The sequence below is a fragment of the Passer domesticus genome, chromosome 5 (genome assembly GCF_036417665.1).
Source record: "Passer domesticus isolate bPasDom1 chromosome 5, bPasDom1.hap1, whole genome shotgun sequence".
NCBI classification, from domain to species: domain Eukaryota; kingdom Metazoa; phylum Chordata; class Aves; order Passeriformes; family Passeridae; genus Passer; species Passer domesticus.
This window is the reverse complement of record NC_087478.1, coordinates 67465179-67535117: the sequence shown is the minus strand read 5'-3', so window position 1 is coordinate 67535117 and position 69939 is coordinate 67465179. Positions and strand designations below refer to the sequence as shown.

The window sequence follows — 69939 nt, the reverse complement described above, 5'->3', positions numbered from 1 at the left end:
ACTAACAGGTGCCCCAAAAAGATCCTGCTTGATTCAGTTGCCCACCTTTATCTCTGCACCCTGGTCAGGAAATCACATGAGAATTAAGTTATTCCATAAAACTTTTGATATTTCTTGATTCTGTGTGGGAAAGATTAGCTACATTTGTTCCCAAGTTTCTCTGTGTTTAGTCAGAGAGTGACATTTGAGATAGTTTCAGAGAATCGTAAAATGGCCTCAGTTGGAAGAGACCTTAAAGTTCACCAGTTCCAATCCCCTGCCATGGGCAGGAACAGCTTCTACTATCCCAGGTTGCTCAGAGCCCCGTCCAGCCTGGCCTTGGACACTTCCAGAGCTCCAGGAGCAGCCACAGCTTCTCTGGCAATTTGTGCCAGGGCCTCACCACCCTCACAGGGAACAATTTCTTCCTCATAGCCAATCTAAACCAGCCCTTTTGCAGCTTGAAGCCATTCCCCCGGTCCTGTTACTACATGCTCCTCTGTGAAGTCTCTCTCCCACTCTCTCTTTTTTGTTTTTATCAAAAGGCATTTATCCAACAGACTGCCATATGCCTCTATTGCAATATAGCAAGAACAATTCATTATGAGCTCAGTAATTATATAACAGTGAGGATTACAGGGAGACTCCAGAGAAATTTTAAAAATCTAGTTATTTTAAACCCTTGCATATTCATGTGAGATTTCAGTAAGTTTATATCCAGAGCATCACAACAACAAGCAGTGTGAAAATATTCTGCCTCACCTGACACTACAGAGTAAATACACAATGTCTGTTGCTGTCAAAGCAAATGCACAAATGTTACTGAGGAGGGACAGGACCCAAACAGGTGAAACACTCACTGACATTCCCTCACCTGAAGCAAAGATGTGTCCATAGGCTTTGGATCCCTGAACTGTGCAGATGTTTCCTTCCAGAGGTGGTTTGGTCTGCTGTCAGCTCACAGCAACCAAGGGATCGTCATCATTTCAGAGCATGCTGATGATTCATACATGGTTACATGGCAATATTTACTCAGCTCTCAGGAGGCAAATTCATTAGTAGGGATTAGTGAGCTGTCAAGCACCCATTCCCTTGCATAAGAACGATATTCCCTAAATAAAAGTTCTTATCTCCAACTTGAGCTTCTACCCCAGCACCTATTCCCTCTTATTTAATAAGGGGTGAATGAGGACTTGTAATTGTTTTCATGGATTGCAGGAGAAAGGAACGCGGGGGAGGTTGACAGTGAAAAATGGAGAGGTGAATGTAGCAGCTTGTTTCTCAGCACAGCTGAGCATAATCAAAGTACAAACTTTTGATTTATTCAGAGCCAATCATGGTTGCAAGGGATACAGACTTGCTGGATAAAGATTCATCTCTGGCCAAAAGCAGACAATGACATCAAGCACTGCACACCTAGCAGCAGAGCAAGGGGGTTTCTGTTTTTTTCCTGAGTATAGGAACATACTGCAGGCTCTAGCAAACCATTGCCTTTTGGCAGATATCACACAATTTCTGTCTTTATGTAAAATTTGCATCACCAGTTCTTGCTCTATCCAAAGCATGCTCCACTCATGGCTAAAATGGAAGAGATCTGTGCAGAGGAGCATGACAGAAAGCTTGTCAATTACTGCAAACACATCCACAAACAGAAGGAAGAAAATACTTGTTAAAAATCAGCAGAGCACAACCTGATCCCTTGATAAATGGCCACTGAATTTGGGCCAAAACAAAGTAGGCTGTGGTTTTCAAGCCATCCTGCTGCCAAAGATATACCAAGAAAGGAGCACTCCCTGCTGCTGCAGTCTATCTAGCTCCAAAACACCACCTATGCTTTACCAGTTCTATCATTTGAGCTAGTAAATGTTATTTTCTTCTTGTGCACTTTTAAATAAAGCTGTCCTAAGCAGGACAGGCCAAGAATATGGTATGCACTGCTCATCTAAAAGCTGGAAGCCACTCACAGGTGTATGAGAGCCCTTAATTCTGCCTTTATCCTCATTTGAAGAAGCAGCATCAAACACAGCAAATCGAATTCCAGCCCTTGATGCTACGGAGGAAAGAATAGTGAGTCTCAGCCTGCCTTTGTCCCCATGAACAATGCCATTTGCCATATTCACCTTTCCCTTTGGTACCACTACACCACAAAATCCCAGCAGGTCAGGTTACTGCACTGCTCACCTGCCTCTGCCCTATGCCATATGTTGGAGGGTCCCCTGATGAGGCCCTGGTGTAGCATTTCACTTCTGAGTGGGCTTTTATCATAACAGAAACAGAGATGGGAGCAACAGTGAGACTGAAGGCAACTGGGTTAAAAACATCATGAACCAGCTTTGTGCTACCCGTTGTTTGCCCATGGAAATCCTTCATCTGAACAGAGCAGCGATGGTAAGTATCGAGGCTTCTGAAAGCCCAGAGCCCTCCCCAAATGTCCCTGTGACCCAAAGAGACCCGCAGGGCTTTAACCAATGCAATGAGAAGCCTCAGACATTTGGCAGTGTTTTGCTTGCCTGAGAGATGGAGCTGGGTGCTCTGATGAGCACGTGCCCATGCAGCAATGACATTCACTTTATGTTTAAAATTAACTCACTAAAAATCTCCTTCTAGAAAGTGCCTCAGATATATTAGAAACAGATAGGACTGATAGCAAAAATCTCACCATCATTCACTTCCAATGTGGCAGTTCCCTACAAAGCAAATAAACAACCTACATACACCTGTGTTTTATCTGCCAGTAGTCTAGAATGCAAAGTCTTGGAAATGGACAAAAAGTGTTGCCACTATGCTAAAAAACACCCAAAACAATCACTACATGAAAAGCCAACGCACTGTGGTTTCCAAGATTTTTTAATGGATCAGTTGTGGCTGTTTCTGAACTTTTGTTCAGCTAGAGCTTACAGTATGTAAAACTGGAGTAGTAACACCATTTCCTATCACTAATTCTGTTTCTCTGCCATCCTCTTATGGAGAAGGTCTCTTTAGCCAGTGGTGCACATTTGCCAAAGTGATTGGAATTCAACCCTGAAGAAAACACACTGCAAGGGCTGCTGATGGTAGGGGAAGGAGGAGTGTACCTACTCAAACTTGCTGCCTCTGGAGGGCTGTCTGCCCAGGAAACACTGAGGGCTGCTGGAAATTTCACCATCCAACTGTGCAGGACAGCAGTTTATCCTTGGAAGTGCAGAACTGGAAGCACATGCCAAACAGCTAGCAGTGAGTACTGCTGGCCTCCATAGCTTCTGCTCTAATCAGTGAGGGGAGGGAAAAAAGGATTTTTCAGAAAAAGAGATGGGTGCTCCCTAATTGACACAGGGTGGGTTTTTTCCTGCTGTGGAAATGTGACATCGAGGAACCAAAAACAAAATGAAATCCCACAAAATATTGAACAAGCACATGTTGAATATAAAAGCAGGAGGCTTTGTTGTCCCAGAGCAACAGTGCACAGCAAACATGGGCATGAAGGCTGCAAGCCCACCAGCACAGGGATACCAATTCTCTATTGTGCAAGTGGCATCCAGCTGCCCTGCTCCAGTTCCTAACTCTTCTGTGAGCAGGGAGAGAGACAGGCTCCCAGCGAGGCTCCAAATTTCCTCCACAAGACACTGATTGTTACTGGTGATGGTATTTTCTCAGTGTAAGTACCTACATATGATGTGTAACAGACTGGGAATATCTCTGAAGTGAATTACTTTCATAATGAGGACAGTGTTTGGAAATTCAACCCATGCTGCTGTGTTCTGCACTAGCAGTAGGATCAAACTTAGCAATCAGTGAAATTAGTGGGATGGGAAACATTCATATTCACGGAGAAGGAAGTTTTGGATTAAGAGGTAAAATTTTGAGATGATTAACTAAATTCAAACAGGGATCTTCACAAAAATGGGGAGAGGTAAGAAGAATGACTCTTAAACACTCTAATTCTGGACTTTCAATATCAGGTGTGGGAAGGAAGCTCCCATCACTAGTGCAGAAATCATTCTCTCTGCTGGAGCCGTAGCCCTGGAAGCTCGGGAGCGCCTGTCCGTGGTGTGCAGGATGGCTGAGTACCTACACCTGGACAGCTCCCTGCTGACCCTGCTGCAGCACACCGGCCTGGCAGCCAGGGGCTCACACGTCCTGGCTGAGGACACTGGGCACATCAACCCCGCCGCCAACAACTACATGGGGCTCTCCTTGCCCATCACATGTGGAGGCTTTGTCTGCTCCCTGAGTTCATCCAGGTCCTGCAGCAGAACATGAACTCATATCACCTCTCACAGGTGCTAGGGTATGAAATTGCAAGCTGGAGAATACTCAGGAGAGGGGAGTACGAAAGAAAGTCCCTAAGACTACCCTGCAGGCAACTAATGATCACTCCAACACCCGCGTTAAACCAACTAGAATTACCCAGAGACTAGCTACAGGAGAGGCTTCCAGGCCTTTGTTCTTTCCTGTGCCAAGCCAGTTACTCACACCACTTGTGCTATCACTCAGAGCTACTCAGAGTTTATCAACTTTCTGTGCAGAAAGTATAACCATGGCAAGTTACAAGATGCAGAATAATATCCACCTTGCTAGTCAAGAAAGCTTGGTCACCATAGAACAGGACATGCCAACTAACCCCACAGTATCCATTATGTTTGCAGATTCTCATTTCCCAGATCTTACACCTTCACTGATCTCTGAACTGGAAATGCTGCCTGCTGGAGTTTCTGGTACATCCTCGCTATCAGAGCAGCCAGAGCCTCACATCCCTGAGGCAGACTCCTATTTCCTTTTCAGTAAATCAGAGATATCTACATACCATCTCCTACAGGACATCACTTCAGGCACCGAGCAGCTTTCCACATCATGGGTGGTAAACACTCCTCAGGAGTGGCCTCTCAGCTCAGCAGTGACATTTTCTCCCAAGACAGAATTACACCCATTTTTCCTGGAGCAATCAGAAGTGTCAGGTTACAGCAATGAGGTAAAAAGTCGCTTTCCAGAACCTGAAAAGCTTTCTGATGCATCCCTCTGTCCAGAAGCACTCCCTTCAGTATTCCAAGAAGCTTCAGTAAGGGCCACAGCTTTGTCTGGTTTCACACCTCCCATCAAGGACACATTCCTATCTGTTCTAGCAAGCAGCAGTCTGAGCCAAATGTTCACTAATGGCTGTGAACCTCAGTCTAAACCTTCTATGACTATCCCACAGCCCAGTGGCCTTTCATTTGCTGGACGGAAAAGCACAGCTGTGGCCTGGAGAGAAGCACAGACCCTCTATTCCAAATTGATTTTCAGTGCTGAAGCCTCAGCCAACTTTCCTCATACATTAACCAGCACTGTCCCTGGTACAGCTGAAGCACCCCATGAGCCATGTCCCACCCTGGCACCACTCCAGTTCTTACTGTGCCAGAAGATTTTTCTGCTTTTCACATGTCCAGTTATCCAGACCAACACTCCCTCTTTACAGCAGCAGCATGCTCAGAACAGAGCCACAGCACACGAGGACTTTACTCAGTGGCACAGAGGAATTGCTTTCAAAGATCTGGGAACAAATGGGATTTTGCCAAGTGTCACCAAGCCTAACTTGGAGTCACACAACATCTCAGGCATCAAGCCAGACGCAGTAGAAGCACCTCTGGTGACTTTATTTAATGCCACTTCTCACATGCCCAGCAGCATAGCAGGTATGTTTAAGGTTTGACTTTCCTTTTGTCCTCTTTCCTGCCAGAATAATTCTATACAATTTCTTGGCAAAAGCACAACTTCCCTGCATTAGGCATGTGCCAGCAGCAGTCTTCCAATAAGGGAAAGCAATTTTTTTTGCTTAGCTGGGAGCAGGCAACAGCTCAGCTGAATGATCAGGCCCAGCTTTGACCATCCTATCTAAGGAAAGATGTGGACCCTTAAAAAAGCTCAAAAAGAACACAAGGATGATCAGAGGTCTAGAAAACATGTCAAACTAAAATAATTAGTCTAGAAGACTGGGAAAATACATGGGTTGTATAATATTTTGCTTAAAAGATAAAAGATATATTCTCAAAATCCCCTGGGAACTAACACAGCACTAATGACCTTCAAGTCCAGTTAAGATGATTTAAGTTAGACATTAGATAAACTTTCTTACAGTAAGGATAATAAAACATTAGAAAAGATGCTTGAAGAACATGGTGGAGGATTTTTAAGAACTGAACAATAAATATATACCAAAAATGACACAGAAGTAGTTGAGTATCCTTTGGAGTAAAGAATTAAGCCAGACACACTTTTTAGTCTGCCTTCTCTTCCAACTGCCTGAATCTGTGACAGGCTTAAGTGTATACTAGACAATAGAGATGGTTTGTTTGTAGTGTCAGTTGGGTAAATTTGTGGGATTACGCCTTACATTAAACCTGTAAAAATGTACACCTGGTATATTTTAAACTGTTACAAGGTGTAGAATTCAGAGCCATGTTTTACAAATAAGATAGCCTTTCAGAGCTATCTTATTTGTAAAACTTTATTAAACCTACATTAAGTCTGTACCCAAAGCTTGTACACAGACTGCAGTCTGAGGTATTTAGGTGTGCAATCAGGTGTCTCAGCAAGCATCACAGGTTTAGATTGGATATTAGAAAGAAATTCTTCCCTGTGAAGGTGGAGAGGCCCTGGCACAGGTTGCCCAGAGCAGCTGGGGCTGCCTCTGGATCCCTGGCCGTGTTCAGGGCCAGGTTAGACAGGGCTCTGAGCAACTTGGCCTAGTGGAAGGTGTCCCTGCCCATGGCAGGGGGTTGGACCTGGATGATCTTTGAGGTCCCTTTCAACCCAGGCCATTCTGTGGTTCTGTGATGGATAATATAGCCCTAACACATTTCCGTTATTAGCATTCTTCCAAGCACATGTCATGTAGAAATATTAAAAAAACCCCAACAACTTTATTCTCCAGAGATAGAAGCCACTTCCATTCCCTCATTTTTTAAAGAGGAGGTTGAAGTCCAGCCTGCTTCCCATGGTCCTTCCTGTGCTGAGAGAAACTGGCAAAGGTCTTCAACCACATGCCATAAAAGCATTCAAATACTGTTCCCAACCCTGTAACACATTATTGACATGAGATTCCTTTTACATAGATCTAAATGGTCTTTCACCTTAAAATGTAATGATCTCACTTTCACAGAGGTGGGTGAGACACTGCTGCCATCACACCTGGATCTAAGCACCCAGTTGTTTCCTTCGTCTGAAAGACTACAGTTTGTGGAAAGTGAATGGATTCTTCCTCTATTTTCTGCTTCACAAGAGCTGCAGACTGTTACCCAGGGTAAAAACAAGTTTACTTTTCTGTTCTTGCTTCTGAACACAGGTGCCATCAACCCTGCAAGGTGTCTCTGGCTTCCTGTAATAGAACCCATGCAGCCCTCAGACTATCACAGTCGAAATAGTCGTGTCCTGAATTCATCCCTCTCTAATATTTACATGAGGTAATATACAAGGAGAGGATAATAATGGCATGACTTTACTAGTCCTCACCATAAAGTGTAGAAAGCACAAGTACACAAGATCCAGAAATGGCAGGAACAGAGAACCATTTTTGTCACAAGCTGCAAGAACTGCATGTCATGATTCTTCACTCTTTGAGCCTGGTAGCAAACTTCAGCTGACAGTCACAGAGACATTTCCTTTCAAATTTGTCCCCGCACTTTATCATCCTCCAGCTTACCTGGTGCTTGCTCCCAAATTCTCTGGAACTCTTCAAAGCAGGCAGACGTGAAGCACTCACAGCAATCCCATCCCAGGCATCCATACTTTTATAGAATTCCCCCCCACCCCCCCAAAAAAATATCCATGATTAATGTTGGAAATAGAAGATGAAACAATACCACGTTGTGGTATTTCTGTGTAGAAGTTACTAGAATTAGATGTAATTGTTTGGGAAGGGGCTATACAAGACTTGATTAATATTTTGGACTAGACAAAACAGTGTTGAGGATATTTACAGCTCTTTAAATAAACAGATATCTAAATATGCTTAACAAATGAGGTTAAGATGTGATCAAGGACAAGACTTTACTGTTAAAAATTTCCGTTTCAGCACACTCCACAATCCTGAGGCTGACAAGATTTCTTTGCCATCAGTCAGCAAGAGATAGCAATTTTTCCTCCTAATTCTTTCCCTCCCTTTTCTCCCTCCTCTCTAAACAAACACTAAGCAAACACTTCCCCAAAGGTTGTTCATTCCATTAAATTCCTAACAGCAACCATTGGCTGCCTGTTCATTATCTCTATACCTGCCAACACATTTTATGACAAGGAAGATGGCAACTCCACTCAGTTACCTCTACAAATCCTCCCAGCTGATGGCCCTCCGTGGGGATCCAAGAGCTGGCTGCAGTTTAACACCTCCCAGCAGGCCATGCATGACTATCCCCTAGAGGTGGACTTCCAGCATTCCTCGCAGGAGTTTGTGCTGTCTGCCACAGATTCCGGTGGGCTGACAGCCTGGCAATCCTTCACCATCAAGCTCCTGAAGCCCTCCCAGCCACCCTGCCACCTTTTCACCATGCAGACCAAGAACAGCTACTCCTCTTTCCTGAGAGAGGAAAAGGGTGGATTTGTTCCTGGAGAAGCTCTCCTTCTTCCTAAACTCCAGCAGCCCCAAAGACATGGTGCTGACAGCTCTCTAGCCTGGCTCCAGACTCATCTCCTGGTACAACAGCTTGCTGTGTGCAAGCACCAACACATCTTCCAGTTGACGCAGGAAAGACGAAACCCACCAGGCACTAGAGAAACTGAGAGTGACAGCTGGCTCTATGAGCCCACAGTTTGTCCAAGCAATGCTGCCAGAGTACAGAATCGATGTGACCTTCAGCATTTTCTACAGTGAGGACTGCCCAGAGCCAGGACCAAGCTGTTCCCCAGGCCTTGCAGAAGCACTGGGCCGACGCTCCAAGCCAAGAACAACTCCATGGTGAGGAGGAGCCCTCACGCCCTACTGAGCAGTGTTCGTGCTACTGCTGGCATGGTGCTGGCAGTAGTGGTCTGCTGGCTTTACAGGTGTCCCAGGTGGATTCCTGGAGCACAGCCTGTGATGGTTCAGACAAACTCCCAGCTAAGTTACACTGATGTGGAACTGGATACCCTGAGACCTCGCAAAACCTCTGTACATGAGTGCAGGGCTCCACTTTCACCTCCATTATGGATCCCACCTTCACGACCACTTCCCTCCCACGGGCAGCATCCCAGGCCAATGCCTCATATCACACCACCCTTCCAGCCCCCAAAATACCAACTCCCTCCCCACTATTCCAAGGCTCTGACCACCCGCCATGGCAACCACCCAGAGGCTTAAGTTTTAAAAATTTTTAAATGGTATTAAGAGCAAATCTACAAAAAGACAAATTGCATTACAAAGTGCTATCCTTAACACCCATAAAAAACCAACATAAACAGGAGGTTAGTGATTTTCACCATGTTTCAATTTAGAATAGAATATATTTGACCCACACCTGACAAAGAGGCAGTGGCAAAAGCAGAACCCAAGTGAAGCAGGCAAAGGGATCTCCTGATGAAGATGATGTAAAATTACAACTCTGCAAAAGTCGGAATAAAATACGCATCAAGCTGATGCTGGTGGGAATGAAGGGTCACAGTCGGTGCTGGGCAAAACTCACTCCATCATGTCTCCCAGACTCATATACACTTTACATAGAAGAGGCAGAACTGTCACAGAAGGATCACCACAAAACATTATGGTTCCATTGAAATTCAGAGGTGCTACAACCCTAGAGTATAGGCCATCTTGGAATTAGTTTTAAAAAAATTCTTGACATTGTCTCTTTCCTTTCAATCTTTCAAAACTTTTTAAAGTGTTTCTATAAATACTTCATATGTAGCATTTCTAAAGGCAATAGGAGCTACTGAACTCCTCCTGTTAGGCAATTTGCTGCAATGTACCTTTAAAGGTATTTTTTAAAGTTCCAGGCTTGCCTTCTTTACAGTAAAACTGTCTCGTCTGCTTCCACCTGGGACCTGTTCTAGCAGAGAACTCCTGAAATTCTGCAAAAGAATTTATGAGGACTTTTGAAACATTTTTAAATCTTTCCAGCTTAATAGATTATCATGTACAAAATGCAATCCATAATTTAATTATGAACTGAATTTTGCAATCACATAATTACAGATTAAGCTACTTAATCTGTAATTTCCAATTTTGATCTGTAAACTCTTTTTAGAACTGACAAAACCTACCCTAAAATTGAAGGCAGTGTGTGAAATAGGAGCAAAACAGCACCAGTGCCACTGTGCAGGGCAGGAGAGGAATATGGAATGCCCTTTCCAGAAGTGCAAAGATCAGCCCTTGCAGTCTCTTGCATCCCTGTGACACTCTTGAAGTACATGAAATACAGACCCAGTCACCAGGTTCTGCTCATTTAATCACCAATCAATCTGACCTGGCAGATGCTCCAAATGTGGAGAATGAAGTTAGTAAACAAGCTAAACAAATACACATTCTAATAGAGAAATTTGATAGCACCTGCTTTCTCTAATGAAATATTTAATTCCTGTGCATATTTTCAAGGAGTGCAGCTGAATATTAATGGCACATGAGGAGATGCAGCACACAATTTCCAAGGCACAGGATGAGCTTTTCAGCTCTAACTCTGCAGCCTAGTAAATTGCAGAGCTGACATTTACAGGCTCCCCAGCTTCAAGAGTTCAACATTCCTCTAGGAAACAAGAGAAACACCCAGAGTGATATGCAGTAAAATTTCATTAAAATAACCCAGAAAGTTATGAGAACCAGTAATTTTGGGGCAGTTTTCTCCATCAGAACACTTCAGCTAGGCTGTCAAGAGATGTAGTGAGGTAGGACATTGTTTTCTATAAAATGGTAAAAATAAAAGCAGAAAGTCTTCACACTAGGATCTCCAAGAGTTACATGTTGCTTCTGTAAAAGCTACAAATATTTTACAATATGATAGAAAATATTATCATGCAACTACTATTTAATCACTCTGTAAAAATGGTTCTAAAATCATTTAACAGAAAACACACCTGCATCAGACTGGCTGAATAATCACCTTGAAATTATTCAAAGTACTTCAGCAAAGCTGAAAAAAGGATTCAGTCAAAAACGTTCAGTGAAGAATATTTGTGTTCAGATCTATACATCACAAACTATGGTATTTAAAGTTGCAGGTGAATATAAAATTATTTAGAAAATCTCAAAGATGTGTGTCAAACCAACTGTAACATATCCAATCTGTGAGCCCTTCAGTTGCTTACAGAAGCCAGATGCAGAGCACAGGAAGGCTGACACACTTGGAGAGCTCAGGAATTCATCTTTCCTTAGCCCATGAGGAAGACAACCCAAAACCTGACAAGGGACCAGATCACAGACATTGGCTGAGTTTTCCAGTTGAGAATTCTACTCCCCAGTGAAAGAGGCTCTACTCAAAGAAACTGAAGACAGATCACCTACCTTTTCATTCACAGCCATTCAAACTCAAGTCTGTCAGACATACAACCACAAGTATCTTACAGAACACACTTCATTAATAATGTCATTAATAGCAAAAAATTTTATTGTACTTTTGCTTACAAAGCCTTAACGCCAACACAACAACTTGAAAGGCTTTCTTTCTAAAGACCATTTCCATTCCATTTCTTAAAAGTCTTTAAACCAACAATTTTTATCTGTAAAATCCTCCCACCCCTCAGATGAAAACCAAGACTGGCACTCTCTCAGCTCAGTGTCTGGGTACTCAGTGTGCAGTCTTTTCCATAATTCTGAACTCCTGAGGAATCCTCATATAAATAAAAGGTGTTCGTGAACCAAAATTAACGATGTTATCAGCTTATTGTAAATTACTTGAATTTTTTTTTAAGATAGTCATCACTGATTTTGAAATAGTAACCAGTACCTCTAGGCAAGGACTTAAAGGTGACTAATATTTTTGATTACTTGATTTTACTCCATGGCAGCAGAGGTTTTCTTCATCCTAAAGCATGACTGGAAAACACTTCAGGACAGCTCCTATTTGCACACAGCTGGTTTAACGTGATATGCAGATTTCATACTTCATAACAAAAATAGGACTAGAAAAATGTAAAAACCAATCAAACCACAGCTATACAATTGTATCAAAACAGTATCAAGAGCAATTCCAGCATTAAATATTTTTTCATTTGGCTAAGTTTTATCCCAAGAAACAGAATTAATCCTCACTGCCGGCCTGCTTTTCCATTTTCTGTTGTTTCCATTCTGAAAGGCAAGACAACAATTGGTAAGGCTTGTTTATGGAAGAACAATCAACAGTTTAAAAAAATCAGATTTAAATGACTTCATATTTTTTACTTCACTAACTGTCCTGTCTCTCCCTACCCCAGCATATGCAATCTTATATCCTCTTAATACTTCTTTAAGCAGCACTCAGTACATAAAGGAATGGTTTCTGCAGAGATACATTTCAGCTGTGAAAAACTGTCCACTATCAATCTCACCAAAATAGAAAATATTTGTGTGACTGGAGAATATTCATGTGACTGGAGAATCCATTTTGAAAACTTGCTTTGGCCATTTTTTCCAAGGACTTCATTTTCACCCCTCTTACACTGATCGCTGTCTACCGTTATCTGATTTCCTTCAGAGGAGGCTGGTTTGGTTTTTCAGTATTTTTTGTAGAACATGGACTACTGCCAACTTCATTAGTGCACAGCCTAAGAGTCAACCACTTTATTACCAACAATATTTCTGTATCAGCCATTCCTTTGGAAGCTGAAGCAAGCAGTAAGTCTCAGCTACTGTTTAAACCCCTAAAGTTCAATAAGAGTTTTGCTGCAGGGGTAATCCCTGTGACCCAGGAAGCCCAGCTCTCAGCAGTTAGTCTCACTCAGCACAGATGAAAACAGAAAATCAAACACTGCTGTGTTCTCCATCAATGCTGAGAAGCAAAGGAATGTATTTAGATATTTTAATCATCAAAGGAGTATTTAATACTGTAAACTCCACACTGACTGCTACCAAGATATGGGTAGTGATGCATTTCCTGATACAAACCCATTTTCTTCTTTCAGATGTTGATACAGCTCAGCTTTGTTGTTGACAGAGTTCAACCGACCAATAAATTCCTGGTGTTTCCTAGAGTTGGCAGTATTAATTCTGTTGCTCCATAAAGACAGCAAGGACATTGGCCCTAAAATTGTAAGTAAAAAGAGTCTTAAGTGATGAAAATTTTGAATTAACATTACATCATTATAACACCTTAAAGGAAGTTACAGATTATGCTAATATAACACATTAAAGCAACTAATATTAGACAAACTTACAATAGGGGCTAAATAAATAGAAAACATGCAAAGTGATAAATGGCTGAGGAGTCGCTGCACGTGAGGACTCTGCTTTAAATGCAGAATCTCAGCATCAGCTCAGCCACTGTGACAGAAAATAATTCACACCAAGGAAGAGTGAGAACTGGCAATCCTGACAACTACACAGCTTAGGCAAGTTTATTATTTATTAGCAGGAGACAGCGATTTCTGATACCTGCCCTCAAACAGCATTTCTCACATACCGTACGTCAAACAGCACCAGCAGGAACTTGGCCAACCCCCCTATCAACCCAAGAGTCGATCAGCAGACGCACACAGTGTCTTGGTATCTCCCTTTTTTCACAGAGCTAGTGAGGTTAACATGTTTTCCAAGAATTTCTCAACATTTAGCATTCAATTAAACATGATCTTCACTGACTTAGCTTTAACTCCAAAATTATTCACCTCATTACTTTAGAAAACACAGACTGATGCAACATCATCTACCTTTAAATGAAATAATCTATTGCAATTGTCCTGGTTTACCTTTTGCCTTTTCAGCTGTGGGCATTTCATCCATTGTAATGAGTGGCTTTTTGTTGGGGGGCTCAGGAGAATCAGGGGAGTCTTTGATAACTTCAGCTTCTCCCAGTTCTTCTTTCTCCCGATCCAAAAGACCTTTTAACCTTTTTCGGAAGAAGGAAAAGGGTGAGGAACAATATGCTTTAGCAGGACATAATTCTTGATAGCTTTCTGTACTCCTAAAAATTATACAGGACCCGTACCATAAGAAAATTTCTTCTGATCCCTTGGAGTGGGTGACAAACAATAGGGAATTCTAGCCAAATAATCCTCTGTATAAAGCATTACATATAGGAAAGGTTCTTAAATACACAGTTTCACTTTAGTTGTTGAGACAGTTGATGTCTGAATTTTGAAGAAAAGACTAAATTAAATACACAGAGAAATACTATACAGTTTGCTATTATCTTTTCTAGGTGAATTCAGACCCATTCACACCAAACCCCTTTTATCTCAGTCCCCATTTCGGTTCCACATGTGAAAGCTAAGTTGTATGAATGATCATTCACAGGAAGGTATGGAATGTCATCAGCATGGTGCCACCAGGACAGACGAAAAGGCCCTCCCATCCTAAATGATCCTAGCATACACAGAACACATGCAAATTAAGCTTATTAAAAAGTTTTTTTGATCTCTGTAGAAAGTAGTTTCAAAGAAGGACTACAGAACAGACTTACAGATGCTTGTCACTTAGACAAGCTACAATAACATGAATTACAGACAGGAGGTAAATGGACAATAACCCTGATGCTCAGCTGACAAAAAGAGCCAAATCAAGCTGGGTTGTTTAATCAACCTGAACAATGAACTATCTACAGCTTGATAAAACAAAAGAACTGCTTGTCCCACATTTTCAGCCATGCTTCAGGTTTCCATAAAGCAGTTTAATTATCTAATAGGTGGAGTGGTTATAATAGAATACAACAGCAGGAACTCCTCAAGGTAAAACACCTAGCTAAGAGGCCAACTAAGAGCAATAGATATGCTATAGTTTGATTTCACTTTAGAAAATGTACCTCTCTGATTCCTGCCATGGCTTATCTGATTCATAGTCTTTGCCCAACTTCTCCAACTTGTCCTCTTTGTCTTCTCTCTTTCTGCCTCGTTTCTTGCGCTCCTCCTCCTCTGGGGGTTTGCTCCTGCACGCCATGAGACACTCGAGAACTCGCTGGTGTTTGTCAGAGTTGTTTATGTGCGCTCGGACCAGGGTCTCCAGCTCGTTCCACATAATGCGGTACTGCTCATCCCTAAAAGGGTCAGGAAAAACAGATCACATCAAGGATCACCAACACCATTCAACTACTGACTGAATGAATGCAGACCTTAAGAAACAAAACAGAACCCCCAAACCAAAAATAATTCCAAAGAGATTGTATGTCCTCCTGTACTGCTCATTTCTCCACTGGGATTACTCCATACTTGAAACCACATTAACATTTCCCAGTTAACACTCAGAGTAAAGTTTCAATTGAAATGGATTATGTCCATTGAAATATTGTTCCACAAGATCTCACTGCCAAAAGGCACTTGTGAAATCTCTCAGGTGCTTGCTAACAATGCAATATCAGAGGGCCACTCATGTACTGACATGCAAATTAATGATTACATTATTTGGGTTAAAAAAAAAAGGAAAGAATTGCACCACACTACTGTCAATAACTTGCAGTCACGCAGGCAAATCAGGAGCTTTTGAATTTCTTTTCAATCAATTATTGGAAATACAAGGAACACCTCCTGTGATTGAGGGATCAGAATATTTTATGCTTATTTTAAAGAAGTATCCCCTATTTTAAATAACTGTTCCAGAAGGACTCTAATACATCCCAATTTTAATTCATCGTTCATTTAAAATACATTTCAGTTTTCCTTTTTATTAATTTGAAGTTATTCCACTTTATCTGTCCAATTTGTATCAATTTCTTACCTTTGCTGATAACTATCTTTGATTTTACATTTTTTAACACATTTAAGTTCTTAGGTAATAAAATTGTAGAGGTTTGTTTCCCTAACATACAGCAGTAACAGTACTGTTATAGCCCCTAAATGATACAGGTGAAGCACTCACAGCATTTGGGATGTGCAATACAGTGTTTAGTTCCCTATGTATTACTTTTAGCCTGTATTTAAAAAATTTGGTACGAAAACATTGTCAACAGTATTTCTGAAAATAGTCCAGAATCAACAAAGAGAGATATGCATGTAACCTTTTTGGCCCCTTTCCTCTGGTACCAACTGTTGAAATTGGCAGTGGATCGTTCTTCCTCTCCATGTCTACCAAATTGTATATAGTTTTTTGACAATTCAGCACATCCTCATCAGTCATTGTTTCCTTTACAATCACACTAGCTAATGGCACTACCTGTAAGAAAAACCAAAAATGAACACCAAGAAAATGTGTGTGTGTCACAAGAGAACAACAGGGAGAAAAAAATTAAAGGCAATGAAACAACACACCCTCTTATCCTCAGTTTAGTACTAGCTGCAAGTGTAAGCAGATGCTTCCTTTATCCAGCAGAACTGGAGCTGTCAGGTTCAAATAATTTTTACTTAATTTAGCATTCCAATAATCTACTGCATTAAATACAGTGTTACTTCAGGAAAATAAGGCTGAAAATAAACTGATTTTACAGCAAGGGATTTATCACCCCATAGAGTTGGTATTTCACCAAATGACAAGGGGAAACTTAATCTAGGAGCAGAACAAAAATGTACACAGCCCAGGTTACTTACAGCTTGCATGTTGAAGATCGTGGTCTGAGAAATAATCATAGGCCAGTAACGAGTATGTTTCTCTAACTGATCTTTTGCACGTTCCAATGGAATTTCAAGACTTCCATCGATCTTATATCTGGGCTCTAGAAAAGGAGTTAATCGGTTTTCCCTCATAAATTCACCAAAATCCTAATAACCAAACAAGATACAATTAGGCATTTCTCTAACAAAGTAACTTTCAGTGAAGGGGCTAAACAGCTCAGCCTTGCTTATCACTTTGTACCATCCCACTGCCACATCCGACCCTACCAACCACAGCCCTGTCTCTAGCACTCATGCATTAACCTAAGGGAACACAAAAAGAGGGGCACAGAAATATGGGGTAAAAAATCAATGTATGGGTTTTGACAAGGAGGACTTCCTGATCTGCGAGGTACTTAATATATGGGAAGAGTTACATTTTTCCAGAAGGAACTTCTACTTATTTACAAAAGATATCAAGGATGTGTTGAAAAAAATAAAGGATAAACAAAATGCATGTCAGCTGATTGATATCACGGTTCAAAGCTGTCAACTTCATCTTTTCTATTTATTGTACAAACCACTGATGTGCAATCTGTCCTTTGACAATACTCACAGTCCTGTGTATCCAATACACAGAAGAAAATTGCCAAGAAAAGTATTTTTCTAGAGTCAGAACAAATTTTAAACACTCCTAGTGCATTAAGGAGGCATTTCTTGACACATGACGTATTTTATGAAGCAGGCGTATCAACAAGCTTAGTATTTTCTACTAAATATTTATCAAGATACTTATTACAAAGGAAGTTTGACCATGCAATCCACTTTAACATTTTCTTCCCACATCTACTGCCCTGCATCTGTTGTCATGTGAGAGAAGCAGCAGTGTAGGACAGAAAGACTCTTACTGTGATCCTGTAGTCAGTGACCCTCCCACCACAGCCTTCGCTAATTGAGGGGGGATCTTCCAGAATTGAGCGGGAGCTGCTCAACACATGCAAGAAAATCTCTCCGCCGTGGCTGCTGAGCATGTGGCTAATGACTTTTGAGCCAGACTTGCGTGGTTGTTCCAACAACACCGAACGACCTGGTGGAAAGGAGATCACTTTCATTCACTCATTCCTGTGTGCTGCAATTTTAAATTTTGAGCTGCAAAAATACAAGTTTGTGCTTGGCTAAGAAGAATCTGAACCCACCAAAGTGGTGTTTTCACCCAGCTGAACAAAGAACTGCCATCTCCGCATTTCTTGACACAGAACAGGGTATATGTTCCTTAAAATTTTACAAAGCAACACCAAAAGACCTCTCCTAGGCCAATCAATCATTTTTTCTATAGGATATTATTCTTAGGAAAAAATACATATTCACAAGGCATTCAAGAGCCCTGCTGCAGAACCATTCTCATTAAAAGCAATTTTCAAAAAGTAATAAAATAACCTCTTGAGTATAAAGGTATCAGCTGATACCACCTGCTAATGCTTACTGGATAAATGGATTCTTCAGGCAGAGAAATAAAACTGCATTTGTCTTATTTCCAGTAAAATACACCAAGCATTAAAGGGTGCATTCTCCAAATAAATTTCTTTTCATCAGAAAGCAGAATCAGAAGAGTGAGCTGAAATATGCTATTAATTTTGGTTCTAACCATTTTTATTAATGAAAGGACATTTTCACTACACAATCTCTAGAGTAAAATACACTAAGATATAGTGTTTAATAAAACCACTGCATGTTTAGACAAATTACTTGACTGCAGGAAAACTCCATTAAAAGGATATCTGTAATGCCATTTTGTTTACATACAAACCTCCATTTCAATACTTCCTGCTTCTTTACATCTTTCCTCCCATCTTCAATTACGAAACACATTTGCCTTCTCTTATTTATAGGACATTTTAAAATAAACATAGTATTTTTACAGTATACACACATTACTGCTATACAAATCAAAATGTGCTACATGCTCCATTTACAAAATAAAAAATTATGACGTCAAATAATTAGCCAAGGACACATTTACCATTAAGGAGGAAGTTTGTAAGGCATGAAGAAGGTCTGCTATTTACATCTACTGGTGAAATTCTGTATGCTCCAGTGCAATAGTGCAGTTCTGAAAAAGAAAGGAGTAGAAAAGTGGAGTGTAATTCTAGAGACAGAAAAATAAAATCCACAAAATAAAAGAATGGAAGAGGAGGAGACTAGTCCAAAATGAACAGAACTAAAAAGTCTAGATGCCTCTCAGTCTCAAAGTCCTCACTGGAAGGATTCCCAAGAGTCCACAGCTCATAGAATCTCATACATTTCCAAGCCCTGTTTCCAGCAGAAACCGCAATTCTTTATCTCCTGAATTATTTCACTGACCAGTCAGTCTGTTCTTATTTCTCTTACCAGATTTTCTGGCCTGCTGGCTCAACAAGTCAACATAAATTGATAATAGTTAATAGGCGCATGAGCTCCATGGCCACACGATTCCTGTGTGACCTTAGATCTGCCCTGTCTTTCTCTCCTGTACTCAGATTTGTACGAGTTACCAACCAGGTCTGGAACATTCCACGTCACCTACCCACACTGTTGGTTCGAGGAGTGCACCATTTCAGGGTAACAGTTTCTTTAAATGTGCCTTCTCTGCTATTGCCACCCACGTGGTTATCACCTACAGAGAAAGGCAGAAAGAGGAGGGGATCAACCAGAGTTTATTACAGAAAAACAACTCTAAACTTTTAAGGTACAAAATTACCATGAATATATACACAATGTAATCTAAATTTAAAACTTAGATGCCTGACTTTTTGATTTGACAATTAGAAAGTTCCACATAAGTTTAGTTCTATCAGTAGCAGTCAATTTTTTCCCGCTAAAATGACCAGGACTTTTAAGACAATATCTTTATTAAAATTTTCCACATAGAAATCAGAACTATTAAATACTAGAGCTGACTGGTTTAATTGACTTTGGAAATACAATATGTACGAGAAACAATCTAAAGGTACATTTGACAAGTTTAGTTTTTTGGGGAAAGAAATATTTGGTCTCATCATCCAGTCTCTTTGCTACGTCAGATTCAGCCTGAATTTTCTCAATGTGTTCTACTGACCACAGACACTTTATTACTAAAATAGTGGAAATAAAATTAACTGCAACAATTTTAGAAATTATCTCTCAGAATATCTAAAGGCCAAACTTACTTAACCTGAAAATTCCTTGGCAACATTTCAGAGAAATAAGACCAGTGTAACTAAATTCCTGCTTTCCTAGCATCAGAGCTACTACAACCAAAATATGTATTTAGAAACAAATGAAAGAACCCAAAATTTACAGGATCTAAGAACAGATTTTTTCCTGTCCAAGTCCTGATAGGAAAAACGTGAAGAGGAAATGCAGTCAGAGTGCTTTTGTATTTTCCTAGGACACCTAATTACCTGAGCCAACAAGTTTTCCAAAATTGCTTCTGAGCTCTGGCAATAAAAGCTTTAAGATTTCAACATCATAACACAGTTTAGGTGAGGCCGAGGTCATTAATGTGACACCCTATGCTTTTCATCAATCTTTAGTCATCCACTCCCCTAAAATTTGGAGCACAGCACTTGGAGATGACAAAGGAGTTAGCTCCTCTTCCTCAAAGTAATGGGATAAAAAGCACAAACTCCCCAAATGGCTACTTATGGATCATATGACATTTGATTCTACTAATAAAGATATTATAAGCTGATTTTTAACAAAGTTTTACTTCAGGCAAGATCCTCAAAAAAATAATTCTGCAAAAGACTAAGTGTTGTGCTTTTCTAATTTTGGTTGTGCTATTAAAAAATTCACCTCACAGGTATACTAAGTAGTAATTCCAAATTTACAATCATAAAAGATAGTACATATTTCAAATATAACAAAAAAAGCTCAACAGCCAAACAAGTCTTGTTTTTTCCGAAGCAATTACCGTCATAAACGACATTTAGGCCTGTGGGATGTAAGTGCTGCTAATTATTATTACTTAACAAAGTTCAATTGTGCAAGGCATAATTTTGCACAAATATCCATAAGAGGGACTTCATTTTGTAAAATCTCCCTGTTTATCTGGTCTCTCATCTACTTTTTGTACCTCAGTAAAAAACTGACATGCCCTTCAAATCTCACAGCAATATCCAGAACATAGGTGAATTTGGCCTGTTTTCTCATTGCTGTATTAAAATATGTCAATAATGAGTAAAACTCTAATGCCAACATTACAAATTAAGTTTCCTGGGATACAAGGAATAACTGAAATAGCTACTACTTGAGCCTGAAATTTACACGGATTTGAAGCGCTCGATCTTTCTTTGTGAATATTCCCAAAGAGGTTGATCAAAAGCCACCTTCACAGGGCCATTCCTACTTACCACTCTTTAAAAAATCCACGTGTGCCTCTTTGTGATGAAGCAGCTCCACATCATAGTTGGCTGATGTGTTAGCGTGTTGCTCCTCCTTCAAGAGAGAAAGGTAGACATAAATAAAATTACTTTAGCTAGAGGTCACCATTTCCATAAATGAATGTTTCTACATTTATCTTTCAGTCCAGAAGAAAACAAAGTCTCCAAGTGCCTCAGACAACAACAGGATTGCAACGCTGAGGAAACTTTGCTCTCTGAGCAGTTTAAAGATGCAGCCAACTGCTTTTCATCTTATTTTCTTTTTTGAAACCCTATTCCTCTTTATACAAGCTTCACGTCAGGGTGCAGAGCATCACATACAGGTAAAAACTAGGCTTGTCTACTTCACGAAATTAGTGAAGTTAAAGAAGCCTACAAAATGTTACATAATCACCAGCAGTTACAACTTACTGAGCAGCAACAAAGGCTCACTGCAGAGTAGAGTGACAATTACTTTTCAAAAGCAGAAATCAAGAATCCAAACCAAAACCCACACTTTGAACTTCTTATTTCTTAAGCTTATGAGAAGAGGTGCAATTGCAGCTGCAAGTTTATAACTAAAAAAATGGATTTTTGTAAAGAGGACACTGCATCTTCAAACAGCTGCAAAGGATCAGCAAAAGCAGAACAGTAACTCTGCTAATTTACTTAGTTTAAAAAAGAAAAACAATTAAAAAAAGAAAAGAAAAAAATCCACAGAGAACCCAACATAGTCTATTACTATAGGGACAAAGGCAGAAGGATAAGGCACACCAGCAGCACACAGGTCAGAAAGTTATAGACAAGGTATTTGCAAACGGAAGTCACATTTATGCCATGACCCATGTTAAATTCTCATAAAAACTGAAAATTATTTTCATATCATGTTTTAACTTATAAAATCCACACAATATTTTTAGTTTTCAAATATGCAATGATTGACTGTGCTACAAGTTAATTGATTTTTAAATTATGAAGATTACCTGCCTATGGCTCTTTTTCTGTTTGAATACTGACACTTGTGTCTCAATTGTCTCTTGCTGCCTCATCAAGAAAATTACTGTCAACTAATTCTAAACTGCACTAATTTCCCTCCAAGTAGCAAAAAAAAAATTAAAATATGAACACAACTTCTATCACAAGATGCTTAATTCAACATCTTCCTTAAGTAGGGATATCCTGTCCCCATTTCATGTTTATGGATTTTCGGAGTAGAAAACCCACTAGAAAACCCTTGGTAAAAAAGCAGCTTTTAGTTACAAACACCTTTATGTTGGGTGGGCATGATAATGAAACAAAGGAAAAAGAGACTCACTATGCCACTATAATGCACAAGGGTCAAGAATATCTAAACACAACTAGAAGAAGACGAAAGAATCACAGACAAATTGATCTGAGGCAAACAAGACTGTATTTATATAAAGTAATACAAACAGAACTGAAATAACACCTGTATTGTTACTTCAAAAATTGAGATTTGGCAATACAATATTTTGTTCTGTCATCCTTCTTTACGTTTTTTCCCCTTTATTTTTACTAACCTGATCACAGACATTGAATGTGGGCTAATAAAAGAAAAAAAAATGATATGGAGAGAAAAACAATGTAAAAATTCAATTAAAATAAACATCAAAAGTTTTCAAACAAATTTAGAAGTGATGCAGCTAGTTAACACAGAGCTGTAGACACAATATTACCTTCATAGGGATGTTAGTTATTGTGGTTGAAGCCAGATCAAAGTGTTGCTGTACTAAAAGATTCAGTTTTGTAGCCAGGTGCCTCCCTGCACGGACACTGTGCACTTCACTGGTTAGAACAGGGGAGAGCTGAAATAAATTGATACATGGAATTCATAGTTTAGGTTGTGATATCATCCAAAAGTACAGTTTGCTCAACTCTCAAATAAGCATTTATACTCCTAAACTACCTAAACCTATACTCCTAAAACTACCTAAATCTATACTCCTAAAACTACCACTCAAAAACCCACACCAAGGGAAACTACTGAGTAAGAAGCAAAACCTATTTTCTTTCTGAATTCTAAGCTTATGTCAAGTGCTACAGATGCAGTTCTTAAAAACAGGAAAAAAAAACCAAAACATCAGAAGTGTGCTAAAAAATGTGACAAATTTCCTATTTGTTAATAGGAAAAATAGTATCACAACATGGGGAATAAATTTTAACAGCAGCTCTGGGCCTAGTTTTACATTCTTTTACCTGCTAAGTAACAGTAGCAAAGTAATTTTTAGATGTCTACCTGTAAGTGCATCATACATACACAAGGCAAATAAACACAAGCTAGGAGATATATTTGATTTTTCCTTAGCCAAGAAGAACAGCGGGTTGGGGCTCAAGAACAAAACAAAAATTCTAAAAACCACACAACAAAAACTACAACAACAATCCCCCAAAATGCCAAAATAAGAACCCCAAAAAACAACAACAAAAAAATCCCAAGACCCAAACCCAGTGACTGCCTTAGGGAGGGAAGAAGTCTATTCATTATCTTCCATTTACAATTTTTAGCACAACTACAGCAGAGTTCTGTAGAAATAAATCACAGGAAGGTAGTCCCTCACAATCGCTTTCATGTATTAAATACTACACAGCACTACATGCTTTTCATGTTAAGTCATTTTTCTAGGGTCTTTTCTTACAGACATTAATGCAGAGCAGACTGTTGAATGGCAAAATATATTACAGATTTTTTTTTATGCACTTGGTTTCAAACAACCACCACATGTGCTTTTGCTACTGAACAACTGAGAATAATTTGCACTATTTTCAGTCTGACGTGGCTCTCAATCTGGGATAAACTTTCTCATTTTAAGCTCCTCACCTCTTTTTTAGGACGATCTGAAACAAGGCTGTCTTCACCAACGGGGTACGTGTGGATTAACACCAGTTCACATTTCTGAATCTGCATTAGACTTAAAAATAAAATAATTCTGCTTAGCCTACAGCATGGCACACTATCTCCTAAAATTAAATTAATTCTGGTATCTAGAACATGGAATCATAGCATAAATTAGTAACATGTTGTTTATGAAAGCGTGCTGCAGAAACTAGGTTGCAGATATGATTTTCAAAAGCATAGACTTCAAAATAAGTTTCCTATCAGAATACAAACAAAAGCCTAACACTTCTTGCTCCTCAGATGCTATAGTGTTGTGCTTCTTTTTTGGACACATCAATGGAGTAAGTCCTTAACAGTTGCAACCTGTTCAGCTTTATTCAGCTGAATATTGACACTATAGAGGATTTGTGTCTCCAAGTGTAGGTAAGAATGAGGGGATTCCTGGCAACATGAGAACAACTACCCTTACAGCACAGAGAGATGGGACATGTAATGGGATATATGCTAACCCCGATGTGGTTGGAAGTTTGGAGTGATATAAACATTGCACCACATCTCTACCTACAGGAATGAGACATCCCTGTCTTTACAATGGATTGAACACCTAATTCCTTGGGCAGGATCCTTTATACATCCATGAAACTGCAACTGCAGCAGGAAAAATAGGAGAGTGCTGCTTCTGCTCTTGAAATGCCTGAGGAGCAGACAGGAATAGAATCTCAACCCACAACAACTTTACAAGATAACACAGTGCTGTAGGCAAACACTTCAGAGTTTAACTAGACAAAACATATGTGGAGAAAGAGTACATCTCCTCTGAGAAGTCTATTTCAAGATTCCTGTATCTCAAGGGAAGTTCCAGGCAATACAGTCTTTTAGAAACTAAAACTAGTTTCAAAGAAGTTAGCTGTAACACAGTATTATCAAGAAAAACTGCTCCAGATGAATTAGTGATTAAAAGCGTGTAACAAGGCACAGTTATGTATCTCATTTTGGAGCAGATGTAGAAGGTAACATGCTAAAGAAACCCTGTCCTATGAAGGATGACACTGGAAAGATAATGATCATACACCAGCTCTAAGCTAACAATATCACGATTTACTGCCTTCTACTTCACATTCATTCAAATGTGAGGTACAGGTTCATTATAGTGAGTTTTGACAGAAATACATCCATATTTCCTACAGGATGCAAGAAACTCTGTTAAAAGCATACTCACTGGTCAGAGTTAGCTGCAAGCTTGTTGTGCTCATGAATGGTCTCCTGAACACAATCCTCCAGCATCCGAACATGGCTGTCACTACAAAGAAAAGTGGTCTTCTTTTAAGGCTGCACCATCAATCCTCCTGTTCAAAGCTACTGAATATTCCTCTACTTAAAGTGGGAAATCTTTGAAACTTCTGGAATTTTACTGTCAGAATCCCATAAACAAAATCTTTGATAAGGTGAGAAGTACTCTAAGAAGGATCTGTGCAAAAAAGCTGCCTGCAGCCCTTGTGGGAATGTCTGAACCGCTGGTGTAGGGGCAGCACAGGCCCTACATTCCCCACCTCTTGGCGTTGGTGATGCAGATGATCCTGCCCCTGTTGCCCACGCGCTCGGCGTTCTCCATCAGCGTGGTGCGGGCCTCGTGCTGGTACTCGGTGATCTTGCAGAGTGCCTCAACAGCGGCCACCAGCCCGTGCAGGATGCTGCAGCACTCGGGGTCTGCCCGCGGGTTCGGCGGCCCCACGGCCGCCAGCGCCGCCATCAGCTGGGTGGAACAAAGAACTGTTACCCAGAGGCACCTCCCGGCTTTCAAACCTGAGAAGTCGGCATTCTAACACATCTGACATGCAGATTAACGTTGCCGGGAGAAGGGCAAATGGAACAACTAACGAACATTACTGGCAGCCTTCTGGAAAACCTGTGGCCATAAATTATCCTTTTCAGTTTCATTTATTCATTGTGATTAAACAGTCTCATTTATTATAGAGAAATACCTGGCTATAACAACAACTTATATCCAACACCCGCAAACATTCTAATATTGTTAGTTTCCTTCTGCTTTTACTTTCTGAGAATTTGGAAATGCATTTCTTCCTCAAAGTAAATTTTTAGAGGATGAGCCCTTTCAGGATGAAACAACACAACCATGAAGAGGATATTAACAATTAATGTATTTAAAGTAAGTTATTTGCCTCTCATGTGAATATTTTTAAAAATAATTGAAGTTCAAGAAGTAGCACTAAATTACAGAAGAAATATGTAACTAATTTATTCATAATGTTTATTTTAAATATTTAAGTCTCTACTTAAAGATACTAGATTCTTTTTAAATTTTGTCTATAGAAGAATCCAGGCTCACAGGCAGCTATTTGAAATTCTGTTATACAATTTCAAACTAGATCCACCAATACTGTAATTAACCAGAGTTATTTCATATTGAACACAATGTTTATTTCACAATGAAGTCTGAACTACAAAACAAAAGAACAGTTACAAATCATACCTCCTGCAAGTTCTGATCTTCTTGAGTCCAAGAATTCAACACATGAGCCCCAGAATCACTCACAATGAAATTCACCTCCAAGGACCAAAAAAGCATATTAAGGTAACAGCCATTATATGGTTACTTCACCAAATTTAAACAAACATGAATTCCACTTCTTTTTTCTGGTTGTCGGGAGATAATGTGCAATGACAAGCCAAACTCAAAATAACAAATCCACAAAAATCACACACTCCTGCTATATTCAGTTTTCCCCTTAGTAATATGAGCAACAACTTCTACTTATATTTGTACACCAGAAAATCATTCTCTACACCAAATAAGATTTTCAAAATACTAGAATTTTAAGGATTAGTTTAGATTTCCAGTAGGACAGCCACAAAATAAAGTAAATTCTAATACTGTAAACTGCACTCCAAAGTCTGTCACAGTAATCATGGGGTAAATATCTACCAAGGTTTAACAAACATTACTAAGAAAATATGGTTTTCTAAACAAGAAGCTGTGTGTGCCAGGGAACTCTCCTCCCACCTTTCCAACCTGTTAGCTCCAGGGCAATCCTGCCCTCTTCCTAAAGCCCAGAATTCCTTCAATGTTGATACCAAAACTCTGTTTACAGAGAGCTACCATGTGTGTTCAGCAGCAAAATTTAACTTAAGACAGTAACTCACTGAAGCTTTTGTAAAGTCATTGTTCAGGAGGGCACAATAATAAAGCTCTAAGTTGCCCTAAAGACTTCTCCATGTTTTGCACCAGCTTGTAAAGTGACATTAGGACAATGAAAGATTCCAAAATTAAATATGTAATGAGATACTACTGAAACCAATTAAAGGACTATGAAGTATATAAAAAGCAAAAACAAATTTTAAGTGATAAATTACAATTTGATATTTTACTCTAAACAACACAAAGATATTAAAAGACTTAAATAAAAGATGAAAACATCCCTTATTGTATCAAGTACGACATGCAGCACAGCTGGCAGAACCTACCAGTTTCTTGAAAGGGAAAATATCATACATTATTCTACAGTACTCCATGGATGACTCCACTGAGCAGGTCCACAGGGATTTGGAGATGGGTGCCAAAGGAATGATGCCTTGGGTGCGATTCTTCACTAACATATCGAATTCTACGTGCTGCCTGCATGATTCTGCCATGTAGGGGCAGTGATCCACAACGAAAACAGTTTTGTGAGACTCAGAAAATATTTTCATTTTCTTCCTGAAAGAAACAGACATCAAAAGCGGAAAGAAATTGCACATGGTGGAAAAAAACCCAAACAAAAGACATCATAAGTTGACAGTGAAAATTACACACGCATCCTAGAAATATGCTAGTTTTAGAGTCCATATTTAGTAGACTACATATTTTATCAGAAGAAACTATTTTTTCTCAGGAGAAAAAACAGAGAAAAGTGGAACTATATTGCTGAAAAGGCAACAAAAATGCACAGTATTACTCTCCCCACTTTTCTATTTCAAACCAACTTTAAAGAAGAAGTACACAAACTGCTTCTTATTTAAAGCTTATTTCCTAAAATAAGGAACATGCAAAAAAACAATAATAAACTTTATAGACCTTTAAATAACATAGACTTTTAAGCCAATTTTCAGTCTTGGCTTTGCTAAATACATCTTACTTTTAAACGAGTAGTTGCATCTGTACTTCAACATCTCACTGACAAATATACCAAGTGTGAAATCATAAAAAAACACAGAGCAGGTAGGGCTGGAAAGAACCTCCAGAAATCATCCAGTCCAACCCCCAAACAAGGCAGGATGACCTAGAGCGGGTAATGCCTTCGCGTGGGTATGGAAAGGAGGGGGACTCCCTTCCCAGGCAGCTGCTCCAGGGATCTGCACTTTTTATGCACAGAAGTTCTTCCTCATATTGAGGTGGAACTTCTGTGTTTTCGTTTATGGCCACTGCTCCTCGTCCTGTCGATGGGCACCACCGAAAACGGCAATTTCAAGCGTAAGAATTTATTTTTCCGTGTACTTCTGCTGAATTACAGAATACACAAAATGAAAAATACATATAAGCTCATTAAAAAAAACCCCTAAAATATCAAAGCAACGCGGCTTCCTCAGGGGGAGGGAGCGGGACATGCTTGGGCCCCTTGATCGGCTGCAGCAGACGGGGCTCACCACGGCCCCTTCGGCGTGAGCCCCGGCCGCTGCCTGCCCGGCCCGAGGGCTCGCAGCCTGCCCTCGGCGGGGCAGGGAACCCGAGGGGCCGAGGCAGCGCCGCTGGAAAGCGTTACGGCGACGGTGAGCGTTTCTCACCTAGGTCGGCTCCTCCTGTGGTGCAGCAGCCCCGGTCCCGCTCCTCGCCGCGCGCGGCCGCGGCCCCGCTCCGAGGAGGAGGAGGAGGGACGAGGCCCGCGGGGCGCCCTAGACGGGGCGAGGCGCGGGCGCCTCCGGCTGGGCCCCCTCCATGTCCCTGCGGCGCTCTGCTCGTCCTCCTCGGGCGGCTCGGCGGGGAGCGCGGGGCCCGGGTCCGGCCTGCGCGCCCGGCGCCCGCGGGGGTGGGAGAGGCGGCCGGAGCCCCCCCCGCTCCGCCCACCCCTGAGCCCACGGGGGCCCCGCGCGGCCACGGGCGCCGCCGGCACCGCGGCTCCCCCGAGGGGAGCGCCCGGCCCTTGTCCGCACTTCCCCGGGCCACAGCCCCGGCCAGGATCACTCGCCCGACATGCTGAGGCCACCACCGGCCCCGTTCTCGTTCCTGCTCCTGTTCCCCGCCCCGCCCGTCCTTGCGCTCCCCGCACGGCTCGGGGGAGGAGCCCGTGATCTCGCGAGAGCACGCTGACGCCCTCTGGGCGGGCCCCGCCGAGGCCGCCGTGTTCTCGCGAGATCTCCGGGAGCGGCGCAGGGGCTCCGTGTGTCATTCCAGTGGGAATTTTGTCTTGCAGCGCGCAGAGAGCAGGAGTGTGCCAGCAAAAGCCTCTCGGCTCACACTATTTATACATTTTAAGAAACAGAAGCATCAGTGATCACGAACAGCAAGTTACGTAATTTGCCTGTTAATTAGTACTCAACCCCATTTACTGGGCGTGTCTGTGGTTTCTCACGCTCATTAGTGCAGAGCCGAAGGTCTCTCCATTTGAGTCTGGAGGCTCTTTTTAGGAGGGTGTCGGTGGTTGCTACCGCCGGCATTAACTTTCCCCCAGTTACTGCTGACTTCACTCTTGATGGTTCTCAGCCACACAGCCCAGTCGTTTTGGGACTGTCTCCCTTTTTTCTTAAAAGATTAGACAAGAATACGATCATAGAAACACACAACGCCCTGGCCTGGGAGGGACCTTATTAGCTCATCCGGGTTCATTCCCCCTGCCATGTACAGGGACACCTTCCACTATCCCAGGTTGCTCAGCGCTCCATCCAACGGGGCCTTGGACATTGTCAGGAAAAAGCCAGCCATAGCTTCTCTGGGCACCCTGCGCCAGGGCCCCAGCACGCTCACAGGAAAGAATTTTTTCCCAATATCCAATCTAAACCTATTCACAGTGCAACTGCTTAATCCTGAGTGTCCCGCTAGAGCTGCTGATGTACAGTTCAACCCAAATCCCGAAGTTTGGCTCGACACCCTACTCGCACCTGCAGGATTTGGAATCTATAGGAGGGCGGGGCGTTCTCTCGCGAGATTTGGAGCCGCGGAGGGGCGTGCTCTCGCGAGAGCTGTGCACGGCCGGTACCGCCCCCGCCCCACGGTGCCCCCTGGCGGGGACGGGATACGCCGTCCTCCCCTCACGCCGCCATTTGACATCGTTCGGAGCCGGTCCGGGCGCACTCCCGGCGCGGCCGGAGTCCCGGGCATGAGTGAGTTCCGTGGAGGGGTTCGGGGACACGGCGGGGGGTTGCCGCTGTGGCCGCCGGCGGGCGATCGGGAGCGCGAGCAGACTTGCATCGGAACTCCCCACGGCCGGGGCGCCCTGAGGGGCGTGAAGGAGGAGGGTACCCCTTGCCCCCGCGTCAGACCCGCGGGACGGAGCGGGCCAGGAACCCCTTACGTGTCTCGGCTCGCGCCGGTGTCACGACAGGCGCCGGTGTCGCCTCTTAGCATCGCGGTGGCGCCGCGTTTTGGGGGCAAGAGGCGACGCCCCCAGACGTCCCCGACTCCCGGGACGCTGCTGTCACACCGGGAGGGGACACCCCGGGATGTGTCACGCTGGGAGTGCGGCGGTGACACCCCCGGGACGCTCCTGTCACGCCGGGACCTTTGCACCAACCTAAATTCCTTGGAATTCCTTGGAAATTGCATTCTGGCTTAGCGCTGCCAAACTGGTCTCCGTGGTAACAGAACCCACAAGCTGTGAGGAGAGATGGCTTCCAGTAAGAATAAAAAAAGAAAGAGCAGAAAGTTAGGAGAAGGTGGTGGTCGCACAGAGATCTTTATTCTTTGGTGTTGGTTTTTGGTGTTTAATTTGGTAATGAAAGCTATTAGCAAATAGCAGGAAGTGACAGTGTGTAGTAGAAGTGTTGCTGGGGTGACTTGGTGCTCTGCTACCTGTTGACAAGGTTGCAGTAACGAGCATGTGTGCAACTGGGCATCTCTGCTAGGGCAGGGCTCAGGGATCATTAACTTCAGGTCCCGTAACCATGCTCATAAAAAATAATATATGATAAGAATTTGCTTAAATCAATTATATTAATGATTAATTGGAGTTTTTTCCATCCCCTAAGTGTCCAGGCTAACTCACAGACTTAGCTCAGCTTCAGGATCAGGCAAAGGTCTTGTTTTTCACAGGCAGCCAGAGAGCAAGTTTCAAGGACTGGTGTCTTGCTTGAAAGGTAGCGTAGCCGTGATTTGGGGCCACTGTGAATTACCATGATACAAACAGTGATTTTGCTTTTTGAGGTACAAATGGTGCCTGAAAACTGGAGCTGGGCCCTGGCCTGACAGGGGACAGCGACTGCAGAATTTTTGGGGCTGTATTCCCCACGTCTTTCCCAGCACATTCCCTGTGAAAAGAAACATCAGTGTCTTTGCCACAAACAAACATCCTTTTCTCTGATATGGTTGAACTGGGGCAAAAATGAGAACATCAATTAAATATACACTGTTAAAAAATATATGTGGATGCAGACAAATTATCAGAGGTGTTGAGTGCATTGTAGTGTGAATGCCAAATGTATTCCCAGCTCATGTAGTGGCCTCAGAGGCTTTGTTTATACTGGTCAGAGAATTCCTGGACAGTGAGCTGAATTAAAGGCTGCTCTTCAGCAGCAACATGGATCTCACTAAAGCAATTTCTGCAGCAGTTCAACCAGTTAGTGGGGAATGTCATGTTTTGTCTGGGATATTTCTGTAGGACATCTGACTGGAGGGAGGAGCAAGAAAAGCAGATCTCTAAAAACAGTGCAGTGTGATTTTTTGTATTTGATAGAGCTCCAAGTGCTAAGTCAAGGTGAATAAATTAACCACCTGTGATAGCCCAGCAGTGTGCTGAAGGCCTGGCTATCTCAAATACTTCATATGGAAAGTTAAATGCAAACACTATCCGTTAAACAGGAAAGCTGCCCATGCCAAAATATTGATGCTTTTGATAGCACATGAATCCCAGAAAATACAAGTAAAATGTCTAGTGTTTGAAATATCCTTCCTTCTGCTTACCTGGCATAAGAGCAAAAGGTCAGATGAGGCAAATTTGAGGTTTCTTTAAGTTTGGCTTAATATCCTGGGCTATGATTTGTAAAGGTGCCTGAGAAAGTTAGAAAATCAACATGAAGCGATTTTTTTTTTCATGTAGCTGAAGAAAAACTCAATAATCTTTAATGCTTACAAAAATCTTTTCTTTTGCAAATAGCCTGGCTAAGAAGTGGATTTAATAGATTCTTTCAGTATCTTAGAACATTTAATAAACCAAATATTAAGCCTGATATCAATAAGGCTCATAAATCTTATAAACCTCTATTGCTGCTGTTTGATTGCTGAAGACTTCAAGGAGTTTAAGTAGATTTCCTTTTCAGTAGACTAAGTCCAACGTTCCTTAAAAGAAAAAGAAAACATAGACTGAAAATCTTGGTCTTGAAACTTAACCTACAAAGTATGAATATGAAAAAATTAGTGTAAAGGTTAGTACTGTTTACAATAGACACAAGCATTTGGCAAGTTTGACAGTTCTGGCAATCTATAATTCCTGTGAACAGATGCTGCAGGTAGAACGGCGGTGTTTTAAGGGTGCAATTTCTTCTTTTCATTAGCTGAGGTGCTGTCTTTCTCTGTGCTGTTGAAAATGTCACAGTTCCATTCCACATAGCAATGTTTGTGTTCATTTATAGACATGAGCAAAACACAAGCCTTTCATCTTCTGAAATTTCCCTGAGCAATTTTCTCTACTCTGTCAGTTTGAGCTGCTCCTTCTCTGCTGATTTAAGTCATCAGAATCTTCCAGGCCACTGTAATCCTTCAGCATTCTCTTTTGTGCTGGATTTATACCTCAGTTATCCTGAAGCATATCTGTTAGGAGGGCACATGAAAAAAAGTAGCATTAAAAATGAATGAGTTCATGTAACATTCTTTTACTTTCTGCCAGAAGCACCAGCACTGCCCACAGTTGCTGTGCTCAGTGCCCTGCCTCTGGCAGCTGATCCATGCCCCAGGTAGCTGTGCTGTGCAGAGGTGCTGTGGTGCTAACACTTCCTTTGTCATGTTCAGAAATGAGCTGCACCATTGAGAAGGCGCTGGCGGACGCGAAGGCGCTGGTAGAGCGGCTGAGGGAACATGACAGTGCAGCTGAGGCGCTCATCAAACAGACCACGGCGCTCAACAGGCGGGTGGAAGCCATGAAACAGGTCTGCTCTCCAGCCCTGCTTGCTCCGGGCAATGGCAGCACATCCTCTGGGGGCTTCTGTGCAGCACAGAATGAGTGTGGTGTTGGGTTAAGCCTGTAATGCAGACTTGGTGTTTTTAGTAGAGGTGTGGCTCTCATCTAAAAATAGCTTGTTTATAGAGTTTGAGACTGTGAAAACATTTTCACAGTTACTCTAGTTTAAATATTGAAAACAAGCATTTATTTGAAGAACGCTGGTAGAAATGGGCTTGGTATCTTACAAACCACTCTGTGGTGTCTCTTGGTTTGCTCTCCAATGCAATACTACACATTTTTATTAATTTTGGCATGCCCATTTAATTAGAGGCTCTGATGTGTTTTCTTCTGTACAGAGTACTTTTTGCACTGTCTCCTTTTGTTTCCAACATAGCCTCTTGGGCTTTTTTGCACTCACTTCTATTCTGATGTTGAGCTGCTCAAGGAACATTGTTAGATTGAGTGTGACTTTAACAAGACAACTCCTGGGAAAACGTAAAGGTGTCTTGTGACTTTCCATATGGGAGTCCATCCTCTCACTTTAATGAACCCAAGATATGTTAATGGGCCTATAAACTTGTAACCTCCTGCATGCAATTCAGTCTTGTAAAACTAGGCATGCAGAGGCTTAATGGCTTCAGATCAAGAGTATGACATATCCCCATCTGTCGGGAGTCAGGACTCATTGATGCGGGCCCAAGTAACTTGTACCCACACAGCCCTGTGGTTTAAGGTTTTGGGAAGCCACAGTAAATGTTAGGACGTTAATACCTCATGGTTTGTCTTTACCACATCTCTATGAGTTTTAAATTGCCTGATGGTGAACTTGGCCTACGTTAACTGAAGGTTAAATAGCATCCACTACACACATCTAAGGTCATGCTTTTGTGCCTCTAAAGGACAGGATGTCTGCAACACCTTCTGGTGTGTGTGTTTGATACTGTTATTTAAAAACAAGCATTGTCTTCCTGGTTATAGACTGTGAGTGACAGTAGAACTGGTGCTTTGTGACCTGCTGTGTAATACCTGCCTTGGGTTAATCAAATATGCTGTACCTTGTTGGTTTGTTTTTGTAATAACCAGTACCAGGAAGAAATCCAAGAGCTCAATGAAGTAGCAAGACATCGACCTCGTTCTACTCTAGTGATGGGTATCCAGCAGGAAAACAGACAGATTAGGGAATTGCAACAGGAAAACAAAGGTAAAATATGAATATTCTATCCTTTTCAAGGTCCAGCCTGTATCACTGGAAATAGTGAGAATTTTACCATTGATCATTTTTCAAAACAGAGCTGTAGAAGAAATTTTTTCTTCTAATTTCAGTTTGTCAGTTTAACTGATCAAAATTCATTTCAGGAGTCCTAAAGTCCAACCTGTGGGACTGATGAAGAAAAAGAGAGATTTGGGAAAAATTAGTTTTTTTGGTCCTTACCTAGTGTCCAGCACAAGTGAGGGGATAAGTAGAACTTCATTCTGCAATATAGGGATCTTTTTGGAGAAGCGTTTAACAACTGCTGAAAATAATAGGAACAGTCAGGAAAAGTTACGGTGTAAGTTGAAAAGTGTAATTCCTTCTGGAATTCTGTAGACTAGGAATGCACTGTTCCTTCAGGAAAGCCATAGGTATTCTAACAGTTCCACTCAGCAAAGGATTCAGTGATCTCCATTCAGATGAGTCTTGCCTTGTTTCAGGGGTTATTTATCCTTTGACTCAGTATATTTTGAACAGAAGCATTTTTCGACTCTGGTTTTACCAAGCTGCAGATTAAGACAGATCTGTGAACTCCTTCCTGCCTTTTGTGCAGTGTGGCTTGTAGTGGCTGGGGTAAAGCTTCTCAGCCACACTTTTGTCAGCCACAGGGACTGAACACGAAGTCACACTAACAAGAGACTGTTTGTTACTGACCAGGATTTCTCCCAGGCTGTCACATCAAAGCCATTTGCAGAGCCTGTGTAGATTTCGTGGTGCAGAGCATGGGGACACTCAATTACAGGCTCATTTTGGTTTTCTCAAGCTGAAATACTTGTGCATTTTGATTTGGTTTTCTGTGTTCAACTCTTAACTGCATTTTAAATTCTGTTGGCAGAACTGCGCACATCTCTCGAAGAGCACCAGTCAGCTCTGGAACTCATCATGAGCAAGTACAGAGAACAGATGTTTAGGTTGCTTATGGCGAGCAAAAAGGATGATCCAAGTATAATAATGAAGTTAAAAGAGCAACATTCCAAGGTAATAACTTAATTGAGGGTTTTTGCTTTGTTTTTTAGTTAACACCTTAGTTTGTAGTGAATCAATTCAAAGCTCACTTTATGTCAATTTTTATGCTGTTGTACTACTAATGAGTCCAAATTTTTATAATCCACGCCAAGCAACACAATCGGGAAACTATCAATTGAGTAAGTCAACCTTACCAGCTTCTCATTTATTAAAACGTTAAACAGGTAGCATTTCATTACTGCATTTGCTTAATTTACTTCTGTTTCACTTCAGTCTTTAAGGCAACTGCCCTGTTACACTTCCAGAGGTTAGTAAGACTTTTAGACTAGCTTTAATTTATGCTTGTGATACCAAAAAATCAGTAATAAACCTGTGCTTAGGGAAAATAGGATGAAAAAGCTTTTCAAATTCAATATTTAAATTTTTTTTCCCCTAAATACTGTAAATAAATTTTAAAAATTAAAAGTACTTTAGACTATTGGTTAACTGGATGAAGCAGGAAACACAAGTGTATGTTCAAGTATACATTCGTTAGTCAAAAGGACTTTTAAATTTTGGGGGAATTCATTATTCTGGGTCACCAACAGATCTAAACAGGAGCTTTTTAGCAAAGTATTGCATTTCAATGAGATTGTAACATAATCATTAGAGCAATGCAGCTGTGTAGACAAACAAGTTCTAAGTGTTTAATAATCTTTGCCCTCAGCTAATTTAAGTTTGCAAAGCAAACTTAGGGTTTGCTTACTGGGAAAACAGAATTTAATAATTTTATTCTTTCTTGCCTACTTACAGCATCCTATGTGTGTAATTTTTGCCATTGGTATGAAAATATATTATTGGATTAGAACTGTATCTTTAACATAAAGTCTTGAAAAATGACAGATAAAGATCATTTTCAACAGAAGTTACCTCAGAATATGATATAGCACCTGCTCCAGCTTCAGGAGAACCAACACAAGTGGGTAAAATGAAATCCATCCTGAAATGGACTGTGACAGTTCGTTTAGGTGCACTTCAGTGGAAAGGCAGGAAAAAGAAAAAAAAAAAAAAAAAAAAAAGAAAAAAATCTCACCATGTAATTGGAACAGGAGATTTAGGCTTCAGCATTTTCATTAAACTTCTTCCTTCATGAATGCCTGATGAAAAAGATTTATCACCCTTATCCTGACACATAGGATTTCTGGAATTTCATTATTTATTCTCTGGCTCAAGCTTCATATTCAGAAGATTGAACAATGTTGAAACACTTTTTAAATACCTTTTTCTCGTTAAGCAAAAAATCCATTATACTCAAGGAGTTAAGCTCCCTGTTCCCAGTAATGCTATTTTCCCAAGTGCCAGCTATTATTTTAGTGCCTGTTTACAGATTATTACAAGAGCATTGATTGTTGCAGATGAAGAAGCACCTCCTTTAAATAGAACAAGAGTGTCTTCTGTTAGTGTAAGAGAAGAGTCTGTGTTGGTAGTAGTGACCCTGATCTAAGTGTGCTGTTTGAATTTGCTTAGCTGAAACAAGGCTCTAAAATGGGTGCTTCCCCTTTTTGGTTTTATTTCTTTATTATCTTTATTAGAGAGAAAAAACCCAGTGTGTACAAAAGAGAGAGATACACAGAGGCTTTTATGGTCACTGCACTCTTTGGTTTTACCCTAAGTTTTCCACATGTGCCTTGTAGAGCAGAGCCTTCCAGTTTGGTGTTAGGGTGTGACCTAACATCAGTGACCTTGGAACAGGCCCGAAGTTGTATTGATCCAGAGCCCAAATGAGCTGTGAAAGCAGGAAGCAGGGAGGACAACAGTATATCTGAAACCCACAGCTCCTACCCAGTCCGTCTCCAGGGTGCATCCTTGCCTGACCACAGCTTCCTGTCAAGCTAAATTTGGGAGTTCTTTAAAAAAAAAAAATTCATGTCATCACCTGCCTTGGAAACTGAGAAGAAAATAAAGATTTACAACAAGTTCTTCCTCACCCCCTCACACTGAGAGTGGGCATTTAACAACTGCTAAATTATAGCTTGAGCAATTGGAATGGCAGAGGGGAAAGGGCTGATGTTTATTTCAGTAAAAGGTATTTGTTTTCATCAGATAAGTTTATGATTCCAGCTGAGGCAGTTCTTTATGGTAGTTTAAAAGCAAGCTGATAATCTGCCAGCTGTATAGATTTCCCATTAAATTCATAATTTAAAGGCGGGATTTAGCTTTAGTCTCTACTGGCCTTCATTTCAGCCCTCCTGTCCTGCTTTTCCTGATACTAGCCAATAAATACTGTGGATTTTGTCCAAAGGCCAGGTCAGGCACAACTAGACTGGCATCCCAGCAGAGTTGGAATAAAAGACAAGTTGAAAAATGAAAGCTGTTGGAAATTCCTTTAAACTGTCTGGCTTAACTGAGCGGCACTGAATGCCAGAGGGGCACAGGCTTCTCATGTAGCAATGCAGGGAAAGACAGTGGCCCTTATCCTGAACCTCTGAAGTCCAGAGCCCAGATAAGCTGGAATTGGAGGTGGAGTCAAGCAAAAGTATCTACAACAGAGAGTGGAGGACAGGCTTGAGTTTTGTAATATATGACATAGTAAGGATAACCACTGCACCTGCTCTTTTTTAGAGAGAAATGCCTGTCCATGGACTGGTACTGGAGACCCGGTTTGAAACACCTGGAAGGAATGTGGCTTGCCCTGCTGTTCTCACATGAGTGGAGCAGTTTTGCGTATCCAAAATAAGAAACATCAATTCCTGCTGCACAGGAGGGCCTGGTCAGGGCAAGCACAGCACCGTCTTTTAGCCATTTTTAGGTCAGGGATCAGTTGGTTAAGCTTCTATCAATTCCACTTTGGGGCAAACCAGGTTAATTTAAATAAACAGGACCATTATGGCTGCCCACACTGTAAAGTTAGAGAGAATTTATTTTCCAAAATTGGCATCTGTGATAAAAAATGTCACAGCAGCTAAATCATGTTTAATGCTTTGCTTTTTTAATAATGCAGAAAATATATCACTAAGATATTACTAAATATTGTATCTCAGGAGTTGCAAGTGCACGTGGACCAAATTACAGAGATGGCAGCAGTGATGAGAAAAGCCATTGAGGTGGATGAAAGGCACAGCTGCAAGGAGCAGGAGCGCATCACCCAGCTCGAGGTGAGGAGAAAGCTGCAGGGGCACAGATATTAAGGGGAGTAAAGATCCTCCCAGATGTTTTATGGAGTTTCCGTCCCAGTCACTCCCTGCTGTTGTGTTACCCTTGCCTGCTGGAGCAGGGGAAGAACTCCTACAGCTTAATCTCAAGGAGGGGGTACTTAAAGCCCATCCAAGAGAGCAGGAAGGTCAGAAACCTCATGTGCCCCCTTGGAGAAGATGACACAGTACTGATTTCAAGTCAGTGTTTTACTCCTTATGCATTAATTTGGAGTAGAGGGGAGGCTTTAAGAGTTACCTGATTTCTTTCTGGAGTTCTATTAATGTATTTTTCACTCTCTGATTTTAGCAAGAAAACAAAGGCTTGAGAGAAATTCTTCAAATCACTAGAGAATCATTTCTGAACCTCAAGAAAGATGATGCATCAGAGAGCACGTCCCTGTCAGGATTAGTAACAAGCAGTGATCTGAGCCTGAGGAAAAGCTAAGGACTTTGGGAATCACCAAGCTTCAGTTGCACACTTAAACCAATGGAGCATCAGGGGGCACTGGTCAAGCACTTATTACTGAATAGGGCACCAGCAAGAGAATACATGCAACGCCAGCTCAGTGGCTTTTATACTGTGTAACATAAATTCAGCTGGTGTTCTGCAATACCCTCAGTGACAGATTGATTGCCATAGGTCTAACCTCGGTAGGAAATGGATTCATGCACTTGCTGAATTGCAAATTCTTTTTATATGAACTTGTTTTACAGATAAAATGTGAGATTTCAAGTAATTTGTATAAATTTATATAAATTATATATAATTTATATAAATTATACAAAGTTCAGTGCAACTGTTAGATAATGAAGGTAAGATTTCAAGTCTGATCTCTGCCTTAGAAAGTAGTAACTTATAGGTTCTGTGCATAATCCACATAGCATTTTTTCCTTTTGTTTTGGTTTTAATAACTTCTCTTTTTGCAACAAACCTGTGATTGGAGGGGCACACAGGCAGCCTAAAATTTAAGGATTTCTGTCATTTAACCTTGGGGTCTCTCTTTAAAATACAAGGCCAGTTTTTAAACGTAAGGAACACTGTCAATCAATAGTTTGGAGTTTTTAAATGAAACAAGATTCTTTCAAATATGTGCACTGAATTGTATTGTGAGAACATGGGAAGAGCTGTTCCCGCCCTTGTTGTTCTCAGGAGCACAGTTAGCAATACAATTCCGCCTCAGCTTTTACCTTTAAGAGGGGAAATCCAGCCCAGTTCTCTGTCAGTAAGAAGCCACACGAATCCCATGTCTTTCTTCTCCAGTTGCCTGCCCAAACTTCCTGAGTGAGGAATGGCAACTGGAAAGCGCAAAAGCAGTGGCAGCAGAAAGGGATTTGATTTCTAGCCATAGCAACACAGAAGGAACTAAGCATCCAACACTTCCAAGCATGCCAACTTCAATACAGCTTCCTGTGCCCCAGCACAGCTTCCCTGAGCTCAAGTTAAATGTTCCATAGGCCTAAGGGGGAGCTTTCAGTAGCACTGAATTGACTTAGGAGCAGCTCAGTACCTTTGTTCTCTCTGTTGCTGCTCCTTCCCATAGTGCTTTTAAGAGGAAATAAGTGAGAAAGGAGTATTAGCAGGCAATAAATGCTGGTTTTCAGTGAACTAATACACATGCTGATAGGACAGGTAAATCAGGTCTCCACATTCTTACAGTCTGCTTTAGAAATGGAGAAGCTCCTGCTTCTCTGCAGAGCACCTTGGCTTCTTGCTAGGCTTAGTAACACACTGAGGACATTGACATGCATGGAAAAAAGTTATGGCCATTTCCAGACTTGTGAAACAGCCATGGGGAAATTCTTGGGGAACATGTTAGCTCAAGCACAAAATATTCTTGTCTGCTTTTATATTATCTGTAAAGCTTTGCTGGTGCTTCTCTAATCTAGGTTTTGCATTTCTGCCATGGCTTGCAAGCTGCTGACTTACCAGAAGCAACATCTTTTTTTCACTGAAGTGTTCTGTTGTTGCAAACTTACAAGGAATTTTGGGTTCAGTTGTTGACGTTCTTGTTTCTAGAAGCAACTTTTCAGCCACGCACTGGTGTCAGGAGGCATTTCTATCAATTTCATACTGAATTCAGCTTCGTGGCTGACTTCTGGTTTGGCTCCCGAATACAGAAAAGGGTTGTTGGTCTGTGGCAGTACTTAGAGGTTGCTCTATTATGAAATAGTGCTTGATTAGTGTTTATTTTTGTAAATCAAAAAAAAAAAAAGTGACTTAATTTATCTACTCATAGTCTTCACGTTTGATACGTCTCCCCTTTCATTTCCCTACCCTGATCACTTTAGGATTTTAAGAGCTTTACAGTGTGTGGAATGACTATTTTTCATTGCATACCTGTTATTTTTGTAATGCAGATGGCTTGAAAAGGATTTATGGCTAGAATTGTGTACTGTACAGTAAACTTATTTTATCAATAAAGTTGACTGAAAACATGGATGTCTCCATGACTAAAGCAAGGTACTGGCTCTGAGATGACCCTTGTTGGCAGCACATGATAAGAAAATAACCAAAACTGTTCTATGTGGCAGCTGTTCAGCTGAGGGCAGACAAACTAAATTTGGCTGGTTTGTGTAACAAAGTTTTGAACAGCACTGACTTTTTAACAAGCACATGGGATTACAAGATTGTTAAAATAGAGAACTAATGGCACTGTTTATGCAGAATTGCATGTACTGGGATCTCTGTATAAATGCCCGTTGGCTTAGGGAGTATCCTTAAGCACTTTTTCTGGTTAAAAGAGGAATTTCCAAGTCTTCTGTTGGAATGTAAAAGTTGAACTTGTTTTGAGAGCCTGGAGTCGGAGTGTCTATGGCACGACTGGCCATCACTTTGGTGCTGCTCACAGTATGAGGGCAGAGGGAAGGTGAGACCTTAAAGCTCCTCCTGTGCTACCTCCTGTCATGGAGGCACCTTCCACTATCTCAGGTTGTTCCAAGCCCTTTCCAATCTGGCCTTGAACACTGCCTGGGATGGGGCAGCCACAGCTTCTTTGGACAAGTATTTTGTAATTTTTATCAGTTCTTCTGTGACAAATCAGCTGCACACATCTGTTATCCAGCCAAGCTGATAAGATAGCACAAGTCAACTAAATGCAGGTTGTAGTAGATGCTGTATGCAAAACTACATCAAGTCATTCCTTTGCTTATGGACCATTTAGCATAAGTGGGCCTAAACAGGAACTGTATGGGAAGTGGGACTCAGTTTCTACTGCGTGCAACTACCTTCCTGTCCCCAGACATTGAGAGCCAGTGTGGCACGTGCATCAGGGAATATCCTTATTTCCCACATTCAGAATACACTCACCTGACAACTGCCTTAACCAGCAAGAAGGGAAACACTTTGTCACTGCAGTCTTGAAGAAGCATGTGCTGGCAGCACTTCTCAGGCACCAGCCAGAGAACAGGCACAGGGGAAACCCACCAACTCCAGCTGCAATCTCTTTCCATTTCCCAAGGTGAAGGTTTACTTCTTTGAAGAATGGCAGACAATGACTTCTCTGCAGTGTTCTCAGTACCAGAAATCCCCCAATCCATACACCTGAGGCTGGCTCTTCCAGCAGTGAGCAGCAGTAGAGCTGGTTTTGAGAAGTCAGTTCTTGGAAGCTGAACACAGCAAACCAACAGATGCAGGGTGATCAGCACCTTCCCTTTTCCAATACTACACTCAGGAACTCCACAAACACATTTTTAAATGAGTCATCATCTCCAACTCATTACATTCCCGGCAAAGCAAAGAGCAACTGCCTCCTACAATTCTCTACCTGTGCTTCTTTGCTTCCTGCATATGGCTTTACCCCTCACCCTCAGCATTCAGGATAAAAAAAGAAATGAATCCGGCTTGTTTTGAGCATTTTAGATAATCTGTTGTTACACCAGATAAGACGAAAAAGTTGGAACTGATGCTTTTTCTGATGAGGCAGCCTTGTGTAGATTCTGAAGCAGGCAGAGAAGTTTTGCACAACCCTCTTCTCCTGCCACTCCCTCTCGCCCCCAAAATGAGCTCGTTTATTGGTGTGGTTTGAAGTTGACTTCTCCCAGCATGCAAGGAAGCACAAAGCCCTTCCCAGCAGGAGTCAGGTGGCTGCCTGGAGCTAGGGGCTGGACCAGACAGGCTCTGAGAGCAATTAAAAAAATATAATAAACAACAAGCACCTGTTGAACACACAAGTGTTACAGGAGCTGTTGTTTCCAGAGAAAACTCAGCCACCAGAGCATATTAATCCAGGATGTGGGAGGGGAAGGCAACCAGATGGACATTGGCAAAATCCAGATAAATCTGGATATTACAATATATCAATGCATTCCTGCCCCTGAGTAAGGACACAATAACCTAACACAATACTTACCTTGCATACCCAAAGGCTCAGTGTTTCTTATGCTGACTCTTCACTGGATAAACCAACCAGGAACCAAAGTTCCACTAAAGCTTGCCCCAAAAAACACTGCCAAGATCACTGCAGACCTACAGCTGCTGACAGGTCGGAAGGCAGAGAGATAAACTCCGAGGCTCAGTGAAAAACGCACATTTTGAGATGGAGTCTACTGATGCCTCTGGAGGGGCTTCCTCTTTTTTGGAAGGCTTTCCAGATCAAGGACAGCTCTAGGCAAGGACAGAAGGGAATCACAGAATCATAGAAAGCGTTGCGCTGTATAGGACCTTAAACAGATCCTGGATTTCAAGTGGAACACAAAAAAGACTTGAAAATACCCCTTCAACACTGCAGTGGATCAGTTCATGTATTCGGATCATCACCACTGTTAATCATTGTGGCTTAGGGACTATGGAAGACAATTCCTGAACCATTGCTTGGCAGAACCAAAAAAAGGAAATACAATCTCCAAGTCAGGATCTCAGAAAAAGAGTTCAAAGCCCACTTCTGCTAGAAGATTCCTATGTGATCTTGCAGACCAGTTTTCAGGCAAGAAGGGGATGACAACCATTTCTTTGTTCTCCAGTGCCTCATCTGACAAAGGTCTCAAAAAGCCTCTCTGGACCAAGCACTTTCCTCAGTGGCTGCACAGAGCACATGCCACACTCTCAGCCTCTGGGTGTCACTGCAATGCCAGCCAAGCTCCCCCACCCTCAGCCCTTGGCCAGAAGAAATTTTTCAAAGCAAACTCTCCATACAAGATCAAAGGCAGAGGCTAAACTGTAAAAGCATCATTGAATTCAAAGAGACCCCTTTAGTTTCAATATTTTTTGAAAAGACATCTTTATTATAAAAGATATAGAAAATTAAACTTGTTTCTTGCACAATGTTAATCACAGCAGTTATAAAAACTCACCAAGGTAAACATGTTTAGGAGCATTTCTATACCACAGAAGGGTTTGCTGCCTGCCACGACACATGGCAGAGACATGCTCAGGATGAGTGCAAGGAGGACGGGCAGAGACCGAGGGAAGAGCTCCTTGTTTACCCCATGTGCCACATAACAGCACAGGGAAATCAGACCCAAACCGCAGGATTTCAGCCTTGCTTTGTTGTTAGAGGCAGATGGTCCAGCTCCAAGCAAGGATGGGATTTGTCTCTAAACATCAGAAGGATTCAGTCATCTCAGACACTGTCTTTGAGCTCTCACTCCTTAAAGAAAGCCATTTCAAAGTCATTCATTCCTGTCTATGCAAGAGTGTTTTAACTTCTAACAAAACTCCCAGAAAAAGTTATTTTGCCAGTTTCCTCAGAAAGAGCTGTTTTCTACAGATTTCCTACCACAAATTTAAAGGGGGGGCTGACAGCTTAAGCTTCCACCCCTGGGGAAGTCCCTCGTGGAGGCTCCATGCAGGCACCTGAGCAGCCATTCACCTCACACAGACAGGACTGTGCACTTGGCTGCCCTCACTGAAGGTTGACACAGGGAGAAGGAGGAAGAGTCACCATAACCCTGTGTCAAGGTACAGCATGTGAGACATGAGTCACCCTTCAGTGCATGACAGACCCCCACTGGACACCAAGACAAGAGAGAAGCTCAGGTAAAACACCATCAGGTCTTTTTGGGATGAGCCAAAAACACATTGCTCTAGCTGCCATTTTGAAAATGGCTCTTGGGATTTTTTTTTGAGGAAGAGCATAAAGCCACCACATTAAACTGGTCCCTCATCTGTTTTTATACTACATTCTGCTTTGGGCAGATGCAATTCAAATAGGTAAGGAACACAGTCAGCAAGGTTCCTGGTCAGTATCTTGCTAGCTGAATGCTGTTTTCACCCCTTAAAGGCAAAATTAAAAGATGATTAAAAATAAATAATTAGTGTTTCAGCCAATTCCAGGGGGAAACAAATAGCAATTGGCTACAAGGAGCTCATTTACAAAAGTTCTTTCATGACAGCACCATCAAAAAAGATACTATTCCAGAGCAGAAAGAAGACACAGGCTGTTCAGAAAGCAAACAGGAGACAAATCTCTTGTGTTCTCTTAGCAGCCATCTCTGCACAGAGACCAGATGACTTGCTACAAAGCCACCCAAAAGCAAAGGAAAAAGTCTCAGATCAGTCCCTGTTCCCAAGCCCTACAGTGCACACGTACAACAGTTAACTCGGTGCAGTTTCAATTCAAGTCACTCAGTTTGGCTTGCAAGGTTTAGTAACACTTCTTGGAAACCAGTGTCTGCAGCCACACATTTTGTACCTGTTAGAAGGAGATGCTCAGTTCCTGCTGGAAGAACTCCTTGTATGTCCAGTACCTGTCCCTCCCCTCACAGCTGGACAGGCTGTCTACCCTTGGGAGCAAGTTGGGCACTGCCTCAGAAGACATTTCTACGTGCAAGGAACAATCAGCAGGTTGCTTTCCAAGGCCTGTTTGATATTCCACATACCTAAACAGCAAAGTAGACCCCACAGGATCAATGCCTGTCCTTGGCTATAAGTACAGGATTCTGCAGCTGGACACAAGCAGGTTGCAGCAGGCAGAGTGTGCCACAGAAGAGTCACAAACAGTACGTAGTGTACTGGATAGTGAACTGCTCTGTCAAGCTGGCCAAGCAGCAATCTCTTATTCAGCAGGACAAATTAGCAGTGGTAAATCCTGCACCGCTGGCTGGTTGCTGGTAATCATCTCACCATTCCCAGATCCTCCCTCTCCATTCCCACCTGTTATTTGGCAAGTTACAGAAGCAGTGGAGTTCTCTCCCCAGCTGGTTGGTCTTTCTGGAAGAACTCTTTGATATGCAGCAACTTGTTGTGGATCCTCTCTCTCAGGGGAGGGATATGATGGCTGGGGTCTAAGACATTGGTGCTTCTACGCTCTCTTTCCCTCTTCCAGCTGAGATAGGGATGTGGTGGGAAGGGCACCTCACTCCTCTCCCGGCGGAGCTGCACAGTGACCCCGCTGAGGCCCAGCATTGCCCACACTGACAGGATGATGAAGTCTGGAAAAACAGAAATAGATTCCTGTAGCAAAGCAAAACATTCCTTGCTTTCCCAAGCACAAACACTGAACTAGTTTTGTGACAGATGGGAATGAAGTATCCTCACATGCCCAGAGTGACTCCATGTGGAGGCCAGGACACACAGTCATTTGGGAAGAGTCTCTTCACTGTATTAGGCCTTTGACTGCCCACTCCTCAGCAAGCTGCCAGCACAAGTCTGAGCAGCACTTTTCACAAGGGCCTTTGTCATAACACCTGCAGGAAGGTTCCTGCCTTTGAGTCTACTCAGAACTGCTTTTGAAGGACTAAAATTTCTCATGTGGATGTTAAATCTCACACTGTACTGTGTTCTCCTTCCATCCCCTTCCTGCCCTCACTCTACTGTTTACAACAGAACCAAAGAGGCAGTGATTCCTCCTTAAAAGGAGAATAAGTCTCAGGAGGACTCACCATTCCTTTGAAAAGGCACATTGGTGTAAGCTCTGCTGAAATAATTGTTGAGGACCCTTCTGAGCAGGTCTAAGGTGATGTAAGCAAGGCTTGTGTAGACATAACAAGCAATGGCCAGGACCACCGTGTAAGAGCCCACTATTCCAGAAGCCAAGATATTCAGCTAGACGGGGAGAAAAACCACAGCTTTAGGAGACTGATGAACACTCTTTATTCCCCACCTCCCTAAGACAGTACACTCATAGAATGATGGAATGACCTGGATTGAAAAGGACCTGAAAGCCTATCCAGTTCCAACCCCCTGTCATGGAGGCACCTTCCACTGCCCCAGGTTGCTCCAACCCCTGTCCAATCTGGCCTTGGACACTGCCTGGGATGGGGCAGCTATGGCTTCTCTGGACTGGACAAGTATTTTGTAAGTTTTATCAGCTCTTCTGTGATAAATCAGCTGCACACACCTATTATCCATCTAAGCTGATAAGATAGCACAAGTCAATTAAATGCTGGTTTCAGTGGATGCTGTGTGCAAAATAAGTTATTTCTTTGCTTCTGGACCATTTAGCACAAGTGGGGTTAAACAGGAACTGGCTGCAACTGGCCCTGTGCAGAGCTTCACAAAGCTGTGCTAAGTTTTCTGTACCTATTCCATGGGACAACATTTTGCATTAAGAAGTCTGATCCGCCCCTTCTCCCTCCCTCCTTCTGAGGTGACAGCAGAGTTACTTACAATTCTTGGGCAGCCAACAAAAAGCACTGGAATCATCAAGGCTACACAAGTAAAGGTCACCCAGAACACCACATCATCACGGAAGACCCTGTAGTCTCCTGCCAAGACACCACATTCAGCAGTGTGGGAAACATTTCCTTTTTTGAAGTGTTTGGGGGTCAGCTTTTTCCCCCCAAAATTCTGTACATTCAGAAATACCTGGAGTACACTGTTGAAAAGCCCAGCTTTTGAGCTAAAATCCTGACTGTTTAAGATGCATTGGAACAGTTAATGAAGAACAGAAAAACTGTCCTAGTTGAGCCCAAGTCCTGTACTCTGTGCTGGAACAGCAGATCTTGTCCATGGAACAATGATTTTTGACAAGGTACACGTTCCTCACCTCATAAGAATTAAAAGTACCAGAGTACTGCTGCCCAATAAGAAGCTGTTTTGTTGCCTCTGTGGGTTTCCAAACTAAAAATCTGCATCAGACTCCAGAGTATGGTGCAAATGTAGCCATCACCACACCACTAGGCAGCAAATTCTTCTTGGCTTTAGGAAAATTAAATCACTCAAACCCTTCTTTGCTTCCCCTGCCTTCTAAGGCCTGTGGATTCACCAGAGGGGATAAGCTGACCTCCAGCTGAGTCACGGTTCCACTTTAATGAAGAGCAACCAGGGACTGCATGGATTACCACAGAATCATGGCTTAAGTCAAATACAGATGACTGGAGAATAAAAACCTGTCCCACCAAAGGACTTCAAAAAGAGAAGTTTTGAGACTGAAAATTACAATAGCTGATGCTCTGATGTCCCAGAGGGACTCCAGCTCAGCAGGCTTATTGGCTTTTAAGCAATTTGTCTAAGGCCTTTATGCCTGAAGCCTTCAAATTAGACTGTAGATTTTCTACTGGGATTTGTTCTGGACAGAGAACAAGAGAACAAGTGCATGCCTGGAGCAGAGCTGGTGTTACAGACATAGCACACAGTTTAAGTAGGAAGAATCACCAAGTTCTCTGCAAAACAATCAGTACCCTTTTCCCCAAGTACTTTCAATTACAACACAGCTGAAGAAGCTTTCAGGTACATCTCTATTCCTCCCAGCACTGGAAAGGGAACATTAAACATCCCAATAAGATAAACCAGAGAGTGCCATTCACTCTTGAGCCTTGCAGTGTGCCTGCAGCACTGCAGGAACACAGCACTCACCAAGCACATGATTACAGTGCTTACCTAGGGGAGTAAAGAAGAGTGTTGATGAGAAGAGAAATCCCAACACAAGTCCAATAACAAACATGCTGAGCAGGACAGAGCCAAATCTCCACCAGCTCACAACCAAGAGCAGGCCTCCAATGATTCCAGCAACTGCTGTCAAAATAAGACGTACTGAAAGAGAGACGAGAAAATTCCAGCACTCTGGAAACTTCAGTTCATGCAGTAACATGTTCAGCAGCTTTATTTACATGCATGTTTGGCTTTTTTCAGTGAGTTTGCATGAGGTAAAAAAAGTATCAGAATGTGCTTCATGCACTTCACTCAGATGCCAGCCTGCAGCTGGGGATGCACTGCTGAAAGGTGGGGGTGGTGGGGCTGGAATGCTACTGCACATGTATCAAAAAAATGAATTCTATGAGGTAGGACAGACAGGAAGAACTAATTTTGTCTGGTCTGACAAGCTGGGCACAAACCACCTACTTCTATTTCACAGATGAAACCTACATTTGATCTGAAACAGAGGTCCATGCATTGTGAAAGCAGGAAAAAAGTATGTTGCAAACTTCCACAGTTTCCATGGATAGATACTGAAATTAAATCCAGTCTGAAATTAATTCTACATCACTGTGATGCTGGAATGAGCACTTGTTCCGTTGCATTTTCAGCTATTATGGCAATCAGAGCTCAAGCACCCAGGCAACACCTTGCTATCCTTCCTGTGGCTGGCCAGCAGCACAACTGTTGTACCTGAAAGGTTCCTAACAAGAGCTTGGGAAGAGCACAGGATATCCTGACACATCTACTCACCGTCATAACTAAGGCCAGTTATCCTGGTAATGAACACAAAGAAGACGAATGCTGTGACAATGAAGCCCATGAAGAATAAGTCTAGAGAAGAAGGAAAAAGTATTTAACAAGCTTCATACACAGGCCACTTCAGTGGATCTTCAGGCATCTTCATATTACAAGAAAGGAACGTAGCTGCTCACATAAGGCGAGCCAGACAACATTTTGGTCTCAACAGGGGTGTCCTCAAGCAATACAAATAGTCCAAAATTACATATTTATAGCTATATTGCCCAGCATGCACCCTGGTTCTAGGTTTCTATTCTTTGCATCCCAAAAACTTCCTGCTCTGAGCTTAAAGGCTCAGAGCCCATAAAAGCAAAGCAGTAGACCAAACTGGCACAGCATCACTATCAAGTGAATCTTGGTAATAATACCATCATTCTAAGTTACACAGAGTAACATTTATGAAGTTCCAACCAGATTTATGAGATTAAATATTCAGTACCTGTTTTCCAGAATCTGTGTCCAAAAAAGCAGGTGAAAAGACCAAGAACAGCAAAAGCAGTGAAGAATACTTTGGTAGAGAGTTTACCTACAAGAAGAAAGGTAGGTTTAGTAGAGCATTCCACCTAGTAGTCCCAACAAAGAGATTAAGGTATGGTCAGGTTGCTGTCACAAACTTTACTGACAACTTGAGAGCTGCCGCTCTGTCAGATCTACAGTGCCTGAACTAACAGTTGACTTGGTAAGATCTCCAACAGAACATTGAAATAGTTTCAGACTGATTAAGAAATGAAGAGCTTCCTCCTTATTCAAGAGAAGTTTCTGTAAGTAGATGTAACTAGTTTATAATACAGATATAAATTTGCCAGAAAAGTCTCTGTTCAGGTTTAAAAAAACAGACATCCAGTCATCTATAAATATCAATGCTATGGGAGTAGTGACCCAGGCAGCAGCTACAGGCTTAATCACTGCACCATTTGTCTCCCTCTGATACATTTGCCATGCAACAAAAATGATCATCAGCATCCCATTTTAGCTCACCTCTGTCTTCTATACAAATTTCTTACCTATATTTAAGCTATTTGCAGAAGTAAACTGTTTTCCATGTGCTCTGAATTAGAGAAGTTTAGCCTAGATAATTTGTCTCACGTTGTCATAGGACAACACTAAGTTTGACAACAGTCACTTGTGTCACAGTATGTAAAAAAATAATGAGAACAAATCTTACTTTATGAACCAAATTCTACCAATTACTTGTGTCCCTACTGCATTCAAAATGGCAGTGGCAGCTTTGCTGTTTCTGCACAAATTCCATCATTATACTGCTTTGTACAATGCAGTATGACTTGGTAGTCACTCTACTACTGCTGACATTATCTTCATTCTTATTTTAGATGACTGCCTCCTTTCAAATACCTGCAGAATTCCTGTTAGCACCAGCACCGTTAGAAAAATCTGGTTGGAGCCTAATCTAGTCTGTGTTTTATTACCTCAGCTTCACATCCAGCATCTGCAGTCCTACAAATTATTTGAAATTTCTCCTGCACACATTGGAAAAAGAATCTTAAAGCACATTTGTCATGTTGGAGCACAAGGAGAGGAGAGGAGTTGGCAAGGACATACAATTCCCAACTTACTGAGGGAAGAGCAGTTATCCACCAGGTCAGCAAAACTACAGGCATATGTATGCACAGGTATGTATGCAGCAGAACTGTTCCAAAGAGGGTCCCACACTATGACATTGTAGATCACACCTTGCCCAGGAAGTGAGGAGAAGTACACATTGGTCTTGTCATCAGCTGTCAGCGTAAGCATCTGGAAAAATAAATATGTGTGTTAAAGGCTCACAGGATAGAACCCTTCCCTCCAGCACTACTGTGTTTTCTGACAGGAGGGAAGATTCTCCCACTCCTGTTTTTCTTCTCCCTGCCTGAGGGAGGGCACAGTTCAGGTTCCCTACCAGCCTACTGACCCAGGTCTGGCTTCTGAGGCAGGCAAGGCTGCCATTCCACTCCCCAGCAGGACAAGGGAGCTTGCTCACATCTCCCCTCCAGGAGGATAAGCACAGGGGAGGAGAAAACAAGAGAGCCCCACTGCCACATGTCCGGCACCCACTGCTGCGGGCTCACCTTGATGCCATTGGCTTTGACACTCTGCACCCCAGACATTTTCCGTATGTGGCTCATGAGCACCATCTCAGACAGGTCATTCTCAGGCAGGAAGTACTGGTACACATCGTAGCGCAGCCGCCACCGGGAGCTCTGACCAGTCCCTGAATCACAGGAGGGGGGGTTTGCTCCTCTGCAATGAAAAACACATCAGCTACAAGGCACCAGACCTTAATATTAGTTTTCAGCAGTTACCTGTCCACAGGGTTTGCCTCTACTCTTTAGAGGTGCACACCAGCAGCTAACTCAAAGCTGGACTGTATTTGTGAGCACAGGACACAGCAGCATCACACAGAACCACCCTGGCACAGGTGGTGGCTATGCTGGTACCTGTCTTTACACTTACAGAGGCTTCCTATGAATTGCCATAACAAGAATTCCAGGAAGCCACAACAGCAAAAGACTCAACATTACTATTCGTCTTTCCATGCAGTTCTGAAGTCTTCCCCATTCCCTGCCTATCACTTGTGACACCAGGCAGCATTCAGGAAGTAACACCTTTTAACTTGAAATCTCAAGTTAAACAAAACTCTTATCATTATCATGCTTTAGTACTAGGAAAGAAATAAAACTGGCTGTAACATACAATTGCTTCTCAAACAAATTAAGCTGTTACAGGGAATGGAAAGATTCAGTATTTACTGATTGCTTACATTTCTGAAGTTGCCTAACCTCCCCCACAAGATGTAACTCTCAAATGTAACTCTCAACCTTTATCTCCCTCATGCAGTACCTCTTCTCCATTTACATTTGTTGCAGTGAACAAGATTCCTGCCAGCAGCTGGATGGTTCAGCTGTTACAGCAGGGTTTTTATTTTAGCCTTTTGGCCAAACACAGGACAGAAGATCTTGCTCAGTGCACTGAAGTTCTCCACACACCTGGTATATCCCAAGTTTGCAGGGGCAAACTTGATGTTTATATCAACCAATGTGTAGTCCACGTAAATATTTGGATCCACTTCCAAGTCAAATTCTAGATTGCAGCCCCCAGGAATAGGATCTAGAACACAGAGAACATAACTGCAGTTACACGCTTGCAAGCACAATCTACTTGCTGAGCACAGAAAATCATCAGGTTCTGGCCCTGTAGGCAGCAGAAGGGTTTCACTGCAGCATGTGACAGGTCCCTACACATGGGGGACTCCAGTGACTGAAGTGTTGGAATGGAAGCTCCTGCCAGGTCCTGCACATGGCTCAGGGCAATCCCAAGCACAAACACCGGCTGGGTGGGGAATGGATTGAGTGCAGCCCTGAGGAGAAGCACTTGGGGGTGTTGGCTGATGAGAAGCTTGACATGCCCCAGCAACATGTGCTCACAGCCCAGACAGACACCAACATCCTGCATGCAAAGAGGAGTAGGCAGCAGGGCCAGGCAGGGGGGATCTCCCCTCAACTCTGCTTTGGCAAGACCCGAGCCCAACACAAGAAGGATGTGGACCTCCTAGAGTTAGTCCAAAGGAGGACCATGAAGACGAGCCGAGGGATGGAGCACCTCTCCTATGAGCAAAAGTTCAGAGAAGGGGTTGTTCAGACTGGAAAAGGCTTTGGGGAGACCTTTCCAGCAGCCTTCCGATAACTGATGGGAGCCTACAAGAAAGCTGGAGAGGGAATTTTTACAAGGGCCTAGGGATGACAGGACAAGGGGTAATGGCTTTAAGCTGAAGGAGATAGATGTAGATTGGATATTGATGCTTGGGTTTTAATATTTTTCAGATCCTGTGCTGCCTAGGTGTGTAGCTCTGAGCTTCATATTAGGCTGGATGGGGCCCTGAGCAACCTGGGGTAGTGGAAGGTGTCCCTGCCCATGGCAGAGAGGGGTGGAACTGGATGATCTTTATGGTCCACTTCCAATCAAAACAGATCAGTGATTCCATAATCACATGCACAGCAGTTTTCTATTCTAAGGCTTAAGTCATGGCAAGACCATACAGGACATTCTATACACAACTCACAATTCAGCAGTGACAATAAAAACATTTTTCAGCCCATTTCAAAAGAATTTCTGGTATTTCCATCAGATTTCCACCATGTAAGACAGAAATGTCAACACTTCATTCCACAGATGACTTGCCTGAGCAGAGCTGGCATGCCCTGAGCACGTACCTTTCTCCATGTAGGGAATGGAGATGGCGGTGCTGAGCACCTGGCCAGCACCCAGGGCGCGCAGGTACCACGTGCACACGGTCTGCTCAGGCCGAAGGATAGACACCAGCCCTTTATCCACCCCAATTCCTGAGCTGTTCACCAATGGAGTCTGCACAGAAACAAATTATAGAAACAAGTAGTTCTTCTTGAGAAGATTTCTACCAGTTTGATAATATTCCTGTATTTTGATAATATCACAGGAGGCTATTCCTGCCACAAACCTGCCAGACACACACATCAGTGCCAGTTACAACAGATCAGGCTCTGCCCAAAATGTATTTGTGCTTGTAATTGTCCACTCTAGTGTAGTGCCTTGCACTTGGCCTTGCTGAACTATATGAGGTCTGCCCACCTCTCAGCCTGTCAAGGTCCCTCTGGATGACATCCCTAGCTGGTGAGAAAAGGGAGCTCTGACACCACACACTGCCTGGTTCAGGCTCAAAAAACCCAAGTGAGAAGTGTGGGACTACTAAAGAGCTGATAATTACAAGCAAGTTGCAGCAAAATCTAGCTAGTAGATCTGGCAATGTATTGACTAGAAAAAATACAAAAGGACTGGAATATGCCTGACAAAATGTTGTGAGATGGCAGCAAGGAAGTGTTCTGGCAACCAGCATACAGAAGCACCTTCCTATCTCCACCAGAATGGACATGACTGTATGACAGCTGCCTTAACACTAGCAATGGCAGATGTTTTTGGGGCCAGGCCAGCTACTGACCCAATCCCCAGCACCACCATCCCCTCCATTACCAGAGCTCTTGAGAAAAGATAAGCAGCAATGACAATATCACAATTTCACAGCTGGAACAACCAGTTGACCTGCAGCCACATTTTCAGCATGGAAAGTGCCTTTGGCCAAGGCAGCCACAGTTACCCAAGGTAAAGCTGCAAGGAAACACATTGAACCTGAAAGACTTTTAAGGTCTGGCTCAACTTCATGTTTCTAGAGGCAGGCCAGCTGCATTTATGCATCACTGCCCTTGGCCTGATAAGGCCCATGAATGCAAAGAGGATCTGAACTGGCAGCAGAGGATTCTACCAATGGCAAGCAAAGGCTGAACAGTTGTAACAGTAATGTTTCAGCCCTGCAATCCTGGCTGTTTCACCAGTACAAGGATGGCTGAGCTGGGTGACTTGTGTTCCAGGTCATTCATCTTCTAAGCTTCCCAGGATACTTCTTGGCACTCAGTATATTCTGATTTCAAAGATGCTGGTGGAGAAAGGGGAACTGGATTGCAGGTGTCAGATCTCCATCTACCACCTTCAGCTTAGTCCATGTTCTGTTCAAATACCACTGAGACCCTCCCAGCACAACAACAAAAATCAGTATTTTACTGACTCATTTTGTCTCATCATTACTGGGATGCAGGGTACAGCAGCAGGAATGCTTTTATTGCTGTCTAGAAGTAGCAGCTTTCACTGGAGTACGTGGAAGAATTTCTCCATGCGTTATGAAAGGAGGATTAGATTCAGGACAAGGAGCTGGGATAACAACACATCTTAGCTGCAGTGGTTAAATCCAAGCCATGGGAACAGCAGACAACTAAACATCCCAAAGTGATCATGTATGGAGCATCTGGCAAACACTTACACAGATCTGGTTTTAATGTGACAAGCTGATGAATAACAGTCAGTAGAGCCATATGACAAAAAGCACCACTTCCACCAAATAAAGAGCCTTGAAACATTTTCAAGCCAGCTCTGACATTCCTTCGGCATTCAGTCTTTCAAAATAGCAGCTATGACATATAAGTACAAGAAAGGATTTCTGAAGCTACAGTAACATTGTCTAAAAGCCAAGCAGGTAAAAGACACTTCTTATTCATACAGCTTCAGTCCATTAGTCCTACATGTACCAGAGACAAGTCCTTTGTTGAAAGACAGGCAGCACTTAACAGAAGTGACACTCTTACCTTATCAAAGGATATCACCACATCACTCCGCTGGGCATGCACTTGCAAAATAACCACAGTCACATTGCTGGCGATGTTCCTGATTACAGCCTCCGCTGGATTGGTCTGGTTAAGTAGCACATTTCTGAATTTTCCCAAGGAGAGCTCAAGAAGACCTGCATTCCCCCAAAAAAAAAAAAAAAAAAAAAAAAAAAAAAAAAAAAAAAAAAAAAAAAGATACAGTGGGTTTTTTGGTCCAGAGGGAAGCAATTACCAGGGAAGCCTGCTGGAAGTTTCCAGTAGCTCAGTATTAATCAGCTGGGAGCAGAGTAAGATGTTGCTTTGTGTTGCTCTCATCCTGTGAGCTGTACCAAGCTTTCAGAGACTGCAGCACACAGAGCTGTACCTGCAGACACAGGCACAGCCAGGGTACCTGCCCTGCAGCCTGGCACTTACCTGAGCACAAGGACAGAGCTTCCTGCCAGCAGTAGGGATTTGATACAGCTCAGCCAACCACCCAGCTACACTCCAAAAAGTGAGTAAGAGAAGATACTGAGGACTGTCTGATCTTTGGCAAATACAGGCAGGTATATTTGTACCAGCCAGCCAACTTGCACAATATCCATCAGACTTTCCAGGTGAATTCCTACAAACCATGGGAACTGAAGTCAAGTTCCAGAAGACAGAGTCAAATCTGTAGTTTACATACATACATTTACTCACTACCAGTTATTCCACATTTTTCGCTGCCATACGGTTTTTAATCATTAGGACTGCTGCAACCCCATCTCTAGACCTAAAAATCTGACTAATTTTTCCTAGACACAACCTAGACCATTTCTTCTTACATAAGCATGAATGAGCATAACCCCATGATCCACTATTATTTTAATTTAAAGAGAACTACATGACCTAGGACATAAGATCTTTGAGAATCAGCTTTGGCTTGTCATTCAAGTCCTGCAAGCAAGCCTGGCTTCTCCCTGTGCTGCAGGGACAGGGGATGGCAAGGGAGGAAAGTGAAGCAGCCACACAGAAGCCACAAGATGCTCTTTGGTTGGTGGTTGCAGCCAGACTGCACAATGCCTTCCAGGCTTTTCCCTGAATTCCTCCGCCTGCCTCTGCACACAAACAGACCTAAAACTTATCAAGCCTGAACACACACACACTTCCTCAATGAAGTTGCCTCTGGTGGAAAGGGTTGATACTGCCAAGTTCCCTAACAAAGTCACCAGCAGCAGCATCCAAGGGATACTTGCTGATGACACTGGGAAGGTCCCATTCACAAGGAAGGTAAGTAAACAGTCCTCCCATTTCCCCGCTCAAACAAGACAGTTTACTTACATGAAACTATACCCAGTACTCTCTAACTGTTTTCCTGTTACTTTTCTCCTGCCAAGAACTGGCATCATTGGCCAGTTTCCTTGCCTTCTGATATGTTAACAGAGGGGAGCTGTTATGCCTCCTCCACTCCATATACAGTGAGGAAAGGAACTTCAACCCTTACATGCTCATTCCCAAAATTCAATTAATACCAGTACTGCATCACCAATAAAACCTTAGCTAAAAAAGCTAAAATAGGGGGTGTTCATAAACCACATGTGAGGAAAGAAAGATACTCCATTTTTCTGCTCCATTATCTGCAGTTTGTGTCAAGGTAGAAGCTTCTACACCAAATTTTCACACAGTAATGTAAAATTAAAGCTGGAAAAAAACTTTGTGTATCCTTCAGTTTCTGATTCTTCAGAGTCCCTTGAGCAGCATTCAGATACCCTCAGATCTTTCCTCATTAGCTCAAGTTCTACCACAAAAGCAAGTAGCAATATGAATGCTAAAGAAAAGCATTCAGAAGGCACAGACTATACATCTATACACTCAGAAATTTACAGTGAATGTTTACAATGCATGAAAAATATTTTTCTTTCATCTTTAAAAACTTGAGCAGAGCTTCCTGAACCACAAGACATTCACACTTAGATGTTCTTTTCAGAAAAAAGCTGAAACCATACACATTATCTGTGCGATCTACATCAAGGGAAAAAAGCTGCATTGCTCCACCTTGTTTCCCACCTCCACTCTGTATCCATATCCAGGGGCCTCTGGGTAAATAAGGACAGATTTGTCAGCAGGACACACAGCCACTACTTCAGTGTGATCATGAGACTCTAAATGTCAGAGGCACTCTCTCAAGTTTAATTAGCGTGGTGAATTAAGGTATGGTGTTCTATATTGCTCTACTGTTTGCATAACTGCTCCAAGAACAGCACATGTGACACACATTATCCCAAAGTCTGGGCAAAAGAGCAGAGACTCAGGGTGAAGAACATCTACACACATCAGCCAAATCTTGCTCAGCTTGCTATTCACAGGCTCCTTTCAACCACACTTCCAATCAGGCCTAGAAGAGGATAAACACTGCAGAGCAACAGGACCTTCTAAGAAGTTTTTGGAAGAGCAAATGCTCCACAGCCACACACAACAGCACCATTCCAGCCTTCTCCATCTCTGTCATTTGTCACTATTGGGGCACTGAGACAGAAAGGGAAGGTGGTGAGCAAGACTAATTGATTAAATTAACCAACTCACAATTTACCAGGCCTATTGCTATCACTAGTTCTCTGGTTCTAATACCAGACAAGTATTAGAGCACAGAGAGATCAGTCTTGTCAAACATCCTTTGAAGGTGGACACAGAGACCCCAATGACCACATAGTGCTGGCCACAGCGTGCAACCTTCTCCTTTGGACAAGCTTGATCTGCCCAGAGGTGGCCCACCAGACAGGTCTGCAGGACCAGCAGCACAGTTAACACCATCTCACAAGTGAGAGAATTGATCCAGCAAATCAGCAAGAGAAAGGAGCAAAATCCAGGCATCCCAACTTGTTTTATCGCTTCCAACAGTGAAGGTCTGGAAACACTCTAAGGTATCAGGCTATGCTCTCTTCCTTGCCCTGGAGGAAGTACTGTAACAGTCACTGCACATGAGAGTAATTTTGGGTTAGATACATGAGAGGAACCCAAACTATTACAGAGCTTATCAACTGAACAGATGCCGAAAGGAAGTCAGTATTGCTGAAACCATGCAGCAGCAGAGCAGACATGGAGCACTCAGCATGTAGTACTCCATAAACAGCACCAGAACTGGTAAACAGAGCAAACAGCCCATTCTGTCACCTCACACTACCTCTTCTCTCACATGAAGGTCAAGACCAGTAAAGACAGCAAAGAAATACAACCTCCTGGAACTCTGAGATCAAAAGTCCTTATTCCTAACTCTAAACAACAACACAAACAATTCCAGAGCCTCTGCACTTGTTATCCCTTCCCTGTGACACACAGTTTCCCCAACAGGCTACACCCAGTTTTAACTGTTTCCATTGTGCTGATTCAGTGCCAAGCTCTTGGCTGCTCTGATGCTTTGAATAAACCACATTTCCAGTTCAAATAGTGAAGTGTCACTCCCCACCACCACAGAGCAGTTAACCACACAGGATTCTTGAATACACCTAGCAGTCCAATTTCCAGTAAGAAACACATAAGAAACACATAACACTGAAGAAATAGCCCCTGCTGCCTATACAGACCAGTCTTCACCTGCAGAGCCATGCTCAAACATTATGTTTCCCTCAGAGAGGTTCTGTGCAGTCAGAGAAAACACATTTCTACTGGGTGCCAAGCACCTTGCAGTGGAGACGCAAAACAACCTGATGTAAGCAAACTCTAGGAGCTAAGAAGAACTTCCCAGTGCAGGGAGTACAACAACAAGGAGTCACATGAAGACATTTAATGATGTGCAAGCTCAGACTGACAACCAGTTTGAGAAAGAAAAACATTAGCATACAGTTACGTAACAGAATAAAGCCTGGAGCCATATCCTATCAGACCTGTAAGGCCATGCAGACCCAGATGATGAAAGTCTTGCTACAGGGTCTGTCTTTCTACTGAACCCCCCAAAAATACAGCATCTACCCAACTCCCAAAAGAAGCACGAACACTTCTGAACTTTGACTGTGTATTCATACCACGACTCATGTTTAGAACAGCTTGATGCTTAAAGCAGATGACATCACAGAATGTGGCTTGTCACCATCTGCACCATTCCCATCCCAGAGGACTATTCTGTTCACCAGGCTAGAGGTCTTTACAGCCTGAAAAGTGAGGGAAGAGTTTTGTGTGAACTTTTCATTCTAAAGTATCATCTCTGCATAGACTAAACAGATGGCACAAACAAGTTTCACCCAGATAAGCTCCCTTTACAAAAGCACCACTCAGCCCTGATTACACTATAAATTCACTTTAGTTTTTCTGAACAGCCTGGTTTGGATGTAGCAAACAAAGCCAGCTGAACTCCTCAGGAAGACAGAGCTCCCCGCAAGGCAACAAACACAATGTATAAAACACTTCTGCACAAAGACCAAGTTCGAGGAGCTGCAGCCCATCAGAAGCCCAGAGAGGTAACACAGGCCATCATGCAAAGATTTTACTAATCAGCACTTTTAAAATTAGGCAGGATCTTCAAGGATTAGGAGTTAGCACAGCCCACCCCTGCAAAGTGGGTGTCCACAACTGAATAACCACAAGACAATTTCAAAGCAGTGAACCATTAAGCAAGTGGCCTTGTTTAAAGGCCCTAATGATCAGCTAGATTCTGGTACACAACTACATAGCTTATTAGCTTTTCACAAGGGAAATACTTTCCCCCTCCACCCTCAATCATGCAAGGAAAAACAGCAACAGGTTCCTTCAAGGCAGAGCAGTTTGCTTAGTCTCATAGTTGCTTTGCCTTTTTACGTATTGTAAAAAAATTACTCAACACGTGATCCCATTTTGATCAAGTCCAGAAGACAAACTGCTTGTTAGCATCCTTTAAGTTATCTTAAGGACATTAAGGTCTAAGAACCCTGAGCTTTCATTCCCACACCTGCTTGTGACCATCAGGTGTCCAGACAAAGCTTTTAGATCCTGCAAGAAACAGGGAATACTTGGCTCTCCATTAGGATCTTGGGCATGTGACTTGGGCAGAGAGAAGCCTTCCACACCTGGGACTGGTTCCAAATGCTGTCCTGCAGCCCTGCAAAGTATCCCAAGAGTCTCCTTTGGGACAATTAAGCTTCATTCATTCAAGGCCAGGTTGGGTGGGGCATTGAGCAACCTGGTCTAGTGGAAGGTATCCATGCCTGTGGCAGGGGGGTTGAAATGAGATGAGCTTTAAGGTCCCAAATAATTCTATGAGTCTGTGGTTAGAAGCAAGTATAAAAATAAAGCAAAACTAAGAGGAGGAGGCTTACATCAGCCCTGATCCAAAGGACTGATTCTTATCTCTGAGAGGAAGTTTTATTTTTTCCTTTATTTGAACAGATAAGAATTTAACCAGAAAAAAAGAAAAAAAAGTGACTGTAAATCTTGCCAAACTGTACTTATTATTACACACTTAACTCTGGACTCCTATTTTAGTCACATGCAAGAACACAGGGAAATTACAAAAAAAGCCCATGCCAAATAAAGTCAGATTACATCAGTACAGACAAAAAAGTTTTTGAATCAAGCTGCAAATTCTTGGTTTTGCTCCTTAGTTTTATAGTAACAGTGGTTTTCAACTCACCATCCATTAGGGTGGTGAGAACCCATGCACACCTGTACGTGGTCGGGGGTTAAAAACCAAGTAAACAAAACCAAACCTCCTTTTAACCATGTTCCCTTTGTCATGTAAACTCATGTTCATAGGTAGCGAATGCCACCTTCTTTCTGTTCGGGGAATACAGCCCTACACCAGCCGCATCAGCTGTACCGCACCCCTGCAGCTAAAACGATTCCGAATTATCCATGAAACAGTTAAAATTATGGCATTCATAGCAATTAAGATGTTAAAAAAATAAAAGAAAAAAAAGCGGATAGGGAGGGAAAGGGTGGGGGCGGGGGGAAGGGTGGTTCTCCTTGTCCGCATGAAAGATTAAGATAACCACGAATCGCTTCTACAGCGCCGCAGGCAGCTTTGCTCCGCACTCCTGTTCATCCCTCCAGACAGCAGCAGGTCGCCCATCGGAGACACCCCAAAAGGCTCTGCAGGCACAGCAAGCCCCTACCGCTGGACATGACCCCGGGCACAGCCCCGCAGTTCCCGGTACGAGTCGGGCTCCTGCGGCCGCTTAATGGCGGCCACAGCCCCACGCGTCCCCCCGCTCCAGCTCACACCGCCCTCACCTGAGGCTCCGCCATGGCGCAGGACACCGATGAGCAGCAGGAGCAGCGCAGAGCGAGACGAGACCCACATGGCACGGCGGAGGGACCGTGGAAAGGGAGCTGAGGCCGGAGACCAGCCGGGCAGCAGGGGCGGGGCTGGGGGCGGCCTGCAGGCGGGACCCGCCCGGCTGGAGCCGCTCCCGCCCCACTCCAGCACCTGTGGGAGGGCCGTGCCGGAAGGGCAGTGGGAGTGCAGAGAGGAAGCACTTGGACGCGGTAACAGCTGCGAACTCCTAAAAATGCACGGTGGGGTTCGGATCGGTAGTTTGGGACTTGGGGTTTAACTTTGGAGCGTGAAGAGTCCTCTCCTCCCATCTTATGTGCGCGGGCAAACAAAATCCTCACCCAGCCCTGCCGTCGGGAAAACACTTTGGGCGGATTATTTGTATTATTGCTGCACCCGCAGCATCAGTGACAAGGCTATAGAGTGGTTATTTCTAAAGGCATGTTGTGACAGGATAACAGAAATGGCTTCAAACTGAGGTTTAGTTTGGATATTAGAAAAAATTCTTCCCTGTGAGGGTGGCGAGGCCCTGGCACAGGGAAGCTGTGGCTGCCTCATCCCTGGAAGTGTCCAAGGCCAGATTGGATGGTTGCTCTGAGAAACATGGGATAGTGGAAAGTGTCCCTGCCAATGGCAGGGGTTTGGAAAGAGATGATCTCTAAGGTCCGCCTGGGAGAAGGTTGGCATTGTACCCAGCTGTCAGAGATAAGAAAGATGGACACAAACCGACTGGCACAAATGACATTTATTCTCCACCCTCTGGGCTCGGAGGCCGGATGCTGTCTCTGATTTGGCTTGTTGGGAACACTGCCCTGGCTGTTGCCTGCTCAGATCGGGGCTGGAGTGGAGCACCCGAGAGCTGCTGCGGCCTTCAGCAAAAGGCCGTGGCAGTAACAGAATCACTCAGGTTAGAAAAGACCTCTGAGAGATCATCAAGTTCAACCTGTGACTGAACACCGCCGTGCCAAGTAGACTATGGCACTGAGTGCCAAGTCATGTCTTTCCTTAAACACCCTGAAGGACGGTGAGGTGACTCTAGCGCCGCCCCGGGCAGCCGTCCCAAGGCCTGCCCACCCCCGCAGCGAGCGGATTCTCCCCGCTGTCCAACCATTCCTCCCGGCCGCCAGGCGGCGCGCGCGCCCCCCGGTCCCCCGCGCTTCAGGGGCGGCGGCGGCGGCGGGGCCATGGCGGACCGGTTGACACAGCTGCAGGATGCCGTCAACTCGGTGAGGCGGCCGCTGCCTCCGCTCGCCCGAGGCCACGCAGCACGGCACGGCACGGCACGGGCTGCACTGCCTGTGCGGGGATGCGGTGATGCGGCGATGCGGCCCCCCGCCCGCAGTCCCCCAACCGGGGGAATGGCCGCGGGTGTGGGGTGCGCACCCTCCACATGGCGGGATGCTGGAAGGGCGGGGGTGAGCCGTGAGCCGGGGGTGGCTGTAGCGATGGGGCAGGGTGATTAACGCCATATTAATTGTTGCCGGCAGCTCGCGGACCAGTTCTGTAACGCCATCGGAGTGCTGCAGCAGTGCGGCCCCCCGGCCTCCTTCAGCAACATCCAGACTGCCATAAACAAAGATCAGCCCGTGAACCCCACGGAAGGTGAGTCCGGCTCCCTGCGTCTCTTGCACGCGAACGTGTTTCGGGGTGGTGTGTTCGGGAATGCAAAATACGGCCTCGGCAAATAGTTCCCCCTTAGCTGGTGCAGTGTTGGAGGTTAAGTCGTCAATGGATGTCGGCTGCACTTCCTGCATAGCATTGTGACAGCAGAGTTGTGCTTGTTTCTAATAATTCCCTGAGCGATTGCCTGAATTGTGCTGTGTTTTGTGCAGAGTATGCCCAGCTGTTCGCAGCTCTGATTGCTCGCACTGCCAAGGATATTGATGTTCTCATAGATTCTCTGCCTAGTGAAGAATCCACAGCAGCTTTGCAGGTAGGAGTTTTCCTAATTCCAGTATCAGAATGCTCCTGAAGGCAGACTTCCTTCTTTTTTTTTAAACACATTTTTTCATCTGTAAGCCATGGCATCATTGAAAAATTATTTTAGTAAAAACCTGAATTTTTCATGAGGGTAGCCTGTGAGTACTTTGTAGGCTCAGTGGAAATACTGAACTTACATCTAATTCCAAATAAGATTATAATCAGTGACAATATTTTAGACTTAGTTTTCTGTTACAACGTTAAAAAAAAGTTATTTTATCATGCCACCACTATACTGGAAACTGCTCACCTTTTTTTTCAGATATTAACAGAAAAATATAACAGTACTGATGCTTTGTGCATTGTTTTATTCTTTTTTTTCCCTTTGTGTAATAATTAATATTTTCTCACATTTCATTTTGTAGCTGCAGAACCAACACTACAGAAGTCTTTTGTTCTTCCACTTTGTTTCTGGTTAAAGACTTTGCAGGGTGTCCTTTAAGTTCTTCAGCTTTGCCACAAAATAATTCCATCACTTTTTAATAACAAGGAGTCTTCCTTTGAACCAGTCAAACTTGGGTTTTTTTGGGTTTTTTTTTTCTATTCTTCACAGATTTTACCTATTAAAACCTTTTTTTTTTTTTTTTTTTTTTACTTTGTGACTCCTAATGGCTGGATTTACAACAAGTATTTTCTTTTTGGAATGCATAAAAGGTGTAGAATGCTGTTACCTTGACAAACCTGATGAAGACCTTTAAGATCATCTGGAAGTTTTAAACCTGCATTGATACTCTGTAACCATTCAAAAGTGTTTTACAGAAGATTGACAGCAAATTGGCCAAAGAGAAATTATTTGATAGTGGCATCACGTTTGTTTTTAAACAGAGGAGGTTAAATTTGGGCACTTTTCTAGTCACAATAATTGCTGAACATCCTAATTGGACTCGTTAACACTAGCATAATTTCCTGTAAGTGCATTTTTAATAGCTGAAGATAGAATGCCTGCTGCAGACAAATTCCAGTTTATTCCATGACTGAGCAGGGTCTGACCAAAGTGGCAGCTGGTGTGGGCAAAGCAAGGTGCTCCGGAAGGAGGAGCTCATTCTCCAGTAGGGACATGCTTTCCTTGGAGGTGATACTTCAACAGTTTCTTGCTGTCTTGATGAAGAACTTCATGTCACAAAAATTTCTGATGCTTTCTGTCTGGTGTGGTTTTAAGATAAACTAGCTTGGATTCCATCACTTGTATTCCAGTTTGATATTTATTTTCTTATTAAATATTCTGATAGTCACCAAAGAAATGGTTTTGAAGATGCTTGAAACACTCTCAAATATGCACTCTAGGTTTAGTTGAGAAGTGGTAGATAATACTTGGTTAGTAGAAATCTGGTTTTTTATACTAAAGTTGTTGTGGTGTATGTTTCAGATCTGAGTATTGTCTTAAGTGATAAAAGGAGGTGCTGCTACATGAATGCTCAACACAATTTAGCTGCCCCTTGTGAGTTCCCTTTTGGAGAAGTTGACAGTACAAATTCTGCTCTAATTCATGAGTTAGTTGCAGTCAACTATTAAACAAGAGAACCTTTTTCTTTTTAGGGAGCACCAGCTGTTTTCTCAGCATCCTTGAGTAGCAAAGTCACTTTAGGGTTCTATTGAAGATCCTTGCTTTTCCCTGTTACCTAATATCAAAAGAAGAAACTCTTGCAAGAGTGTTAAAATAGTAAAATAAAGAGCAGGCCTTTATTGGAAGCTTCCATGTGTCCCAATGGTCACAGGCATTGGGACACACCCAGCATCAGATTTCTACAATTTTATGAGTTTAATAAATTAGCATATCTAATAAATATTGACAATTAGAAGAGTAATTGGTTAGCTAGTTTTCCCTGCATTCTACCCTATTGGAGTTGTTCAAGGGCTTCTTCATACCATTTCTTGTGCGTTCTCAGATTCTGGTTGGAAAAAAAAACCTCCTGGTCAGGCTTCTTCTTTGTAAGAATAAGATTAAACAGAGTTCCAAGTATGCATTAGAAGGATTAGCTTATTGTTCTAAGGAGGAATTGTAGGAAAAATACTAGGACTGTGTGATAGTAGCATCCAGAGGTATGAATATATGAAAAATACATAAAAAGGCAAAAATCCTTGGGCATCATCCTGGTTTTGCTTTGAAGGCTGCTTGCCTGTACCGGCTGGAGGAGGAGAACCACGAGGCGGCAGTGCGACTGGAGGAGGTCGTGTACCGTGGGGATGTGCTGCTCGAGAAGATCCAGAGCGCCCTGGCCGACATCGCCCAGTCGCAGCTGAAGACGCGGAGCGGCACCCACAGCCAGCCCCTGCCCGACTCGTAGCGCCAGGGGGCACCGCAGCCCTTCCCAAGCGCTTTGGCTACGCCTCTGCATACTTCGGGAATGGATGGGTTGGCCCCGCCCTCCCGCGGGGCTGCCTCGCGCTCTGCTCCGCGACGGTTTTGGCACAGCTCGGCTGCGGGTTTTGTGTGAGAAACGCTTCTATAGGGGCTCTGCTACAGATTTGCTTGGGTTTGTTTCTTTGACTTACAACGAGTTTTCTGTTCACAAGTATTACTTCATTCGAATTTATTACATATTAGAAGTATTTATATGAATTAATCCCACTATGGTCATGGTATGTTTTTTATAGGCCTCAGACACTTACGAGTTGGCCAGAGTTCCCTGGAGGTGGTGCTGTGAATGCAGTGATGGTCATGTTTTAATTAACAGTACTGGTAATGTTGACTGACTGTTTTACCACCCTTTACAGAGCCTATGAACGGATAACTAAACTGATGTTTACAGTGTGATTGTTCTTGTCATTGGCATCACATTTACAAAGAAATAAACCTGCAGGTATCTGATATTGACGTTTATTGTTGTTTGTAATTCACAAATGATCCTTTGAGTCCATTGTTGCCACCGATACACTTGTTCTTGCTTGTGCTATTTTTCTGCTTTTACTGATATTCTATATTTTCTTGGCAACTGGTGAGTGCCTCTAAAGCAGCAGTGATGAGGAAGCATTGGATGATTGGATAAAAATCAGCAGTGAGAAAATTGAAAATAGCTTATTACATCAAGTTGCTTTTCAGTGTAAGCTGCAGCTGCCATATGAATGCTGTGATCATAAGCAGCAAGATTCCCATTGTCCCCAAGGCGCTCTACAGAGATGTACTTATCTTCACACAATCACAGAATGAACTGCTCTTTGTTGTAGGACTACAGAAATACTAATATCTCTTATGATATTTAAAATAAAACCCCAACACCAAACCAGCAGCTAATGTAGGGTTCAAAGCATGAACTTGGGGTTAAACTTGCTCATTTTCTGTTGTTTTGAGTTACTGGCCTTGTTAATGCAGGATGTTGTTTGTTGCCACATAACATCTGCTCATTTCCTGATCAAAACTACCTGTTTCTATATATTGACTACACTACCATTGACTTGAAAGTTACATATATTTCTAATGCACCCAGACAAATCAGAGCAATTAAAAAATGCCTTTAGCATGCAACAAGTCTAGCACAGCAGTGTTTTGAGGATTAAAAAAGACAAAGGTGTTCCTACCTTTAACAAATACTAAAACTGTAAGTACTTTATAAGACTGGTATTTCATTGCTTAATAATATTTTATTAAATGTGCATATCTGTAGTCATAAATTTAATCTGCTCTTGTGGAACTCTTGTACTATCAGATTCTGCAGAAGGAAAAAAAGATTGGAGGGTGAACAGACTACAGTACAGCCCTAGGCCTATGGCAGCTTGTCCTCGATTTATTTTGCCCATGTCCTGGGGAGCTTGAGAGGCCAGATTTTCATTTGAAGTCAGTCCTAGGGCCTGGTTTTTGGGTTTTCCTGGAAAAACTACATCCAGTGCTTCTCAAGATGGTTTGGATTAGGGTGGGCTGAATTTTTGTTGTTTGTTTGCTTTTTGAATGGACTTGAAAAGAGGGAGGAGTTTGGGCTTTGTTAATTTTTTTTGGGGGGGGGGATGTCTTGAATTGAGATTTATATGTTGCTGGAAAAGGGACTTGATCTTCATAGTAGATTCCCTGTTACAGCTTAACATTTGCATCACCTCACTTGGGAACTGTGGGAGACAGTACATCTTCAGGACCCACAGTTCATTTCATAGGCTTCTATTTTTTTACTCTTGAAACCTGCTCTATTTCTGCAGCCTGATAATGCCTAACTGTGGAAGCTCTTCTAGTTGCTGTTGAAGGATCAAATAAGTAGTCATACTTGGAAGTAAACCTTAACCAGAGCTATAAAAATGTTCCCTCATAAGTACATTCGATGTTTCAACACTTCAGCTGTTGTAGATTTTCACCCGCTCTTTCACAGTCTGCTGCTTGGTCAGCAAAGTATGTATCTTCTGTCAGGTCTGTTGGGTCTGATGCAACAAAAGAGTGAAAACATTGATTTGCTACAGCTGTTTAATGGACAAAGCATTAGATTGGGCTGGAGATGTTGATTCCTTTGCCCTTTATCATGTGCTGATTTGTCCAGCTGCTGCTATTGAGGTTTGAACATCTCTGTTCAGAACACACTGTGAGATGGTAGATCTTGTACTCAGGCAAGAATTGTAGGGCCATTTATAGCACTCCTACTTTCAGTGCATTAGAAAAACTGTGGAGTCAGGGAATCATAGAATGGAATGGGACCTTAAAGCTCGTCTCATTCCAACTCCCTGCTGGACATCTTCCACTATCCCAGTTTGTTCAGAGCCCCATTCAATCTGGTCTTGGACACTTCAAGGGATGGGGCAGCCACAGCTTCTCTTGGCAACCTGTGCCAGGGCCTCACAGGGAAAAATTTCTTCCTTATATCCAATCTAAACATTTTCTCTGTCAGTGTGAAGCCATTGCCCCTTGTCCTGTCATTCCAGGCCATTGTTAAGAGTCTTTCTCCAAATTTCCTGTGGGTTCCCTTCAGGCACTGGAAGGCCATACTGAGGTCACCCCAAAGCATCTTCTTCTCCAGGCAGAGCACTCCCTCAGCCTTTCCTCCCAGCAGAGCTACTCCATCCCTCTGATCCCCTTGGTGTCCCTGCTCTGGCCTGGCTCCAGCAGCTCTCTGTCCTTGCTGTGCTGGCCCCAGGGCTGGATGCAGCCCTGCAGGAGGGGCTGAGAGGCAGAATCCCCCCTGCCCTGCTGCCCTTGGGTTCTGGGTTGGGGCAGGGTCAACTATCACCTACAGCCCCCAAGTCCTTCTGCCAGGGCTGCTCCCTCTGCTCATCCCCAGCCTGTGTGACAGTGTGTCTTCCTTGAGAAGCCTTGACTGCTTCCCAAATTTTAATACCAGAAACAGGGGGATGAAGTGGGGGTGGGGGGGAACAAAGCAGGCATAGCAGCTGGTAACAAACATATGAGATTACCTGCAAGAGAGTTGTGAAAGAAAACTTAGGTTGAGACAAGAGAATAGATGGAGGTAGAGCACATGGGAAGAAAACAAAAGTGTTGAGCAATGTTTCTGTATGTTATGTTGGACAAGGAGTACTGCCCAGGGACCAAATTGTGCTTTGAAGGAAGATAGTACAGAGCATAATGGAAAATCCCATTGAAAAACAGTCTCAGGCACTTCAAATAAGCAGGAGCATCTCATGCTGGGAATCCATTTAGCCCACTGGCAAAGATGTTGGAATCAGTTTAGTAAACATAAGCAACTGATCAAATCCTAGTCTTCTTTACTATAAACAACCATGCTTGGAGGAAAGGAACACCTCGCAGGAGCTGTTCTCTTTTTCAGAGACAAGAATACAGAGGAATTTGTACACTTGTTTTTAAAGGTACTGGGAAACGTGCGTTAACATTATTTTAGCTTAATGTCTGTATAGAGTTAATCTTGTCTTCTATTGCAAATGATCTTGGAAGATCTGGGAGCTTCTGCTGGCTGTGGCATGGGGAAAGTGTCTTGGCCATACCCGCATACTTCATACCAAAAGATTTTGGGAGTTTTCAACAATACATCCGAGAGACTGGCAGGCTGGAGAGCAGCTCTGCTCAGATGGAGCTCGGGCCTTGGTACACAGGAGGCTGAGCATGAGCCAGCAGCTGGCCCAGGAATACAATGGGCCAGCAGCATACGAGGCTCTGTTAGGGGGAGCACAGCCTGGAGATCAAGGAAAGTGATCACTTCTCTGTGTTCAGCACATGTTGGAGTGCACCTGGAACACTCCCAACAGCTGTGGGCCCCCAGGGTCAGCATGGGCTGGAGCACATCCCCTGTGAGGAGAGGCTGCAGGAGCTAGGCTGGGAACAGGAATGGCTTTGGGACATCTAAGAGCAGCCTGCCCATGGGATGTCTTTGGGGACACCTAGCAGCAGCCTGCCCACACTTATGGGGGCTTATGAAAAGACAGGACCAGGCTGTTCACAGTGGTACTTGGCAGAAGGAGGATGATTGTCACCCTGATTTTTTAAGATTTTCTAAGCCTTCTGATGTTTGCATTCTTGTATGAAACTTTCTCACACACTTTCTGTAAACAACTTATTGTTTTGCATTCTTTTATGGAAGAGGAGAAATTTGATGGACTGTTGGTTTGTCCAGTGTCCCTGGAGAG

At 42.9% G+C, this 69939-nt stretch overlaps 4 protein-coding genes and 2 long non-coding RNA genes across 8 annotated transcripts in view; 2 read left to right on the top strand and 4 right to left on the bottom strand.

Moving 5' to 3' along the window:
- Positions 1-960, bottom strand: part of LOC135301378 (uncharacterized) — a 22598-nt gene extending 21638 nt beyond the window's left edge. The window contains exon 1 of the long non-coding RNA XR_010363142.1: positions 854-960. This is a non-coding gene — a long non-coding RNA (uncharacterized LOC135301378). The remainder of the gene's footprint in view (positions 1-853) is intronic.
- A 10512-nt stretch (positions 961-11472) lies between these two features.
- INTS13 (integrator complex subunit 13) lies at positions 11473-29918 on the bottom strand. Of its 2 annotated transcripts, none has more exons than XM_064420733.1 (17): positions 29866-29918; positions 27259-27490; positions 26267-26341; positions 25326-25528; positions 24995-25075; positions 23758-23848; positions 22616-22744; positions 20910-20994; positions 19103-19192; positions 18560-18649; positions 17448-17626; positions 16537-16707; positions 16011-16165; positions 14823-15053; positions 13771-13910; positions 12974-13109; positions 11473-12178 (listed from the first exon to the last, which is right to left on the bottom strand). In XM_064420733.1, the coding sequence occupies exons 2-17, from the start codon at positions 27481-27483 to the stop codon at positions 12139-12141; spliced, it is 2121 nt and encodes a 706-aa protein (XP_064276803.1). In that variant the 5' UTR covers positions 27484-27490; positions 29866-29918; the 3' UTR covers positions 11473-12138. The 2 variants fall into 2 exon arrangements, with proteins under 2 accessions (XP_064276803.1, XP_064276802.1); XM_064420732.1 differs by lacking the exon at positions 29866-29918 and adding an exon at positions 28555-29022.
- On the top strand, positions 29168-40904 carry FGFR1OP2 (FGFR1 oncogene partner 2). 2 transcript variants are annotated; one of them, XM_064420735.1, is made up of 6 exons: positions 29937-30087; positions 32927-33063; positions 34161-34278; positions 35165-35307; positions 38316-38429; positions 38776-40904. In XM_064420735.1, exons 1-6 carry the CDS (start codon positions 30084-30086, stop codon positions 38911-38913), a joined length of 654 nt encoding a protein of 217 aa, XP_064276805.1. In that variant the 5' UTR covers positions 29937-30083; the 3' UTR covers positions 38914-40904. The 2 variants fall into 2 exon arrangements, with proteins under 2 accessions (XP_064276806.1, XP_064276805.1); XM_064420736.1 differs by lacking the exons at positions 32927-33063; positions 34161-34278 and having other exon boundaries at positions 29168-30087.
- LOC135300828 (uncharacterized) lies at positions 32406-36300 on the bottom strand. Its single transcript, XR_010362600.1, has 2 exons — positions 36205-36300; positions 32406-34591 (listed from the first exon to the last, which is right to left on the bottom strand). It is a non-coding gene; the product is annotated as an uncharacterized LOC135300828 (long non-coding RNA).
- A 2750-nt stretch (positions 40905-43654) lies between the features above and the next one.
- TM7SF3 (transmembrane 7 superfamily member 3) lies at positions 43655-61644 on the bottom strand. The gene is made up of 12 exons (XM_064420734.1): positions 61407-61644; positions 55227-55381; positions 53271-53421; positions 52047-52167; positions 51129-51300; positions 50637-50814; positions 49502-49588; positions 49015-49095; positions 48226-48378; positions 47014-47111; positions 46287-46449; positions 43655-45836 (listed from the first exon to the last, which is right to left on the bottom strand). Exons 1-12 carry the CDS (start codon positions 61474-61476, stop codon positions 45574-45576), a joined length of 1692 nt encoding a protein of 563 aa, XP_064276804.1. The 5' UTR covers positions 61477-61644; the 3' UTR covers positions 43655-45573.
- Positions 61645-62515: 871 nt separating this feature from the next.
- Positions 62516-66238, top strand: MED21 (mediator complex subunit 21). Its single transcript, XM_064420737.1, has 4 exons — positions 62516-62675; positions 62937-63051; positions 63282-63382; positions 65538-66238. Exons 1-4 carry the CDS (start codon positions 62634-62636, stop codon positions 65712-65714), a joined length of 435 nt encoding a protein of 144 aa, XP_064276807.1. The 5' UTR covers positions 62516-62633; the 3' UTR covers positions 65715-66238.
- The last annotated feature ends 3701 nt before the right edge of the window (positions 66239-69939 follow it).

Excerpts from the sequence above, each read along its gene's own strand:
- MED21 (XM_064420737.1), top strand. The coding sequence starts at position 62,634 with ATGGCGGACCGGTTGACACAGCTGCAGGATGCCGTCAACTCG. Across the intron at positions 63,052-63,281 it reads GCCCGTGAACCCCACGGAAG|AGTATGCCCAGCTGTTCGCA; the intron begins GTGAGTCCGGCT and ends TGTTTTGTGCAG. Across the intron at positions 63,383-65,537 it reads AATCCACAGCAGCTTTGCAG|GCTGCTTGCCTGTACCGGCT; the intron begins GTAGGAGTTTTC and ends TTTGCTTTGAAG.
- FGFR1OP2 (XM_064420736.1), top strand. The coding sequence starts at position 29,604 with ATGTACAGGGACACCTTCCACTATCCCAGGTTGCTCAGCGCTCCATCC. Across the intron at positions 35,308-38,315 it reads TAAAAGAGCAACATTCCAAG|GAGTTGCAAGTGCACGTGGA; the intron begins GTAATAACTTAA and ends ATTGTATCTCAG. Across the intron at positions 38,430-38,775 it reads AGCGCATCACCCAGCTCGAG|CAAGAAAACAAAGGCTTGAG; the intron begins GTGAGGAGAAAG and ends CTCTGATTTTAG.
- TM7SF3 (XM_064420734.1), bottom strand. The coding sequence starts at position 61,476 with ATGTGGGTCTCGTCTCGCTCTGCGCTGCTCCTGCTGCTCATCGGTGTC. Across the intron at positions 53,422-55,226 it reads TGGTGATATCCTTTGATAAG|ACTCCATTGGTGAACAGCTC; the intron begins GTAAGAGTGTCA and ends GTTTCTGTGCAG. Across the intron at positions 49,589-50,636 it reads GGATAACTGCTCTTCCCTCA|GTAAACTCTCTACCAAAGTA; the intron begins GTAAGTTGGGAA and ends TTCTTCTTGTAG.
- INTS13 (XM_064420733.1), bottom strand. The coding sequence starts at position 27,483 with ATGAAAATATTTTCTGAGTCTCACAAAACTGTTTTCGTTGTGGATCAC. Across the intron at positions 23,849-24,994 it reads CTTGCAGCTAACTCTGACCA|TCTAATGCAGATTCAGAAAT; the intron begins GTGAGTATGCTT and ends TTTATTTTTAAG. Across the intron at positions 17,627-18,559 it reads TACAAACTTCCTCCTTAATG|GTCGTTCGGTGTTGTTGGAA; the intron begins GTAAATGTGTCC and ends CCTTTCCACCAG.